This window comes from Artemia franciscana, chromosome 1, assembly GCF_032884065.1.
Source record: "Artemia franciscana chromosome 1, ASM3288406v1, whole genome shotgun sequence".
Taxonomy (NCBI): Eukaryota; Metazoa; Arthropoda; class Branchiopoda; order Anostraca; family Artemiidae; genus Artemia; species Artemia franciscana.
This window is the reverse complement of record NC_088863.1, coordinates 216,869-268,123: the sequence shown is the minus strand read 5'-3', so window position 1 is coordinate 268,123 and position 51,255 is coordinate 216,869. Positions and strand designations below refer to the sequence as shown.

Sequence of the window (51,255 nt, the reverse complement as noted above, 5' to 3'; positions counted from 1 at the left end):
GCCTTTTTGATTCAGGGGTCATTCTTAAAGAATTGGGACAAAACTTACGATTTAGTGTAAAGAGCGAGGTATTAACGAGGGTACAAACCCCCTCGTCCACATAATAAAAATATAAGAATATAAAAGTTTGTTACGTAAGTTAATTCTTAAGTTACGTATATTTTTTACTAATAAAAACGTTCGTTGAATATTAAAAGTTCTAGTAGCCTTTTTAAGTAACCGAAAAATTGGAGGGCAGCTAGGCCTCCTTCCCCACCCCTTATTTCTCAAAATCGTCTGATCAAAACTAAGAGAAAGCCATTTAGCCAAAAAAAAAATTAATATACTAATTTCATTTCAATAATTTATGTGCGGAGAGCCAAAATCAAACATGCATTAATTCAAAAACGTTCAGAAATTAAATAAAAAAAACTAGTTTTTTTAACTGAAAGTAAGGAGCGACATTGAAACTTAAAACGAACAGAAATTACTCCGTATATGAAATGGGTTGTCCCCTCCGCAGTCCCACGCTCTTTACGCTAAAGTTTTTAATTGTTTAAAAAAGTAGAATTGTGGCAAATAGTCAAACTTTAGCGTAAAGAGCGTGGGACTGCGGAGGGGACAACCCATTTCATATACGGAGTAATTTCTGTTCGTTTTAAGTTTCAATGTCGCTCCTTACTTTCAGTTAAAAAAACTAGTTTTTTTTTATTTAATTCTTGCCAAAAATGAACATTATTAATTTTGGAGGTTTGCAAGTTCAAGGTGTTACAATAGGTTTGAAAATTAATTTTTAATTAATGAAAATTAAAGTGACTTAGGCTAGGAATAAGTGAATATTGAAAGGGGACGTTGGGTAACGAAAATATTGCTCAGATTGGCAGCTTCACTTATCTCAGTAGTATTATTAATAAAGACGATGGGAGCAGTGGTGATGTTAAAAGTAGAATAGCCAAGGCTCAAGGTGTTTTGCACAGTTAAAAAAAGTTTGGAAGAATAGGAAGATAAATCGGCAAACCATGATAAGAATGTTGGAAGGTACAGTGATGATAGTGGTCAAATATGACTCTGAAGCATGGGCGCTCCAAAAAGCGGAAGACGATTTACTAGATGTCTTCCCGATAAATTGCCTACAGATTTTGTGGGTACCCAGCTGACTGATCGTTCTTCAAACAGTAGGCTGTACAAAAATGTGGATTGATCCCGCTTTCTAGGGCATTAATGAAAAAAAGGTCGAGATGGCTAGGGCACGTTCTATGGATGAAAGATGACAGATTGCCGAAGATTGTCCTTTTCAGCCATCCGTCTAGGGCTACATGTAAAATACCCCCGCGGAAAATACCCCCGTAAAATACCCCTCCCCCTAAAAAATACGCTCCACAGAAAATACCCTCCGCGAAAAAACAAACAAATGCCCCTTCGGAAAATGCTCCCCGAGGACCGCCCCCCTGGAAAATGCCTTTCCTTCTTGGAAAATTCCCCCGTGGAAAATACCCCTCCCCAGAAAATAGCTGTTGTGGAAAAAAAGTTTCCAAATTTGAGAGTTTTATTTGATTTTTTTTTAGTTTCGTTGAAAACTATGGATAGGGAAAAAAGAGAAATTTACACGCCAAAAGTATCTTAAAAACTTAAATCCACACATCCATTTTTGTTGAAAAGACCTCCATATGAACTACTGCAATTTGATACAGTAGTGGGCTCCAAATTAAAAATAAATTGAAGAAGAAAAAAATGTAGATGGAAAATCATCAAAAATTAAGCTAAAAACAAATGGCACCAAAAATTCTAAGAAGATTTGGTTTTCCTTTGGGAAACAGCAAATTCTTATTGTTTCAGTTTTTACGGACAAAAGTGTTGTAAAAGTCTATGACTTTATTTTTCTTATCTTCCAAGTGTTAAACTACCACAAATCATCATTAATAAAGAAATAAAACCATTAATGAACGAAAATTACTATTGATAACCTGTTCCAACTCAAAACGAGCACAATTAGAAAAGGTAGGGCTGGCAACACCCATGTCTTCTCAAGACATGAAAATAATTTGCGCCTTACTATAAAGAAAAAACAAATGTAATGTCAGTTCTTTACGGTAAATTTTTTGTTAAAGAGTTAAAAAAAGATCTTATTATTGTAAATAATTGGCCATTGTGTTTCAGGAATCGTTCCTACAGAACTAGGACTAAAGAATTTTAGGGTAAAGCGCAAAGTCTTTTAGAAGGGGAAACTCCTTTCATATACGTAATAATTTCTATTTGTTTAAAGTTTTGATGTTACTCTGTGCTTTCAGTAGAAAAAAATTGCTTTTTCTTATTCAGTATTTGATCGTTTTTCGATAAAACCAGGAAATCCGGCTATCTCTCCATAAGAAATTCCGGTACTTGTTTATTATTAATAAAAAAAAAAGAAGTTTTTTTTAACTGAAAGTAAGGAGCGACATTAAAACTTAAAACGAACAGAATTTACTCCGTATATGAAAGGGGGTGTTCCCTTCTCATCGCCCCGCTCTTTACGCTAAAGTTTGACTATATCTCTCAACTCATCTTTTTAAAACTTTTTAAAACATTAAAAAACTTTGGTGTAAATTATCACCACAAAAAATATCTAAATAGGAAGAGTTTGTGCTTTTCCCTTGGTTATTGTATCGATTTTGTGATGACGCTACGACATAAAGAAGAACGTCAAATTTTCTGTAGTTAGAAAACAAGTGGTAATGAGAACTGATATATGCAAGCTTGTCATTTAGCTGCACCGGGGCCTGGCCCAAGCCATCAAGAAGATGATCATACAGTCTGACGTCAGGCTTAAAAACTTTTAACAAATTATAGTGACTGGTTGAGGAAATATCATCCGTTGCTTTCCGTATTTTCCCCTCAGATTTTTAAGATACCCACTTAAAGCTGGGTCGCCTCTGGCTGAGTTTACAGAGTCAAATCACTGAGCCCCGCTCCATACCATATGACCAGTGACACCAGGTTTCAGACCCTTGATATTAGGAGCACTGACCACTCGGCTAGGACAGTTAGACAATAATTAACAATGAGATTCAGTATATACAAGCACGCCGCGTAGCTGACCTGGAATGTGGTCTTGAAATCGGAGAATTAGTTGTTGTTTTCCCCCAAACTAGAACATTGATATTATTGAACACAAATCATCCAAATAGGTCACAACTTTAAGCAATAGTTCATATTTTTCTCAGAGTAGTTCTATTGAACCTATGGTGAGACCATAATATCAAGAAGAGGCTGGAGGTAGAGCACAAGTAACAATGAGAATCATAGGCAGCGCATAGGCAATTTTTTTTTTTTTTTTTTTTTTTTTGTCTTAGACCAGGGCACTTTGTATCGAAGAAATTGTCTTATAAACTTCAAAAAATACTCATTCAATTGGATATTAAAAGGGCTAATGTACTTCAAATGGTCGAAAGTGGTTGGAGGGCAATTAACCCCCCTCCCAACCTCGCGAATATCTCAAATACTTTAATCAAAAAATTTTTAGATACCCATTTTGTTCAACGTAGTAGAAAGTTCTCGGAATTATTTCGTTGAGGATGACAACTCTCCTAAAGCCCTCAGGGCAAAGGTTGTAAGCTATTCACCAGGGGCATATAAGGTTCTTATAGAAAGCGTTGTCGTAGAATCTTCCAAAGGGGCTCATTCTGTTGTAAATTGAGCCTTTTTAACAGTCAAAAGTGATCGGAGGGTGAACCCCCTCCCCATGCCCATCATTTTCCCAAGCACTTTTGATCAAAATTCTGTTATAGACATTTTGTTCAACGTAGTTAAAAGGTCTGGAAATTATGTTTTTGAAGATGGCAAAACCCACATCCCTCAGGACAAAGGCTGTAGGTTATGGCATTGGGGTATATAAGGTTTTTATAGAAAGTGACGTCACAAGAAATTTCAAAATAGATCATTTGATTGGAATTTGAGAGGACTAAAGCTCTTTTTATTAGTCAAATTTGATCGAAGGACAAATTTCTTCCATCACACTCATCATTTTCCCACAGATTTGTAGGCAGCTAGACCCCCCCCCCCTTGACTACCCCTCTTCACCAAACAAATCTAATTAAAATTTGAGATACCAATTTCGCTCAAAATATTCCAAAGAACATATAACAATTCCTCTAGGATTGACACAAGCATCCCAGCTCCCTGAGGAATCTGGATTTGACAATAACCTCTCCTCCCCCACACTCATCATTTACCAAAATACGTCCAATCAATAGTTATTTTGTTCATTGTAGTTGAAGGACTCAGAGATTATGTCTTTGTGGAAGACATCCCCGCCCCTATAGGTCTCAGAGCCATAGTTGTAAGCTATGCCCCGGGGGCATATAAGGCTTTTATTGAAAGGGTGGTCATATATCTTTTGGAAAGGACTCGTTTTATTTGTAATCTGAATTCCTAGTGCAGCTTTTAAGAGTAAAAGTGCTTAGAGGGCAACTATCCCCCAACACGTCTCATTTTCTTGAAATACATCAAATAAAAAAAAAAAAATTGAGAAAGCAATTTTATTTGAAACAGTCCAAAGATCATGAAACAAGACTTTTGGGGTTCATAAAAACCCCCAGAGCCAGAAATCAAGGGATGTAAGTTAGGCCGCGGGGTAATTCGGATTTTTACGGAAGGGATTGCTGTTTAACTTTAGACAGGGCTCATTTGGTTGAAAATTGGAATTTCTAGCTCATTTTTAAGCGTCAAAATTTACGGAGGGCATTTAGGCCCTCCTCCCTCTCTCCCTGACAACTCATCTTTTCACCAAACATATCTGATTGTAATTATGAGATAGCGAATTTGTTCAAAATATTCCAAAGAATATCTAATAGTGTCTCTAGGGTTGACACAACCCCTAGCACCATTGGGATTGAGTTGCAAGTTATGCCATGAGGGCATATAAGGTTCTTATGGAATGGGTGGTCGTATAAATTTCAGATGGGGCTCATTTGATTTGAAATGGAGGTTATAGTGCCCTTTTTAAGAGTCAACAAGAATTGCGAGCGAAAAGCCTCCCCTCCATGCTCATCATTTCCCTTAACACCTCTAATTGAAATTTAGAGATAACAATTTTTTCATCGTAGTTGAAGATTCTAGAAATTATGTCTATGAGGAAAACACCCTCCCCCTCCTACAAATCCCAGGGTAAGGTTTGTAAGTTATGCCCTGGGGCATATATGGGTCTGTCAGAAAGGAGTATATGCTGTGGAAGGGACTCATTGATTGATAATTAGAATATCTAGAGCTCTTTTTAAGATTCAAAGTGATCAGAGCGCAGCTACCCCCTTTCCCCCCCCCCCCACACACACAAACAGGTCTTGCTCCACCAACTTGCATTCAACAAATATTTTTAGACAGTATTTTATTCAAAATAGTCCAAAGATCAGATAACAAGGCTTTTGATGTTGATACAAACCACCAGAGCCTGTGGGCAAGGGTTGCATATGATGATCCTGGGGCATTTAAGGTTCTTGGGGAAAGGATGGCCGTATAAGCCTTAGTTGTGGCTCGTTTGGTTGAAAACTGGAAATTCTAAGTTCTCTTTTTACGAAATGCATCCAATTGAAATTCTGCGACGGTAATGTGGTCTAAAATAACAAAATAGCATAAAATAATGCCTCCAAGGTTGGCACACCCAACTAGAATCCTGGGGCAAGGGTTTTAAGCTATGCCATGGGGGATATGAGTTTTTATGGAATGGATGGTCTTATTAAATTCAGATGGGTCACACTTGATTTTAAACTGGATATTACACCTCCATTTTAAGAGTCTTAAAGTTAAAACTTATAAGTTTTAGTACCCTTTTTAAGAGTAAAAAGTGACTGGAAAGCAGTCAACCCTTCTTTTTAGCACAAAATTGTCCAAACACTTCCAATAAAAATTTAAGATAGCCATTTTGTTTAACATGGCTGAACAATCTTGTACCCGTATCTCTAGGGCTATTGCGTGGGGCAATCCCCAACAGTTATGACAGAAAATACTATGTCAATATAAAACGAACAGAAATTACTTTAAAAAAAATTCCACGAAATAAGTTTTTCAAAGAAAATTAAACCAAAATTAAACCAAAAATGAGCAAAAATTTCAAATAATTTACCAAGCGTAAAACTACCACAAATTATTATTAATAAATAAATAAAACCCAAAACAAACAGACATTACACCACAGGAGAAGAACTGTCGACTGCAAGGTGAAATAAAACCTCAAAGCCTTCTTTAGTGGAATTGGATTTCAATTGTGTTGCTTCTCGGGTGTCATAGTTAAAATCAGGGCTGTATCCTTCCATACCAGTTTATATTTGTTGTATTATTTTCATCAGTTAGATTTATCTAATTGTAATTTTATAATCATATCATCTGTATTATAATTTATCAGTTTGACATTAAATTAGAGGTTTTGTCTATTACTTTTGTTGAGTAAATGATGAACACAGATGGCCAGATACCCGTTAGGCCATACCTGGTCTATTTGGGCCAGTAGCCACTTTAATATGGTCGTTTCAGGAGTAGTGTAATTTAGTAATGAGTACGGGGCTGAGACACAGTAATCTTGAATCGCTTTGGGATTTACGATAAAATATTTGACTTAGTCGTAAAGGCCATTACGTTGGAGTCAGAAGTGGGATTATCACCTCTCACAGCCCCTTATATTTTCTTTTTCCCCTTCCCTCCAAAAGAAATTAAATTGTTTTGATATACTTAAGGATTTAATAGCTTTTTCTATAGCAGAAGTAAATTTAGACCCATAAATTCAAGTTACCCAGCTGAGTTTTTTTCGTTGTAAAACCAACGGACATTTCCTCCTTTTTTTTGATTATTTATAAATATAATGTTTCCAAAATTTTTGTGTAGGATATACTTTTTAATTTTTAGCCGTAGATATCCTAAAACTTCCTTTAAAATTATGTATCATTTTTTTTGTGTAAAAATATATTTAAAATTCAATGACAATTTAATAGCCCCTCCCCCAACTCCTAACTTACTTACTCAAGTCGAGACACAGGCTATCCAGCCCAACCTGGCATTAAGAAGATGCTGGACCAAATGCTTCAATTGTGTTCGTTCCTCTGTTTTCTGTTCAAATGCTTCTGTGAGTGGTTGAATAAACTTCAGCCACGCCCTTTACTACTTGTGACCGTGCTTTCAGAATCCCCAAGCGATTTGATATCCCTTCTGACGACATTATAGCAGGATTTCATTTGGCAACCATGTTTTTTCTCCAGTGAGGAATTGGGGGGCTGCTAGTAGTGCCTGGCCTGTTAGGGTCTCTTCCGGGTGCCTCATTACGTGACTTGAGACATAATTTTTTTTTTATCATGGTGGAAATGTCAAGTTTTTGTCCGCATACTTTCACAAGCCGTTCACTGCTAATTCATTGTGCCAGCTGTGTGCTGCCCCGTATGACATTTGTATATATGAACCGTATAATGATCCGTAGACGTTTTTGGTAACATTTTTCAAGCGTACACTCTTCCTCCACTTTGAGGGGCCAGGTCTCACATCCATGTAACAAAATTGAACGAACTCAGGCCGAATAGACTTTGAGCTGCATCGTGAGGTTGATTTCCCTTCTAGTCCAAGATCACCCCCTCCTCTATTCCATTTTGTTATCACGGTTTATCCCCTTAATCACGCCATTTAGGATCATTTTTTATTCTTTGCTCATGTTGTAAGGTCATTGAAATCAGTCATTTGATTTAATTTTATATTGTTGGCATGGATACGCGTATTGAATCATTGCTGTCAGTTATTTTTTAATTCATTTATTAACTATCAAACTTGAGTATAAATAGGGAAGGAATTAAGAGAATTTTTAATAGAATAATTTAAAAAACAAGTTCTCCTGATTAAAAAACTATTAATGGGGGTAAATTTATTGAAGCATGATTATCTCAACCTTGGATTTTTTTTTTAATGATAGTTTATTCTTTTTATTATTTAGGGGTAAGTGGTATATGCAGGGACGGGGTATAAGGTGGGACACGGTACTTATCTGCCATCTAACTTTCTTAAAAAATCCAATAAAGCCACCTAGTATAGTTCATTCAATGGCGGACATGACAGTTCTATCATTTTGGTAAGTTGCTATTTTCGTTTTTGAGAAAATCGACTTCAAAGTTTCGGCTATACCCCCAAAAAATATTTGGGCAATAGTTTTTTGTGCTTTATTTTGTAACGGTTTGCAGAAGTTGTGTGTGTAAGATAGCAAACGAAAGCTAAAACATCAGGCCACGTCGTGTGGTCATCTGGTGGAAAAATATGCAACAGTAAAAAAAATCGGACACAATTTGCAAGTAGAGGTCGCATGGTATATACTGGGACAAGTACAAGTGGTATGTAGTGGGACATGTCCCAGTATATACCACATGAATTCTTACAGTTCAGTCCATACATTGCGTCTTTTCTTATCTGTTTTTACTTGTATCCTAATGATAAAAATAGCTTATACATCTTTTTTTTTATCAGATTTGACATCAGAATAGAAGAAAATACCACAATTTCTAAGAGCTAAGTGGGAGGAATATTCTAATTCGGTTGCTGAAAAGAAAGTTGACCAGCATTTCATGATTAAAGCAGCTATTGTAGACCTAGAGGCTGGCTTACCAATTAGGGCAGTGGCAGAGAAACGCGGAGTGTCACGTTCAGCCCTTCACAGACACTACCAAAAGTATTCAAAACTCAGTGATGACGAAAAAGCGAATTAAAGTGGTGCTCAAAAGTTCGGATTGCTACTATTTTTACGCCTGAAGAAGAAGCATCGCTCTCTCAATACCTGCTGCAAGCGAGCAGAATGTGTTATGGTTTGACCAGTCGAGACACCAGAACCCTTGCTTACAACTGCGCCGTTGCAAACAACAAGACTGTCCCAGACAGCTGGATAAACTCTAAAGAAGCCGGTATAGACTGGTTAGCTGGATTTCGGGCTCGAAACCCAGAGCTTTCGCTTAGAATGCCAGAGGCAACAAGTTTGGGGCGTGCCACAAGCTTTAACAAGCACAATGTACAGGAGTTTTTCTCCAACTTGCAGTCAGTTTTGAAGAAAACTCCATTTACAGCAAGCGACATATTCAACTGTGATGAAACCTCAGTCACCACTGTTCATGTTCCTCCAAAGGTTTTTGCCGAGAAGGGTAGAAAAATAGTGGGCAAAGTAACCTCAGCTGAGCGTGGCGTGCTTGTGACTATGATTGGAACCATCTCTGCCAGCGGGCAGTACCTTCCCCCCTACCTTATATTCCCACGCAAGAAATTTCAGCCTCACATGCTGACTGGTGCTCCTGCTAACTCTGCTGGAGGAGCCTCGCCTTCCGGATGGGTAAACCAAGAACTGTTTCTGGAATATCTCAAACATTTCAAGACTAACTCGCATGCTTCCCCTGAAAGCCCGAAGCTTCTGATAATGGAAAACCACGAGTCCCACATCTGTTCTGGAGTTGTGCAGTTTGCGAAAGAGTCTGGTATCACTTTACTAAAAATACCACCTTACTGCAGCCACAGGTTGCAGCCATTGGACATTTGCGTGTATTTTCCCTTCAAACGCTAATACAACAAGGCTATGGACAACTGGATGCTGTCCAGCCCAGGGAAGACCGTGACGATATACGAGATTGCATCTCTTGTTGGCCAAAGCCTCCCCGTATCTTTCACGCCAAACAACATAATGAGGGGCTTCGAGAAGACAGGGATATGGCCTTACAATCCAGACATCTTTACAGAAAATGATTTTCTAACCTCTGCTGTAACTGACAGACCTGCACCTGATGCTTTGGATCCAGTTGAACCTGGAAACAACCTGGCCGAAACCCCAAGTACAAGTGGGCCTGAACAATCCTCTACACCCATTTCAGTTCCTGTGACGCCAGAACAAGTTCGGCCATAACCTAAAGCCAAGCCGCGTGTACTGAGTGGCAGAGGCAGGAAGAAAGGCTCTACAAAGATTCTTACTGACACTCCTGTGAAAAGACAGATTGAAGAACAAGAAGCCAAAAGAAAAGATAAGAAAGCACGGGGTGGCAGGGCTAGAGGGTTGGGACTGTTGGAAGAGCTGGAAAAGCAAAACAAGACCAGACAACAAAAAAGCTATTTGTGGATTCAGAAGGAAGTGATGATGAAAAAATGATTCTTGATGATGATAGTGATGACTCGATGAAACTAAATGAATCGGAAGATGAAAGTGAGAAAGAGAAAGAGATCTTTGACAGTGTCTCTACAGGAGATTTTGTTAAAGTTGTTTACGAAGGAGAGTATTTTCCTGGGTCTGCCCAAGAAAAAAAGGAGAACAGTGTCAGAGTGAGTGTCATGTGCATGGCCGGTCTAAGAAAGTGGAAAGTAGACCGAGAAGACTCAATATTTTATCCAAGGGAAGACATTTTGAAAAAGTTGTCGCCTCCTACCCCAGCACCCGGTACAGCTTCCAGAGCAGCGTCATACTTCGTGTTTGCTGACTGGTAGTCTAGTCTTGTGCCTAAGATATTTTTACTTTTGAAGTCGAATTTTTAATGTAGTTTTTATACGTTGAATAGTCGAAGTTTTTTACCAATACATGAATCTTTTTACTATGTCCCAGAGTATACTACCCCGTGTCCCAAGATATACCACCCCCGGTACTTAGTGGGACAAATGGTATAAGCAGGGACACCGCCCTTTTTTTTCTTCTAGCTATACAAGAAAAATCTGGAAAAATCACAGTTTATGCAGCAGTTCCGGGGCTTTCATTTGAGCTATAAACCATTTTTCTACTCCAATGTTAACCATGCATTTTGGAGGTTTTCCAAAATCCGTCCCTGCATATACCACTCTCCCCTAATTTTAGAAGTTTCTAAATTAGGAAATTTTGTCAGATTTTAGTTTCCTGAAAAAGTTTGGGTAGATTTCTTTTTTTTTTCTTTTTCGCTCTTTTGGTTTGGCCGTGGATGGTCCGGCTGTTAAGACAATTTTATTTGGTTTTCGATATTGTGCTTGGCGAACGGATTAAACCCCCTCACCTACTATCCCTTTTAGTTTTTTTTTCGAGGGGGGTAGCTAGTACTGTGAGAAGCAGCTTGCCAGACCTATGTCATCGATATTGTTTGAAGTAGCTGTTATATCTGTCACGTGGAATATAAATCACCTCCCCCAACCAGTGAGTGTTGTTTAAAGCAGCTGGCAAGTGTTCCAGTAATCATAGAGTCACCGAGAAACAGGATTTTTGGACACGTAGACAGGCAAAGGATTTGAACCTGCTTTTGAAGATCAGCAGTTTTGTCCAAGTCAAGTGCATTCATGGTTATTCCTCAAGATGATAGCTTGAAACACGTTAAAGTTTGCCTTGAAATTTGAAAAGACATCCGAACATTCCATATGGTGTCGAATCTCTTGGTGTGGTTATATCACACTACGTCTAAGTGTGTATTTGCCAAATTTGAATCTTTCTCTGAGTAGCTGCTGATCTTGAAAAATAGGTTGCCTTCTCCCTTGAAAATCTGGCTTAGACAATTGCCATACCCGGAAACCAAATCATGGGATGCTTTCAAAGCAGGCCTAACTTCAAGTTGTGCCGGAGGCTCATTTGCAGCTTGCGAAGGAGGAGGCTCAAGGAGGCTCATTTTCAAGGAGGCTCGTTAGCAGCTTGCAGCAGAACAAATCACTTACGACCCCGATAAAATGAAGCCAGAATTATATACACAGCTTTTTCAACAGTCTGACGATCTTTGTTATGGTCTTAAAGGCCCCGACCAGTAAAAACTCTAGGTTATCATTGCATAAGTCAAACAAATTTTGTGGGGACTTCCGCATTCATATCTTGAAGAATTTTATTAAGCTATTCTGGTGATTATTAGGGGTTGTGTTGAGCCTCTGAGGGAGGTTAGGACAAGTCAATTTCGTCGGGAGTTCTACTTAGGGTCACTCCAAGGTAATCAGGTAGGCTCACATGCTCAAGGACCTTGACATTCTAAAGTTATCGTAGTTTTTGTTGGTTTTAAAATGTTAGAGCTGACTTTGTTTTGGAGCAGACGTTTTGTCAGAATATTAAAACTGAGAATTTCCGGTGAGTAGAGCAAGTGGTTAGAGGTGCAGATTGCAAAACGGGCAAAAGGCTGTTAATCGAGCAGGGTTTAGTGTTTTCAAACGTAAGAGTTACGGTCCATTTCCAAATAGTTAAGGTCAGAGAAGGAAAGAATAGGCTTTGGCTGGCTAAATGCTCAGACATCACGGTTTGTGTTAGGAAATCACGATTGTATCTATTGTCAAGTGAAATGGATAACCCAATTGCCGATAATTATTCTTTTGTGTGATATTATTTTTCCTTTGTGATTCCCTTAGCAAGACATTTTTTCTTTTATCTTCTCCCTTGTGGTTAGTTTCTCGCGGTTTTTGTTTAGAGTAAATTTTTAATAAGCAAAGTATGTTTAAAAGACGTAATGCCACCCAATTGGAACGTATGCATTGTCTCTTGTCAAGTCCATGGCATCATCCCTAAGAATAACATTTTTCCAATATTAAATACTAATTTATGGTAAGTTTCATTATTTTTTTTTTGAGTGGCCCTGGTTTTGATCTTCAGAGGTGGATAAAGTTGTTAGAAGGTTAAGAAAATAGTAATCCCTCCTTAGTCACCGTAAGTTCACTTTGTTTTGATGTTTGAGGAATTAGTGTTCGCTTGCCTTAAATTTTAAGGGTCGGATGAGTGGCTAGTCTATTGCGAGAGAAAATTTTTGTGTTGGCCCTATCTGGTCGGGATATCACCATTTTACCCCGTTTTTACTAAAAAGACGTTTTTTCTCTGTAACGTGGTTTTGGCTGGGAGGCTCGTGTGTGAGCCTTCAATAAGGGGAAGGGATTAATTTAAGGAAGCATATGCCAACTTACAGGTTATGAGATCCCATAGGAGAAGAGTTGTCACAGTTGCGAGATAAAATAAAAACCCCAAGGCACTCTAATAGTGTATTGATGGGCAATAATTAGATTGAATGATGTATTGACATACTGATGTTCTCACTTTCGATGTTCAATCATTAATATATCAATATAAATATTTCTGATCAGTTTTTTGTTCAATTTAACTCTTTGCTTTACAAAAGTTCAACAAAAAATTGTAATTAAAGAGCATTTTACACAATTTTGTCCAAACTTGAAATAATATAAAAACAAACTTCAACTACATAAGTGAACATCCCAAAAACACTAATTTGAAGTTACTCGTACTAAGGATAAATAAACAAAAAAACTACTGGCTACTCAAAAACAGCAAATTAGTTGTCATTAGCAAATCATTAAATTAGTGAATATAGTTGTCAATGTTTTTATACTGAAAGATGCATACATTTATTTAAAAAAAGAAAACAAACACTATTCACCATTTGCCTGTCAAGAAAGACAATAAGCTTGTAAGGGCAAGCGAGGTTATCACCCTCAGCTAATTAAAACCACATTTAAATCATGCTACTCAATACAAAAGAAACTCAGCTGATGAAGGAAGAAAGAAAATAAAAGAGAAAGAGGAAAAGACAAGAAGAAGACAGAAAACAAAAAAATTAACAGCAAAATAAATCAGGGAAATGCCTTGAATAGAATAACAACCTGGAGCAGGTTTTACATCAAAATCACTCATGAGATAAAAGAAACTTCTTTGCCCGTGACTTGAAAGCCCGAGAATTGGATCTGCTTTTCAGTGATTACTATTTTTTTTTAAAGCAGGTTTTGAAAAATCAAAGAAAAACAACACCAAAACTTAAAACGAATAGAGGCTATTCCATTTATATGGGGAATGCCCCCTCCTCAATAATTCACTCTTCGTGCTATGTATTTTTGTAGTAAGAAAAATACTTCTTATTTTAATTAAACAACCCTTGTGTTTCAGGTGTTGTTCTCAGAGAATTGAGGAAAAAAAGTCACACACAAATTATTCCTGCATAGATGGGATAATTCCTGCTAGTTTTAAGTTATAATTTTGCTCCTTACTTTCTGTTGAATGTCTATTTATTATTCCTTGGAATTTCACTAGGGAAATTTCAGCTTAAAAATTATCTTTAGCCTGCTTTCGTTTAAGAAAAAGGTTTGTTGTTTGTATAGTTTCTAATTATTTTTCAAATCATGCCAAAAATCCCCCGTCCGTGGAAAATGTTTCTTTGAAATTTTCCCTTCCCAATAGAAAGTTAAGGCTGCATAATATTCCTCCATGGAGGATTTGTCTCGTGTAAATTCCTTCCCGTGGTAAGATCCCCCTGACGATTTCAACCTCTTTGAAAAATTTTCCTGGGTAATTTCCCCAGAAATTACTGCATATGTAAAATTGAATTGGTAAAAAACAGAAAGTGAAAAAAAAAGAATTTTGTGCTGGAATTCTGATAAGTTTCCTGTTTCAAGCTTCTCCTTTAAAGTTCATCCCTGGACACTCCCCTCCCAAAAAAAAAATCACTAAAGAGGTTTTTTACCTCGCAATAACAAATACATATAAACAACAGGCAAACTTCACAACTTAGAGCCCTCTCCTTTGGGACTGTAAGTAACCTAATCATCCCCAAAAGCATGGTTATATGACCTTTCAACTATGCTTATCGAAATGGATATCCTTAATTTTAAGTTGAATGACTTTGGGGGAAAAATAGGTATTGGAAGAGGGGCTAGTTGCCCTTCAATCTTTATGATAATCTTTAGGCAATATTCAATTACCTATGAATTATTCTGGGTACCCGGCTGACTGACCGTATTTCAAACAGTAGGCTGTACTAAAACTGTGGTTCAATCCCGCTTTCTATGGACATAATTAAAAAAAGGTTGAGATGGCTAGGCCACGTTCTGTGGATAAGGGATGACAGACTGCTGAAAATTGTCTTTTTTGGCCAACTGTCTAGGGCTAAACAGAAAACAGACCGTTCTCGTTTGGGATGGGAGGATATCATAAATAAAGACTTAAAGGAGATGGGAACTTCCTAAGAGGATGTAAAGAGGGAGGCTTTGAATAGATTGGGATGGAGCAGAAGCGTTTTATACACCACTAATTGTCACATTCGATGACATATTTTTGATTTGACAGGTTTGACAGGTTGATTTGACGTTTTTGATTTTCAGGTGAAAATACTCTTTCTTTTCCAGTGAATCTTTGTACGGGAGATTAAATAAAAAAACTAGTTTTTTTAACTGAAAGTAAGGAGCGACATTAAAACTTAAAACGAACAGAAATTACTCCGTATATGAAATGGGTTGTCCCCTCCGCAGTCCCTCGCTCTTTACGCTAAAGTTTGACTCTTTGCCACAATTCTACTTTTTAAAACAATTAAAAACTTTAGCGTAAAGAGCGTGGGACTGCGGAGGGGACAACCCATTTCATATATGGAGTAATTTCTGTTCGTTTTAAGTTTTAATGTCGCTCCTTACTTTCAGTTAAAAAAACTAGTTTTTTTATTTAATTTCTGAACGTTTTTGAATTAATGCATGTTTGATTTTGGCTCTCCCCACATAAATTATTGAAATGAAATTAGTATATTAATTTTTTTTTGGCTAAATGGCTTTCTCTTAGTTTTGATCAGACGATTTTGAGAAATAAGGGGTGGGGAAGGAGGCCTAGCTGCCCTCCAATTTTTCGGTTACTTAAAAAGGCTACTAGAACTTTTAATATTCAACGAACGTTTTTATTAGTAAAAAATATACGTAACTTAAGAATTAACTTACGTAACAAACTTTTATATTCTTATATTTTTATTATGTGTACGAGGGGGTTTGTACCCTCGTTAATACCTCGCTCTTTACACTAAATCGTAAGTTTTGTCCCAATTCTTTAAGAATGACCCCTGAATCAAATAGGCCGTAGAATAAATAGTTGAAATCACTAAAAATATTTTAGCATAAAGAGCGAGGTATTTATCTCCTCCTAAATACCTCGCTCTTTATGCTAAAATATTTTTAGAACCCCTCATATGCGTAATAATCTCTGTTTGTTCTAAATTTCAATGCTATTCCTTACTTTCATTTGAAAAAACGTTTTCATGTTTATTTTTTCATTGTTTTTTTTTTTATAGTAATTCTAGAAAATTCTGCGCCCTTTTCATTGAATTTTTCTTCCCCCATGACATATTCTTCAAAGGGAAGATCCTCCCACAAAGCCCTCTCCCATCAACCCCACCCCCCAAACCAAAAAATCCCCATGAAAACGTCAGTACACTTCCCAATAGCCAATACTATATGTAAACACTGGCCAAAGTTTGTAACTTGCAGCCCCTCCCTCAGGGATTGTGGAGGAGTAAGTCATTCCCAAAGACATAGTTATTATGGTTTTCGACTATGCTGAACAAAATGGCTATCTTAGAATTTTAATCTGTTGACTTTTGGAAAAAAAATGAGCATGGGAAGGGGCCTATTTGCCCTCCAATTTCTTTGGTCACTTAAAAAGGGCACTAGAACTTTTCATTCCCGTTAGAATGAGCCCTCTCGCGACATTCTAGGACCACTTGGTCGATAAGATGACCCCTGGGAAAAAAAAAAAAACAAATAAACACGCACCCGTGATTTGTCCTTCTGGCAAAAAATACAAAATTCCACATTTTTTAGACAGGAGCTTGAAATTTTTGCTATAGAGTTCTCTGATATACCGAATGCGATAGTGTGATTTTCGTTAAGATTCTATGACTTTTAGGGGATGTTTCCCCCTTTTTTCCAAAATAGGGCAAATTTTCTCAGGGCAAATAACTTTTGATGACAAAGACTAAATTAATTGAAACTTATATATTTCGAATCAGCGTAAACCGTTTTTTAGAGTTTCGTTTACTATTGAGCCGGGTCGCCCCTTACTACAGTTCTTTACCGTGAAATGTTTGAAAAGAAAATAATTCGGTATTCCGGGGCTTCTGACATTATTACTCCTTTGCGGAAGTTAGGCTCAAAATTGAAAAAGGATTATATTTTTTCTCTGGGCCCCTTCCACCTCTTAGTTCGTTTATTTTCCCGTTAGTTTTCAACTGTTTTCGCTTTATAGTTGTGTTATCTCTTAGCAGTTCTTTCGTTAGTAGAGTTATGGTTGTGGTATATATGTTTTATCGCTCGTATAGTTGTGTTATTTTCAAATTATACTCCATAATAGTGAGGCTCCGAACACCCAGCATTGTATATTAAGCTCTTAATTTGACGTTTTTTTCTAACGTGACCAGATTCGTCCTGCGCCCTTTTCTTTGAATTTTTTCCCCCATGGCATATTTCTCCAAGGAAAGATCCTCACACATAGCCCCCTCCCTCAACCCTACCCCAAAACTAAAAAAATCCCCCCTGAAAACGTCTGTACACTTCCCAATAACCATTATTATATGTAAACACTGGTTGAAGTTTGTAACTTGCAACCCCTCCCCCAGGGACTATGGGGGAGTAAGTCATCTTCAAAAACATAGTTATTATGATTTTCGACTATGCTAAACAAAATGGCTATCTCAAAATTTTCATCCGTTGATTTTGGGAAAAAAATGAGCGTGGGAGGGGGCCTAGATGCCCTCCAATTTTTTGGTCACTTAAAAAGGGCACTAGAACTTTTCATTTCCGTTAGAATGAGCCCTCTTGCGACATTCTAGGACCACTTGGTCGATACAATGACCCCTGGGAAAAAAAAAAGAAAAAAAAGACAAACAAATAAACACGCACCCGTGATTTGTCTTCTGGCAAAAAATGCAAAATTCCACATTTTTGTAGATAGGAGCTTGAAACTTCTACAGTAGGGTTCTCTGATACGCTGAATCTGATGGTGTCATTTTCGTTAAGATCCTACGACTTTTAGGGGATGTTTCCCCCTATTTTCCTAAATAAGGCAAATTTTCTCAGGCTCGTAACTTTTGATGGCTTAGACTAAACTTGATGAAACTTATATATTTAAAATCAGCATTAAAATGCGATTCTTTTAGTTCGTTACCACGAACTATTTGATTTGAGTAATGATGGCGCTTGCGATAGTGTTCTATAAAGTGCACTTTGTTACAAATTATAAGACGTATATGCCTACTTGCTATTTGCTTTAATTGACACATCTGGACGTATAAGGAACACTAAACTTTTTTACAGCTTATCTGTATTTTGGCGATTTCTTATAAGAGAAAATAGCAATTTTATTTCGCCTTCAGTCGCAACGCTGAAAATGTGTTCCTGGAGATAAAACCAGTTTCTTATCAAATTTTCTTTTAGCGAGTCTGTTTGAGAAAAGGCAAGTCAATGAAATTAGTGTTTAACCTATTACTTAGTAAAAAATACTAAGAAAGAAATCTAATCTTTCGCTTTTCTGAAACAACTTTTGCAAAAGAAGTTTTCCGGTTTCAATAGATTTTAGCAGTGAAATAATTTCTTGTGGTTCGCATGCATTTTGCAGTGAAAATGTTTCATTATGTATAGAAAATCTGATCTTTTATTTCCATGAAACCTATTTTACTGTTACAATTTTCCATTGTGAGTATTTTTGCAGCAAATAATTTCCGATCATGTTTCGCCCAGGCTATACAATGAAAAGCAATTCCAGCAAACTTTTGAAGGAATGTTCATGCTGTCAAAAAATTAAACTCCCAGGGGAAAATAAAGCCAGACCGTTTTTACAGGCTTCTGAACAGAAGTTGTTTGAACTACTCACGAATCAGAATTCTGTCCTTGACATTGAAGACCTATTTGTGTTCCCTGAGGTTATTACTAAAATTGGAGACCAAGAAGAGCATGGTTTTAAGGCTGAATATAGAGTTTATGAGGAGCTGAAAAAATTGAAGCTCCACACGTATATGTTTTACAGTCCTAAAATGAAAAAAAAAGAGCTGGGTGATTTTTTACTCATATCAAAAACGTCAGTAATTATTGTAGAAGTGAAGGCTTTTAAACTAAAAGACAATCGAACGAAAGAAGACTATGAAATATTGCAAAATAAACTATTAGCCTATAAGAAGCAAGAAAAGCGTGTTATTCAGGATATTAAAGTTTTTTGACCAGACACAACTGCAACTACAATGCTGATTTGTTTTACTACTTTATCGTGCTTCCAAACACTAAGCGAAGTGAAATACCCAAGGAAACAGAATGGATGCCCGAGAATGTGCTTTTCCAAGAGGAGTATTCCAAGAGGCTATTCCAAGTATTTAAAACACATAAGAAACTGAGTTTGAAAGAACTGGAGCCTAGATTTGCCGATGAAAACAGTCAATACACACTGAGAACTCTCTTAGCATGGTTAGTTACATTTTAATTTTGTCTTTTTATATTCATTAAAGGGAAATTTAAAATTTTACTAGATTAATTACAAAACATGTCAATCAGCTAATTATTAGAAGCTTTAAAGAGTTAATTCAATATTTCCAGAATGAACAAAACTCTTTAAACAATTATAGGCTAACACAAATCTGTGATGCAAATTTGACATGTAAACGTAAGTGTAACTAATGACTTAATTGCTTGGAGGGGGGAGGCCTGAGCAACCAACTAGCTTTTGGAAAGTCAGCGCATGGTCTCAAATTTTAGTAATTCGATTCAATACTTTTCAATTTACTCTTGAAATTGACAAGCTATGGAAATTATCAACCATTTCAATAAGAGGCGTATAATGGACACCTAGTTATAATATTCCTACCCTTACACAAACTGGGATGCCTTCCTAAGCTCTGCAGTGAAGTTCACAATTGCATCTCTAGTTAGGCATGCTGTCAAGTCGATGATTTCAAATTGGATAAGTTTATGACTTTATTAATCCATATTAAAAACAAATAAATGAATTAAACAACACTTTCTCGCTGGAGGAATCCTATGAGGTATTGCAGTCACGTCTAAGTTTATATAGCTACTTACTTGTTAACTCGACTGTTTACTTAAAGCTACACTATCTAATTAAAACTATTATAAATAAATAAAGTATATATATACATATATATATATATATATATATATATATATATATATATATATATATATATATAAATATATATATATATATATATATATATATATATATATATATATATATATATATATATATATATATATATATATATATATATATATATATATATGTATATAGTCATTGTGACAAGATCAAAAGTCATTGTGACGCATTTATTCTGTCAAATGTATGTGAACCTGTAAATATTGTAACAGCAAGAATCAATGGCAAAAAATGATTTATACCATCGAAGAAATGAGCAGTGACACCTATGGAACTCCGGTTGCTGCTAGACCAGAGATCAAAAGTCATTGTGACGCAATTGGTTTTCTGCAAAATCTCAGTATTTCTTTTCTTTGTATCGAGCAACGATAGGTCGATCTTTTTTACTAACGTCTCTCTAGCATTATTGGGCCAACATACGGATTGAGGCCTAAAATCCTTCTTTTGAAAGCTTCACTTTTCAAAGTGCTTAATGGCAAATATCAACATTTCCTGATAAATCAAACACAACTACTTAAGATACCACACATAAGACATTTGTTAGCCCTTTGGTGATTGGATGGAGATTTTATACATGTACTCACGCTTCTGCTGCATCTATTTCTGTTTTGGGGGGGGGATCTTTTTCCGATATGCTTGGTGTTGTTCAAACTGAGCTGCTCAAAGCTAGGTCTTGCTAAAAAAAAAAACAAGTAGTGAAGCTTACGGTTTGATTAACTGGACATCTTTCACACAGAGGTATCAGATAAAATGATATATATATTATCGTTCAGCTCATCCGTTGCTTCTAAATATTATTAACTAAAATTGAAATATTATTGTCCATTTCGTATACTCATACATTCCTATATCATTATATAGTAAGTAGTTTACAAATCCTTTCCAATTCCTTCAAAGCAAAGCAACAGACTCTAACAGATCAAACAGTTCGTGGTAACGAACTGTAGTAAAGAGCGACCCAGCTCAATAGTAACCAAAACTCTAAGAAACGGAACTTAAATAACAACAGTTACATCAAAAGAAATACATTTTACTTATAATTTTAAATATATAAATTCCATTAAGTTTAGACTCACCCATCAAAAGTTACGAGCCTGAGAATATTTGCTTAATTTTAGAAAATAAGGGGAAACACCACTTAAAAGTCATAGAATCTTAACAAAAATCACATTGTCAGGTTCAGCGTATTTAAGAACCCGACAGGAGAAGTTTCAAGCTCATTTCTACAAAAATGTGGAATTTTGCATTTTTTGCCTCAATACAGATCACGGACACGTGTTTATTTGTTTGTTATTTTGTTTTTTCCCCCAGAGGTGATCGTATCGACTCAGTGGTCCTAGAATGTCGTGATAGGGCTTATTCTAACGAAAAATTGAAAGTTCTAGTACCCTTTTTAAGTGACCAAAAAAATCAGAGGGCACCTAGCCCCTCTCCCACGCTCATATTTTCCCCAAAGTCACCAGATCAAAATTCTGAGATAGCTATTTTATTCAACATAGTCAAAAAACCTAATAGCTATGTGTTTGGGGACGACTTACTCCCCCACAGTCCCAGTGGGGGGGCTGCAAGTTACAAGCCTTAACCAGTGTTTACATATAGTAATGGCTATTGGGAAGCGTACAGACGCTTTCAGGGGATTTTTTGGCTGGGGGAGTGGTTTAGGGGAGGGGGTTATGCGGGGAGAACTTTTCATGGAGGAATTTGTCATGGGGAAAGACAACAAACTCAGCTAGTTGGTAAATTCCGAGTGTTTCAGTTGCTGACTGAGTACACAAAATTTAATGAAAACAGTTTTCAGTACAACAAACTCAACCATTTGAAAAATTTGAGTACAACAACTCAACTAGTTGAAAATTTGATGAAAGCGCTTTTAAGCACAACAATCTCAGCTACTTGACAAATTCCGAGCGTTTAAGTTATGGCCTAAGTACTAAAAAATTTAATAAAAGTACTTATTTAATAAAATTAATTTTCCAACTTTTAATAAAAGTTGGAAAACTCTTTTCTAGCTGCTGACTAAATATTTATAATTTAGCGAAAGTACTTTTGAGTCCAACAACTCAACTAGTTGATAAATTCCGTGTGTTCCGCCATCTACTCATTTACAGCAACGGATAGCACTATTTTTTACTACCCCAAGTGCTGCCATTTATTCGACTATATTTAGAGGTGGTAGCATGCCTGCACACTTACTGAACCCAAACGAACCTATCCCAAAATCCTTTAACATAATTTAACCTAGACAAAAAATTAGTTGTGCCACCATTTATAGCATAAGTGGAATAAATAGCAGAAATTGAGGGAAGTCAGAAAATAAGGTCATCTATGAATGTAAATGAACAGATGGCAGAACACATGGAATTTTTCAACTAGCTGCGATGTTGTACTCAAAACTAATTTTATTAAATGTTGAATATTGAATCAGCAGCTAAAACACTAAACTAGTTGGAATTTTCCAACTAGTTATGTTCGTTGTACTGAAAATTGTTCTCATTAAATTCTTTTATTAAATTTTTTGTACTCAGCCTGCAATATTCCGAATGTTCTAGTTGCTGATTTAGCAACAGAAATTTGATGAAAGTACTTTTGAGTAAGCAATTTTGAGTAAAACAAACACTTTAGCTACTGTTTACCAGTAGGTAAACACTTGAAATTTTAGAACTAGCTGAGTTTATTGTGCACAAAATTACTTTTATTAAATTTTTGCTGCTCAGCCATCAATTAAAACACTCGAAATTTATCAATTAGCTGCGTTTGCAGTACTCTAAAGTACTTTTAATGAATTTTTGTGAAACAGTCAGCAACTAAAACACTCGAAATTTACCAAGTAGCTGGGTTTCCTGCACTCACAAGTGCTATTGCTAAATTTTTTAACCCCACTTGTTAACTAAAATACCGTGAATGTTTTAACTATCTGAGTTTGATGGACTCAAAATTGATTTCACTAAGTTTCTTGGTGCTCAAACAGCAACCAAAACACTCGAATTTATCAACTAGCTGAGTTTGTTGTACTCAAAAGTGCTTTCATTAGATTTTTGTTACTCAGTCAGCATCTAAAACACTCGAAATTTACCAACTAGCCGAGTTTATTGTGCTCAAAAATTCTTTTATTAAATTTTTTATACTCAGTCGGTAGCTAAAACACTTAAAATTTATGAACTAGGTGAGTTTATTTTAATCAAAAGCGCTTTTAATAATTTTTTTGATAGCAAGTCGGTAACTAAAACATTCGGAATTTATCAACTAGCTGATTTTGTTTCGACTCAAAAGTACATTTATCAAATTTTTGGTACTCAGCCAGTAAATAAAACACACGGAATTTATCAGCAAAGAGAGTCTTATTTTCTAGATCTAGAGAGAGAGAGAGGGAGAAGTAATTGGGTGATATCACAATTCTACCGAATCTATTTGTACAAAAGCTTCTAAATTATCGATTTATTCGTTATTCTTTTGAAAAATCATTTGGATAGAGCCTAAACACATCATTGAATTTCTAAGGTAGTCTTCAACAGAAAATCCACAATAGCATTCTGTTTTTGTTTCGATTAGTATGTCAATAAATTGAGTAAATGTGTTTAGGCCACGACGTAAAAGTTTTATAAAATAAACCAAAGACGGAGAATCATTTCTCCGTCATAAGCATTCTCTGAGAAAATATTTTGCTTTGAAGAGATAACTCTAGAAAATCATCACCTAGAATCATACATTTTTCCACAATCACAAGATTCTACTTTTTTTTTCTCAAGTTTTTTCGATTTTAAATCCTAGTACTCTCACAGCAGACTACAGACTAACTATGATTATTTCTACTTCAGGAATATTCATAGAGGAACGGTAACCTACTAAAAATATCTAACAAGAAAAAAAAATTCGATTTAGAATTTTTTTTTACATAATAACAATAATGTCTACTCATTTTTCAGTTATTGATTCAACTTGATGTATTCAATACATTTCACTACTGCATTTAAAACAGCTTGAAGTTTATGCATAAGTATTAGATTTAGTTTTGCTAAAAAACAAAGCTGCTATTCTAATTTGAAATTGCTCAATGATATCATATATAATATATACATATCATCCCATTAAAGGCTAGGTCCAGATCCTCTTGCAATTTGTCCTGCTATGTTTGGTACTCTTGTGTTTGCATCATTGCTGCTGTTACCAGCTCCACTATCAACTTCTAGTAGTGTCAAACCACTCATTTTTGCTAGTATATCTTTTCAAATGAAATTTGATGATAAAGAGTATATTGAAACTGTTATCTCTCTTAATTCTACTTTCTTACTACTATGAAATACGTAGAAAATCCAGCCTTATATCTGGTCGGGTTGCTATGGCTGGCTGCTAGGGCCTCATGGCTATTTGTAAATGAAATTCTCTTGAAAGTATGCAAAAGACATGTACCTGTAGTTTTATCTGACATTTCAATAGGATAAGCCTCAGGTGTAGAGTATGTGGTATAGGCATGCTTTAGTGCCCAAATAAAGATATAGGTTCAATAGTATAGGCAAGCTTTAGTGCCCAAATTAGGTTGTAATTTTAGTATAAAGGCAAGCCTTAGTGCAAAAGTTAGGATTTAAGATCACCGTCTACTATGGAATCACTGCTTTCGATTTATTTGCATACAGTTTCAGTACATTCCTATTTTTCCCTTATTACTCTTATTATTAATTAAATAAAAAAAACTAGTTTTTTTAACTGAAATAAGGAGCGACATTAAAACTTAAAACGAACAGAAATTACTCCGTATATGAAATGGGTTGTCCCCTCCGCAGTCCCTCGCTCTTTACGCTAAAGTTTTTAATTGTTTTAAAAAGTAGAATTGTGGCAAAGAGTCAAACTTTAGCGTAAAGAGCGAGGGACTGCGGAGGGGACAACCCATTTCATATACGGAGTAATTTCTGTTCGTTTTAAGATTTAATGTCGCTCCTTACTTTCAGTTAAAAAAACTAGTTTTTTTTATTTAATTTCTGAACGTTTTTGAATTAATGCATGTTTGATTTTGGCTCTCCGCACATAAATTATTGAAATGAAATTAGTATATTAATTTTTTTTTGGCTAAAACGTCTGTACACTTCCCAATAACCATTACTATATGTAAACACTGGTCAAAGTTTGTATCTTGCAGCCCCTCCCCCAGGAATTGTGGGGAGTAAGTCATTCCCAAAGACATAGTTATTATGGTTTTCGACTATGCGGAACAAAATGGCTATCTTAAAATTTTAATCTGTTGACTTTTGGAAAAAAATTAGCGTGGGAGGGGGCCTATTTGCCCTCCAATTTTTTTATCACTTAAAAGGGCACTAGAACTTTTCATTTCCGTAAGAATGAGCCCTCTTGCGACACTCTAAGACCACCTGGTCGATACGATGACCCCTGGGGAAAAGAAAAAAACAACAACAAACAAACAAATAAACACGCACCCGTGATTTGTCTTCTGGCAAAAAATATGAAATTCCACATTTTTTTAGATAGGAGCTTGAAATTTTTGCTATAGAGTTCTCTGATATGCCGAATGCGATAGTGTGATTTTCGTTAAGATTCTATGACTTTTAGGGGATGTTTCCCCCTTTTTTCCAAAATAGGGCAAATTTTCTCAGGCTCGTAACTTTTGATGACAAAGACTAAATTAATTGGAACTTATATATTTAGAATCAGCGTGAAAATTCGATTCTTTTGATGTATCTTTTAGCATCAAAATTCCGTTTTTTAGAGTTCCGTTTACTATTGAGCCGGGTCGCCCCTTACTACAGTTCTTTACCACGAACTGTTTGAAAAGAAAATAATTCGGTATTTCGGGGCTTCTGACATTATTACTCTTTTGCGGAAGTTAGGCTCAAAATTGAAAAATGATTATATTTTTTCTCTGGGCCCCTTCCACCTCTTAGTTCGTTTATTTTCCCGTTAGTTTTCACCTGTTTTCGCTTTATAGTTGTGTTATCTCTTAGCAGTTCTTTCGTTAGTTGAGTTATGGTTGTGGTATATATGTTTTATCGCTCGTATAGTTGTGTTATTTTCAAATTATAGTCCATAATAGAGAGGCTCCGAACACCCAGCATTGTATATTAAGCTCTGAATTTGACGTTTCTTTCTAACGTGACCAGATTCGTCCTGCGCCCTTTTCATTGAATTTTTTCCCCCATGGCATATTTCTCCAAGGAAAGATCCTCCCACATAGCCCCCTCCCTCAACCCTACCCCCAAAACCAAAAAAATCCCCCTGAAAACGTCTGTACACTTCCCAATAACCATTATTATATGTAAAAACTGGTTGAAGTTTGTAACTTGCAGCCCCTCCCCCAGGAACTGTGGGGGAGTAAGTCACCCCCAAAAACATATTTATTATGATTTTCGACTATGCTGAACAAAATGGCTATCTCAAAATTTTGATCCGTTGACTTTGGGAAAAAAATGAGCGTGGGAGGGGGCCTAGATGCCCTCCAATTTTTTTGGTCACTTAAAAAGGGCACTAGAACTTTTCATTTCCGTTAGAATGAGCCCTCTTGCGACATTCTAGGACCACTTGGTCGATACGATGACCCCTGGGAAAAAAAAAAAAAAAAAAAAAAAAAAAAAAAAAAAAAAAAAAAAAAAAAAACAAACAAATAAACACGCACCCGTGATTTGTCTTCTGGCAAAAAATACAAAATTCCACATTTTTGTAGATAAGAGCTTGAAACTTCTACTGTAGGGTTCTCTGATACGCTGAATCTGATGGTGTCATTTTCGTTAAGAGTTAAGATCCTACGACTTTTAGGGGATGTTTTCCCCTATTTTCCTAAATAAGGCAAATTTTCCCAGGCTCGTAACTTTTGATGGGTAAGACTAAACTTGATGAAACTTATATATTTAAAATCAGCATTAAAATGCGATTCTTTTGATGTAGCTATTGATATCAAAATTCAATTTTTTAGAGTTTTGGTTACTATTGAGCCGGATCGCTCCTTACTACAGTTCGTTACCACGAACTGTTTGATAGCAGCAGTAATAGTAGTAGCAGTGCAGCTAACATTAGCAACCTTAGCTCTAGTTGAATTAGCAGTAGTAGATGCAGTAATAATAGTAGTATCAAACGTAGTATAAGCAAAAGCAGTAGCACTAGGATGCAAATATTTCATTTCGTTTAGTTTAACATCCCCCATTTTAAACCGGGTTAGTTTCAAATTCACACAAACAACTATTCCTAATATTTCTATTTTCCGTTGTATTCATAACCTACATAGAGAGGATTTGTTGTGATTAAATTCATTTCCATCACCCCCCCTCCCAAAAAGAAGAAGAAAAGACATTCCTTGGAAATTTTGCATTCGTACCCTTAGCCATAATTGTAATAGTGGTCACAGTAGTGAAGTTGGTGCTACTAGTAGCAGTAATTAATTGTATTAGCAATAGTCCTAGTAGTAGCAGTAGTAATAACGTAATAACTTTTGGTCAGTTGAACATTCTTCTCATAAAGATCTGAAAGTTTCAACTTAAGACAACATTACCGATATGTCCTTTTCATAACCAGTTTCTTAATATGCCATATGAAATCTTCGTCTGAATGCTCTTAGCCTTACAAGTAATTGCAATAGAAGTAGTGGTTGACGTAGCAGTAGTAGTAGTAGTAGTAGTAGTAGTAGTAGCAGTATTAAATATAGCAGTGATAGTAGCATTAGCAGTGGCGTGCACATTTTACATTATGGTCAGAAAATCTTCCCCTTTAAGCATTCTCTGAAAGTTCAAACTTAATACCCAAATCAATTTTTGAAATGTGCTCTTTTGACAATGTACATGTGCATATCGTCTTTTGATTTAGCTAAAGTTCCTGCTTAACACAGTAAATATGGTAGTGTGGTTACAATAGTGGTAGTAGTAGTAGTTTTGGTGGTTGTAGTAGTAGTGGTAACAAGAAAATATTGCCTTTTTGATCACCTCCCTTATTATTGCCTGAAAGTTCTAAGTCAGTATACTCAGACATTACTGAGTTACGCCCTTTCGACAATCTGTGTATACATAACATGTTTTGATTTAGGTCAACACTCTACTTGGCATTCTATGAAAGGCTCACCTAAATTCCCCTCGTCTTTTTGGAAAGTAAGGTTCAATATACTATATGTAAAGAAGAAACGAATTGCCCTGATGATTGTGGGGAGGTTGACATCCGCAAAGACATAATTACTGCATCTTTCAACAATGTTGAATAAAATAACCCTCTTAAAATCCTTATCGAATGTATTTTGGAGAGTGATTGATTTGGAGGGGGGAATGGCTGCCCTCCACTCCCTTTTGACTCTTGATAAGGGCAATAGAACTTTTGCTTTCTAATCGTTAGAGCCCCATCCAAACCGAAGTTTATACGAGCACCCGTTCCATAAGAACCTTATATGCCCCGAGGTGTATCTTACAACCCTTGACCTTGGGCTCTAGGGAGTCACGTCAACCCTGGAAACATTGTTTTTCAGCTATTTTGAACAAAATTTGCTATCTTACAATTTAGATTGTATAAGTTTGGAGAAAAGAGAATGTCAGGAAGGAGGGCTGCCCATCAACACTTTTGACACTTAAACGAGAACTAGAACATACATTTCCAAAAACTTAGCCTCCTCTAAACTTCAAACAGCCACTCTTTTCAAAAGAACTTTATATGCATCGGGGCATAGCTAACAATCCTTGTCCGCAGACTCTGGGGGTTGTGTCAACCCCAAAAATCTTAGTATGTGATCATTTGTGTGATTCCTCAGCACGCTTTCTTTTGGCATTATCTCTTTGAGTCGCAAGCCTATTTTATCGTTGTTCTTGTGATTCCTCGACATGATTTTTTTTGGTAATTTCTCTTTGAGCCACAAGCCTGTTTTCATGTTGCTCTTGTGATTCCTCGGCAAGCTTTCTTTTGGTAATTTCTCTTTGAGCCACAAGCCTGTTTTGACGTTGCTCTTGTGATTCCTCGACATGATTTTTTTGGTAATTTCTCTTTGAGCCGCAAGCCTGTTTTCAAATGATGTCATTTTGACTTGTTGATAGATAGTAAAGTTTATCATCTATGCATCTATCTTAATTTCAAGATGACGCCATCGTGCAAGACGGTATTTTTCTGATAAAAAGGGCCAAAGGTCCCAGCACCTCCCTCCTAAGAAAAGTTACCACCACCACGTTATTGGTCGAAGCATAAAAACATAAAATATATAAAACCGACTTCAAAATCACCAAACTTGTTTATCTTCTCTTCCTTCTTCGTTTGTATCTGTCCACTGCAGATAACCGTTGGTTTATGAATTCACAACTATACCATCGGCTTAGCTTAGTTCAAATGCCATTCATTAACTCTTTTAAACCAATGAAAGCTATTGGTTGTAAAACCAGCGTCATAGTTTGAGATTGTAAAGAAGAAAGAATCCATGAGATTTGTGAAGTTTAATCGTGTTAAGCATGATTAAATTTATAAAAAAAAATTATCGCTCTACTAAAATTAACTACTAAATTAACTACTAAAAATTAACTACTAAAATTAACTACTAAAATTAACTACTAAAATTGATTGCAGCCCCAAGTTGCTATGAATTTTCCTTGTTTTTTTTTTTTTTTTTTTTTTTTTTGTCCAAGCTCTGGAACTCGACTTAACCAGAGTATCTTAAAATTTGATTGGATGTGATTGGGGAAATGACTAACGTATGGGGTGAGGGGCTAGTTAGCCTCCAATTACTTTTACTGTTAAAAAGGGCCCTATCCCTCTCAATATCCAATCGAATGAGCTGTTTTTGAAGTTTTTAGGACAACACCTTCAATACGAAGTGCCCTGCTCTAAAAAATATGGTTTTAGGTGTTTACTCACCCCTGGCATTAACCCCCCCCCCCAAAAAAAAATACCCACCGCAGAAAATACCCCTCGGAAAGTACCCCTCTCCTACCCCACCCGTGGAAAATACCTCCCAGAAAAATCCCTCCCAGGGAATACCCTCTCCCCCGAAAAGTATACCCCCGTGGAAAAATCCCACATAAAATATCCCCCTTGAAAATTCCCCCCTCAGAAAACATCTTCTCATGGATACTGCTCCCCCACGGAAAATAGCCCCCCCCCCCGCCCAGAAAATACCCCTGTGGAAAATTAGGCTTTCCAAATTTGAGAATTTTATTTGAGTTTTTTTTTATTTCCCCTAGGGGGAAGGGATTTTGGTACTTGTGTATAATATGCCACTCATCCCTTGTAAAGCGATTTACGGTTTGTAAAACTCGAGACCAAGCCAGTTTCTTCGTTAGTTTCTTTCAGCTTAGCGTGAGATAAGACAAAGATAAGTGACAGAATAGATGGGAAATATATAATTTGGGCTAAATATTTGCACATAAGGGAAAAGTATTTGGACAGTTTGAAGTCAGAAAATAATTCTTAGTTCATGATATACTGAATAGTTTTACCGAACAAAATTTGCATGCACATCAGCTATAATTTACACCCCACCCCCTAATGTGCAAATACATAGCTCAAATCTGTTTCTAAAGCACCGGATAGATTACCCGGGGATATTTTCTAGGGGGTATTTTTTGGGTGTGGTGTTTTCCACAGGGAAGGATATTTTCCCAGGGGGGGGGGTGTTTTCTGGGGGAAGTTTTCACGGAGGGAATTTTCCGGAGGGGGGGGGGGGGTAAACGCCGGCTACCGAAGAATATGCAATGTGCCCACATTTATCTTTACTTAAGCATCGCTATAGTGCTGCCTATGCTTAAATATAGAAAAACAAGTTTATTTAACTGACAGCAAGGAGCAATATTAAAGCTCAAAACGAAAAGAAAAATTTCCGTACATGAAGGTGTTGCCCTCCTCCTTTATTTACGGTTAGCCACTTTTTGTCAGGCTCGCAATTTTCGATGGGGAACACTAAACTTGATATATAATGTGTATTTGGAATCAGTGTCATACGCTGATTTTTTTGACATACCTATTGATATCTAAATTACGTGATAAAATTACGTGATATTACGTAAATTACGTAAAATTACGTAAATACGTGATATCAACTGCTGCAAGCAGCTAACTTTGAATGGACAGAATGTCAATTTTTATGTTCGTTCTTTTTTTTTTAAGTCAGAATTTCATGCTTGGACTAGGACTGAGTACTTCACCGAGAAGCTTCATAATTATATATCTTGAATTCACGATGTTTCCTTTTAATTTTACTTAATCATTTCAGTATTAATTTCCAGGTGTTACGGCTCATATCTTAGTTCCTTAAGCACACCCATAGAATACCAAGCATGCCAATGGAATATTTGGAGAGAGCTCGAGAAGTGTTTAAATAAAGAGTATAGAGTTAGTAAGACAGAGATAGATGGAATATTCTTAACCCCCATGCAGAAATTGATTGTGGAGTGTGATCATCCCTTTTTGGAAATCACAGGTATGCCAGGGACTGGTAAAACTTACTGTTTGATATTAAAAATGGTCCGTGTGTTCATTGAGCTTTGGCAGTTACACAAAGAACAAAATCACAAGGAAAAAGAATTAATCGTAGTTTATAATAGAAACGAGAGGACAATACGATTCATTAAAAAAATGTTTCAGCGACTCGTTGAGAACCAAATGAGTCGGATAGACGATAAGAAAGAAATTCAAAAATTCATAATATTTGTTGGTGGCCAGAATTGTCAGGATATTGATACAGGAGAAAATTTTGTAGTTCATCAATATGATACCAGAACAAGATTTAATATATTTTTTGATGATGTAAATTGGGACCATTTTGGACTATTTTATGGCGAGCGTCCAGCAAAAGAAATGGCTTACGCAATCCTTCGGTCCAATTTCTGCTGGTATACCTCGTATAGAACCATGATTATAATTATGAATCAGTATAGACCAAAAGAAATACGTGTTTACCAAGTACATCTTACTGATAGTCTGAGATATCCAGGCAGCATACACGCCGTTTTAAATCAACTTCATGCTAGGATCAATGGTGGTTTCAGTCCAGGATTTAGTCCAGGAACTAGAATTATTGGAGAAAAACCACACTTTGTAAGTGTAAAAAACTGCAGGGCCATGGAAGTTAAAGTACATGAATTACTTCAAAAATTTGACAAAAACGATATTAAGAGGGATGAAATAGCAGTCATCAAAACTGAATCATGGAAGAGCTGGGTATTGGATGAACTGAGAATGGATATGAATAGGTAAGCAAATATAATAACTATTATGCTAATTTAACCTTTGAGGTTCTACAAAAAAGAAAAATAATTTTTCGTCAATCATAATGGTCTAAGGATGTATCAATAATTTTGTAACAAATTTTGCTTTCTAACAGTGCTTTCAAGCTTAAATTCTTGTTTCTGTAAATTACGAGTAGTTGCTATTTTCTTACTTGGGGCACAAAAAAAATTCCAAATAAGTAATTAATGCCCTTTCAAACTGTTTTAGAAACGAATTTATTTGCAGAAAAAATCTAGCCTACTAACATAAATTCCATAGTCTTCAAATACATACAACACATTTGTTTTACAAAAACATTTTTTGCATGCTTGTTTTTATTGCAATAATCTCATTTTCCAAAAAAAAAGGAAAAATTGGAGCATAAATATAGGCAATATAATATTACAAGAAATAAGTCTAATCTAAAACAAAATAAATTACAAAGGAAGTGGTATTGGATCTCCTGATACTAGTTCTACCTCCTTGTTTGGGTCTCAAGCTATTGGTTCCACCAAATTATTTGGGTCTTCAGCTACTGATTCTACAACCTTATTCGGGCGCTAGTTCTTACTAACACTACATGGCTATATATATATATATATATATATATATATATATATATATATATATATATATATATATATATATATATATATATATATATATGTATATATATATATATATATATATATTTCAGAAGTCGTACCCGGTTTTCAATATCATAATTTCAGGTGGAGGAGGAAGAAGGCCCCTCAAATGTACACTCAGCAGGGCCAACTGCCGTGTTCACGCGTCAGATGAGTTACAAACCTTCTCCCAGTAATGGGTTAAATTGCATGGTGAAGCAGAACACCATCGTGGGAGGATCCTCTATAGGAGGACAACTGCGGCAGGGCGTAAGATCCAGATTTATGGACAACGGCCTCTGTAAAGGGCTGCCTCGACCCTTTCGGGGTACCTGCAAGACTGGGAAACTTGCGGTCAATTTTTCCCACTTGAGGAGTGGCGCCCCTCGAGGAAATTATAGCCTAGTAAACAACACAGCACTCGTACGGGATTCTGATTATTGGATAATTTTCTGGGCTTGGTTTGTTTTGATGGGCGTTTTCGGGCTGAAAAACCTCTTCCTAGCTAATTTATCTACTATGGGCTGCCTCCCCGTAGTAGCATAATATTTGTAGGCATGAATATATAATGAGTCGGAGGTAATAGGCTTGGGACTGTCTGTGCAGGATTTCGACTCTTGTTGATAGAAGAGCATCGCCAAGTGCTGAAAACCATGTTGTGACCAAGATGGGCCCAGGATTGCACAAAGCCTCCAACTTACTGGAGGTCCCAGGGACTTCTTGCTGTCCGGTTCTAAGCCGGCTTAAGCGCTTCGGTGTAGACTTGAGAAGATATGTTGGTCCCCATCCTGCACTGGTATCCGGGATCACTGCTTTTCTTGAGGCCAAAATAATTTCAAAGATTTAAAGAACATGAAAATTGGAACTTGGAATGTTACGACGTTAAAAAATGACTATCGCATCGACATTTTGACTGACGAATTCAGACGGTTTGAACTGGATTTATTAGGAGTTTCAGAAACTCATATCCCAGGGGTAGGAAGCATGAAATTAGGTGACATAGAATTTGTTTACTCAGGAAGGAAGGATGGGGTACATAGACAGGGAGTAGGGCTCATGATGAATAAGGAAGCTGCTAAGTCTTGTTTAGGCTGGGAAGGTATTAATAATAGAATACTAATTGCTCATTTTATGACTAAAAAGTTTAGGGTATCAGTTATAGTAGTATATGCCCCCATTGAACCAACTGATGGAGATACTAGTGACTCAGATGAATTTTACTTACAGTTACAGGAGCAAATAGACAGGGTACCAGGTAGAAATATGGTGTTTTTGCTAGGAGATTTTAATGCCCAGGTTGGTAGAAATAGGGATAGATGGTATCCTAGCCTAGGTAATTTTGGTGTAGGAAAAGAAAACAGTAATGGCTATAGGCTTTTGCAATTTTGTAGGTATAACAACCTAGTTATAACCAATACGGTGTTTGGTCACAAAATGGCCCATAAGTTGACATGGTATTCACGTGATGGTAAGACAGCAAACCTTATTGATTATGTTATTGTAAACAGAAGACTAGCAGGATCAATACAAGATACTAGGGTGTATAGGAGTGCCGTTATTGATGTTAAAAGTAAAGATCACCATCTAGTAGTGTCTAAGGTTAATTTAAAGCTGAAATTTCGGAAGAGTAACTCCCTCTCGGAAAGTTATGATGTTGGTAGACTTCAGGATGAAAATTTGAGAAAAAAATTCCAGGAACAGTTGAGTACTAAACTTGAGGGTTTAAAATTTGACAATGTGGAAGATGGATGGAATAATTTCAGAAAAACAATTTGTGAAGTTGCTGATGGTGTCCTAGGGAAGAGTGCTAAGACAGCAACTAGGAATATTAGTGAAAAAGCTTTAGGTTTAATAGAGAGTAGAAGGGGTTTGTATAAGAATTATCTGAGCGATAGGTCGTATGAAAACAAAAGGAATGTAAAGAAAGTGGAGAAAGCATTACAATATGAACTAAGGAGATGTGAAATGGAGGCGATGGATAAAATTGCTGAGGATCTGGAAGATGCGGCTAGACGGCATAATAGTAAAATATTATACTGGCATGTTAATAAATTGAAAGGGAGTAGCCGATCCGGACTAGTCCCAGTTAAAGATAGAAATGGGGTCACAATTAGTGATAAGGAAAAAGTTAAAGAAAGATGGGTGGAACATTTTGAGAATGTGCTAAACCGAGATACAGTTGCAGGAAAAGATATAGATGAAAATGAAAAAGTTTGTGATACCTTGGATGTGAAGGAAGATTTGTTTAGTGAGGAAGAATTAGCGACAGTACTAGAAGGATTAAAAAATAATAAGGCCCCAGGTGCTGATAGTATGATTAATGAGTTCCTTAAATATGGTGGCTCTGAGGTTAGGAATAAGCTACTGAAGATTATGAACATGATTTTTGAAAAAGGGGAAGTACCCAATGATTTTAGGAAAACCTTAATTAAACCACTGTATAAGAAAGGTGACAAGAGTGAATGTCGGAATTATCGAGGCATTAGTCTGGTCTCTGTAGGTAGCAAATTACTGAGTAATATGATACTTTTTAGACTGAGACATGCTGTAGACAAAGTTTTAAGGGAAGAACAATGCGGTTTTAGAAAAGGTAGAGGATGTGTCGACCATATTTTCACTCTTAGGTTAATAATTGAGAAGTCCCTTCGTTGTCAAACACCTTTGGTCCTTAGTTTTATCGATTATGAGCAAGCTTTTGATTCTGTTGATAGAACAGCGTTAACAAAGGTCTTATCGTTATATGGTATACCAGAAAAATACATTAAAGTGATTTGCGCTATGTATGAGAATAATACTGCTGCGGTTAAGGTAGGAAATGAGGTTAGCAACTGGTTTTGTATTAAATCAGGAGTTAAGCAGGGTTGTGTTCTATCCCCCTTTATATGGATCATTTTGATGGACTTCGTCTTAAGGAGCACAGGAAAGGCAATTGGAGACCATGGAATCAAATGGGGAGGAAGAACGCTCCTGGACTTAGATTATGCTGATGATTTAAGCATATTAGATGAAAGTGTGAGCAAAATGAATGAATTTTTAGAGGTTTTACGAGTTCAGGGTGCTAAAATAGGCTTGAAAATTAATGTTAAGAAGACTAAGTCACTAAGGTTAGGAATAAGTGAAGATGAACAGGTGACCTTAGGTAACGAAAAGATTGATCAGGTTGGGAGCTTCAGTTACCTTGGTAGTATTATTAGTAAAGATGGTGGGAGCAGTGAAGATGTTAAAAGTAGAATAGCTAAAGCTCAGGGTGTTTTTTCACAGTTAAAAAAAGTTTGGAAGAATAGAAAGATAAGCCTACAAACCAAGATTAGAATATTGGAAGCTACAGTGATGACAGTGGTCAAATATGGCTCTGAAGCATGGACACTCCGAAAAGCAGATGAAAATTTACTAGATGTTTTCCAGAGAAATTGCCTACGGATTGTTCTGGGTACCCGGCTGACTGACCGTATTTCAAACAGTAGGTTGTACGAAAAGTGTGGTTCAATCCCGCTTTCTGGGGCTATAATGAAAGAAAGGTTGAGATGGCTAGGCCACGTTCTACGGATGAAGGATGACAGATTACCGAAGATTGTCCTTTTTGGCCAACCGTCTGGGGCTACACGGAAAGCAGGTCGTCCTTGTCTGGGTTGGGAGGATGTCATAAATAAGGATTTAAAGGAAATGGGAACTTCCTGGGAGGGTGTAAAGAGGGAGGCTTTAAATAGATTAGGTTGGAGGAGGAGCGTGCGTAGCTGTGTTGGCCTCAGGCGGCTTGGTGCTGCAGTGAGTTATTAGTAGTAGTAGTAGTATATCTATATATATAAAAATAAGTTGTCTGTCTGTGTGTCTGTCTGTGGATCAGGTGACGTCATGTTTCTGTGTCGGCTGACGTCATGAAGTTAGTTGTCGTCATTTTTGCTATGACGGTGACGTCATTAAAGATATTTAAGACATATATGTTCACGTAGAAATCTATCAATGTTTAAGTTTAAAATGACTGATGAACTTACAATGGCAAAGCCGATGAAGATGCTCAAAGAGTCTATGCCAAAAAACTTGCTGCTGATAGAGAAAGTCAGAAAAGAAAGCGTGCCGAGGAATCAAAAGAACAGCAAGGAAACAGGCTTGAGGCTAAAGAACGCAAAACCGCGCAGTTAGATGAAGATCCACCTGGACAGCGAGAGTCAAAACATATCAAAACTGAAAATGATAGCGATGATGATTGGGTTTGGGATTTTGACTTGGATAAGGTCATCACCGGGACACTCAAAGAGAAATTACAGACTGGGATACCGGGACACAAATGACGACCGGGACACAGGGAATATAAATGACGACCAGGACACAGGTATTTAAGAATATCGTTCAAAGACAAATTTTTAATTGTAAGAAGACCGTTGAAAGAGAAATTTCTAATTGTAAAATGACTGAAGAACCTACAATGGCAACGGTACCACCATCGAAGTAAATAATCAGTGGGTTGTTCCATATTCCCCATTAGTGCGAAACGTCAACCCCAAGTCAAATTCGTGCATTGTTTGGCATCATTTTAACAACTTGTTCTCCATCAGCTCCTACAGAGTTATGGGAAAAATATAAGTCAAAAATGTCCGAAGATATACTCCATCGAAAACAGTTAGAGACGTCAGATATGACTTTTGATTTTACATCAGAAATTTATAAATACACTTTAGTTATTATAGAAGATTTGTGCGTACGTATGGCAAACAAACCTCTTCAGGATTTGGGAATGCCTTCACCTAACCGTATCGCTGCTGTTTCGACATGTGTAGAATTGGATCGTGAAAAAAGTTACAGTACGAATGATCTATTGTCGTATGTACAAAATAACATTTCCATGTTAACGTCGGAACAAAAAGACATTTATGATACGATAGACTCAATTTCAGGACGTATACAACTACCTGCTGAGTTCTGTAATTTAGTGACGTCCAAAAATGAATTGATTGAAAAAGTATTTCCGAATATTCTAAAAAATTATAAAAATAATAAATGGCTAAGTGAAAGAGCGATTCTCGCACCCAAAAATATAGACGTCCACGAAATCAACAATATTGTTTTGACCAAGATTCGAGACCAGGCAGTCCTTTACAAGTCAGTCGACACAGTTTTGGAACCAAATGAAGCGGTTAATTATCCATCTGAATTTTTAAATTCCATAGATCTTTCAGGGTTTCCACCACACGTGCTACAACTAAAAATAGGCGTACCAATAATGCTTTTAAGAAATATCAACCTACCAAAGCTTTGCAATGGCACGTGACTTGCCGTAAAAAAAACAATGGAAAACCTAATAGAGGCCACAATCTTGACAGGGCCTTTTGAGGGTGAGGCTGTTCTTATTCCTCGCGAGGGTGAGGCTGTTCTTATTCCTCGCATTCCCATGATTCCAACGGATCTGCCTTTTCAATTTAAAAGATTGCAATTCCCAATTCGATTAGCATTTGCAATCACCATTAACAAAGCTCAAGGTCAATCATTAGAAAATTGTGGTATAGATCTTAATACTGATTGTTTTTCCCATGGACAATTGTGCGTTGCATGTTCGAGGGTCGGTAAACCTGACAATCTATTTATATGCAGCGACAATTGGACAGCGAAAAATGTTGTATATTCGCAAGTTTTACGCAGTTAATTTGTATTGTATCTATCTATCTATCTATCTATATAAAAACGAGTTGTGTGTATGCATGTTTGTTTGTTTGTAAAAAGAGTGTTTGCCTATGACGTCATTATTAGTACATACGGCTTTGTATATGCACAGACAATGGGAATGCCAAGAATGTTGTATATTCGCAATTTTTACGTAGTTTAACTCCTGCAGACGAAATGAATGCTTGCCTGAAAAATTCTAATTTATGGGCACACGTAAAAATATTAAAATTAACTACAAATATGCGTGTCCGATTGCAAAACGATGACTCTGGTCAAACATTTTCAGATCAATTGCTGGCAATTGGAAACGGAAAGCTCCCAGTAGTGGGAAAGCCAAAAATGTTGTATATTCGCAATTTTTACATAGTTTGAAACACATATATAAATCTATCTATATTCACAGGTGGGACACAGGGACACAACTACAATGGCGCGTAATTAATATGGCGCGTAACGACTTACACGCGCGGGGGGGCTTGGGGGGGGGGTCGCGAAGCGCCCCACCAACTAGGTGTTGGGGTGGCGCGAAGCGCCACCCCAACTGCTAGTATATATATATATATATATATATATATATATATATATATATTTATATATTTATTGATATATCTATATATATAAAAATAAGTTGTTTGTCTGTCTGTTGACTGACGTCATGTATATATATATATATATATATATATATATATATATATATATATATATATATATATATATATATATATATATATATATATATATATATTGATATATCTATATATATAAAAATAAGTTTTTTGTCTCTCTGTTGACTGACGTCATGTTTGCGTGTCGACTGACGTCATTATAAGGATTGAGCATTATGCCGTCATGAATTTGTTTGTCGACTCACGTCATGTTTGTCGACTGACGAAATTACAGACCGGGACACCAGGACACAAATAACGACTGGGACACAGGGAATATAAATGACGACCGGGACACTCAAAGAGAAATTACAGACTGGGACACCGGGACACAAATAACGACCGGGACACAGGGAATATAAATGACAACCGGGACACAGGGACACAACTACAACGGGGACGCTGGGGGGCACAGGGGGATATATAAATGACAACGGGGACACAGGGAATGTTCGATTAGCAATCACCATCAACAAAGCGCAAGGGCAATCATTAGAATAATGAGGAATAGATCTGAATGCGGATTGTTTTTCCCATGGATAATTATATGTTGCATGTTCAAGAGTCGATAAACCTGACAATCAATTTATATGCACAGACAATGGGACAGCGAAGAATGTTGTATATTCGCAAGTTTTACGTAGTTAAAAACATATATATATATATATATATATATATATATATATATATATATATATATATATATATATATATATATATATATATATATATATATATATATATATATATATATATATATATATATATATATATATCTATATATATAAAAATAAGTTGTCTGTCTGTCGGTCTGTGGATCAGGTGCCGTCATGTTTCTGTGTTGACTGACGTCATGAAATTAGTTGTCGTCATTTTTGCTTTGACGGTGACGTCATTAACGGTATTTGAACGCAAAACCGCGCAGTTAGATGAAAATCCACCTGGACAGCGAGAGTCAAAACATATCAAAACTGAAAATGATAGCGATGATGATTGGGTTTGGGATTTTGACTTGGATAAGGTCATCAATGCCTACCAGATTTAAGTTAAAAAAACAAAGGTTCGTCGATATGTACTTCATAGTGACGCTGAAAAATAAAGAAGAAAAAGAAAACTGAAAAAAGAAAAAAGGAAAAAAACTAAAAAAAAACTAAAAAGAAAAAACACTCAAAGAGAAATTACAGACCGGGACACAAATGACGACCGAGACAGAGGGAATATAAGTGACGACCGGGAACCTCAAAGAGAAATTACAGACTGGGATACCCGGACACAAATCACGACCGGGACACAGGGAATATAAATGACGACCGGGACACAGGGACACAACTACAACGGGGACGCCGGGGGCACAGGCGGGATATATAAATGACGACCGGGACACAGGGATTGTTCGAATAGAAATTACAGACCGGGACACCGGGACACAAATGACGACCGGGACACCGGGAAACAGGGAATATAAATGACGACCGGGACACTCAAAGAGAAATTACAAACTGGGACACCGGGACATAAATGACGACCGGGACACAGGGAATATAAATGACGACCGGGACACAGGGACACATCATTAGAATAATGAGGTATAGATCTGAATACGGATTGTTTTTCCCATGGACAATTATATGTTGCATGTTCAAGAGTCAGTAAACCTGACAATCTATTTATATGCACAGACAATGGGACAGCGAAGAATGTTGTATATTCGCATGTTTTACGTAGTTAAAAACATATATTTATATCTATCTCTATTCACAGGTGGGACACAGGGACACAACTACAATGGCGCGTAACTAATATGGCGCGTAACGACTTACGCGCGCGGGGGGCTTGGGGGGGCGCGAAGCGCCCCACCAACTAGGTGTTGGGGTGGCGCGAAGCGCCACCCCAACAGCTAGTATATATATATATCTATCTATATTCACAGTTGGGACACAGGGACACAACTACAATGGCGCGTAACTAATATGGCGCGTAACGACTTACGCGTGCGGGGGGCTTGGGGGGTATTGGTGCAAAGCGCCCCCGCCAACTAGGTGTTGGGGTGGCACGAAGCGCCACCCCAACAGCTAGTATCTATATAAAAATAAGTTGTTTGTTTGTGTGTCTGTCGACTGACATCGTGTTTGTCCGCATATGACATCTGAAATATTTCATCATATACCAATTCAAAAACGAATGTATTCAAGCCGAAGTAGCTGAGTTGGTAAAGCGTTATGTTCCAGGTTCTAGGTTCGAGAGGTTCCAGGTTCGAACCTTGGCCTTAGCATTAATACAAAAGAAAAAAAAAGGTAAAAACTACTAAAAAGCTAAAAAAAAAAAAAAAAAACTAAAAAAGCCAAAAAACTAAAAAAAACGAAAAGAAGGGTAAAAAAACAAAAAATAAAAAATAAAAAAAATAAAAAAGGTAAAAAATAAAAAAAAAATAAAAAGAAAAAAAAACCTAAAAACTAAAAAAAAAACTAAAAAAGCTAAAAAACTAAAAAAACTAAAAAAAACTAAAAAAGGTAAAAAACTAAAAAAGAAAAAAAACTAAAAAAAGGAAAAAAACTGAAAAATAAAGGAGAAAAAGAAAACTTAAAAAACTAAAATAAAATAAAAAAAAACTAAAAAAAGGTAAAAACTAAAAAAAACTAAAAAGAAAAAAAATAAAAAAGCTAGAAAAAAAAGGTAAAAACCAAAAAAAACTAAAAAGAAAAAAAGGAAAAAAACAAAAAATTATTTCATCATTTACCAATTCAAAAACGAATGTATTTACAGACCGGGACACCGGTACACAAATGACGACCGGGACACCGGGAATGTAAATGACGACCGGGACACTAAAAGAGAAATTACAGACTGAGACACCAGGACACAAATGACGACCGGGAAACAGGGAATATAAATGACGACCGGGACACAGGGACACAACTACAACGGGGACGCCGGGGGCACAGGGGGATATATAAATAACGACGGGGACACAGGGAATGTTCGATCAGCAATCACCATCAACAAAGCTCAAGGGCCATCATTAGAATCATGAGGTATAGATCTGATAGATGCTAGATGGTATAGAGCTAGTATATCTATATATCTTCTATATATATATATATATATATATATATATATATATATATATATATATATATATATATATATATATATATATATATATATACATATAAATATATATATATATATATATATATATATATATATATATATATATATATATATATATATATATATATATATATATCTATATATATGAAAATAAGTTGTTTGTCTGTCTGTTGACTGACGTCATGTTTGTGTTTTGACTGACGTCATGTTTGTCGACTGACTTCATTATAAGGATTGAGCATTTTTCCGCCATGAAGTTGTTTGTCGACTGACGTCATGTTTCTCGACTGACGAAATTACAGACCGGGACACCGGGACACATATGACGACTGGGACGCTTTTTTATTTTATCTTTTTTAGTTTTTTTCTTTTTTCTTTTTAGTTTTTTTTTGTAGTTTATACCTTTTTTATTTTTTTTTTATTTTTAGTTTTCTTTTTCTCCTTTATTTTTCAGTTTTTTTCCTTTTTCTAGTTTTTTTTCTTTTTTAGTTTTTAGTTTTTTTTAGTTTTTTACCTTTTTTTTAATTTTTTTTTAGTTTTTTTAGTTTTTTAGCTTTTTCAGTTTTTTTATTAGTTTTTTTAGCTTTTTTAGTTTTTTTTAGTTTTTTTTTCTTTTGTATTAATGCTAAGGCCAAGGTTCGAACCTGGAACCTCTCGAACCTAGAACCTGGAATATAACGCTTAGCAACTCAGCTACTTTGGCTTGAATACATTCGTTTTTGAATTGGTATATGATGAAAAAATTCAGACGTCATATGCGGACAAACACGACGTCAGTCGACAGACACACAAACGAATAACTTATCTATATATATATATATATATATATATATATATATATATATATATATATATATATATATATATATATATATATATATATATATATATATATATATATATATATATATATATATATATATATATATATATATATATATATATATATATATAAATAAGTTGTATGTGTGTTATGTCTGTCGAGTGACGTCATGTCATCATGTCATGTCGTCATGAAGTTAGTTGTCGTCATGTTTGTTATAACGATGACGTCATTGAAAGTATTTAAGAAAATCGTTCAAAGACAAATTTTTAATTGTAAGAAGATCGTGGACGGAAAAATGTTCAATTGTAAAATGACTGAAGAACCTACAATGGCAACAGCCGAGGAAGCTGCTCAAAGAGTCTATGCCAAAAAACTTGCGGCTGATAGAGAAAGTAAGAACAGAAAGCGTGCCAAGGAATCACAAGAGCAACGTGAAAACAGGCTTGCGGCTTCAAGAGATAATGCCAGATTAGGAATGTGCAATTTCCGTCAACGAAGGCGTGTCGAGTAACTACCATAGCAACGCGAAACCAGACTAGCTGCTAAAAGAGAAAGTGAAAAAAGAAGGCATGCTGAGGAATCACAAGAGCAACTTGAAAACAGGCTTGTGACTTCAAGAGATAATGCCAAAAGAAAGTATGCCGATTTTTTGGTTTTTTCTTTTTTTTTTAGTTTTTTTTAGTTTTTTTCTTTTTTCTTTTTAGTTTTTTTTATTTTTATTTTTTTAGTTTTGTTTTTCTCCTTTATTTGTCATTTTTTTCCTTTTGTTCTATTTTTTTCTTTTTTAGTTTTTTCAGTTTTTTAGTTTTTTTAGTTTTTTTATTAGTTTTTAGTTTTTTTTTCTTTTTAGTTTTTTTGTAGTTTTTACCTTTTTTTTAGTTTTTTTAGTTTTTTTTTACTTATGTCCTGGTCGTCATTTATACTCCCTGTGTCCCGGTCGTCATTTGTGTCCCTGTGCTTTGTTGATGGTGATTGCTAATCGAACATTCCTTGTGTCCAGGTCGCTTTCTCTTTGAGTGTCCCGGTCGTTATTTATATTCCCTATGTGCCGGTGTCCCGGTCGTCATTTGTGTCCCGATGTCCAGGTCTGTAATTTCGTCAGTCGAAAACATGACGTCAGTCGATACACAAACATGACGTCACTCGACAGACACACACACACAGACAACTTATTATATATATATATATATATATATATATATATATATATATATATATATATATATATATATATATTTAAAGTGGCGAAACCCTATAGGCCAGTGTATTCTCTTGATGAGCCCTTGTATTGGGTTGTTGCCTCTGAATTATTTGTCTTTATTATTTTTTCTATTATTTGGTAAATGACAACTTATACTTATTGACGACAAGACTGCCTGTCCATGGATTATTCCTTATGGTTGATTGTGTTTGGCTATGCTCTTTGACCTATGTGATTGTATGGATGTGTAGGGTTAAGGCCTCATTCAAGTGCTGGTCTATATTAATCACTAATTTAGGAAAACAGTCTTCCTTTTCTCCTTCTATCTCTTTTTTTTTTATGTGTTTGTGCTGTTGCATTGGCGATTTCTCTTTTCATGAAATATATATATATATATATATATATATATATATATATATATATATATATATATATATATATATATATATATATATATATATATATATATATATATATATATATATATATATATATATATATATATATATATATATATATATATATATATATTTTTAACTACGTAAATCTTGCGAATACACGACATTCTTCGCTGTCCGATTGTCCGTGCAGATAAAAACATTGTCAGGTTTACCGACTCTTGAACATACAACATATAATTGTCCATGCGAAAAATAATCCGAATTCAGATCTATACCTCATTATTCTAATGATTGCCCTTGAGCTTTGTTGATGGTGATTGCTAATCAAACATTCCCTGTGAATATCTATCTATCTATATATATAAAAATAAGTTGTCTGTCTGTGGATCAGGTGACGTCATGTTTCTGTGTTGACTGACGTCATGAAATTAGTTGTCGTCATTTTTGCTTTGACGGCGACGTCATTCAAGATATTTAAGACATATGTTCACGTAGAAATCTATTAATGTTTAAGTTTACAATGACTGATGAACTTACCATGGCAAAAGCCGATAAAGATGCTCAAAGAGTCTATGCCAAAAAACTTGCTGCTGATAGAGAAAGTCAGAAAAGAAAGCGTGCCGAGGAATCAAAAGAACAGCAAGGAAACAGGCTTGAGGCTGGTAGAGAAAGAAAGAACAGAAAGCGTACCGAGGAATCAAAATAACAGCAAGGAAACAGGCTTGAGGCTGATAGAGAAAGAAAGAACAGAATGCGTGCCGAGGAATCAAAAGAACAGCAAGGAAACAGGCTTGAGGCTGATAGAGAAAAAAAGAACAGAAAGCGTGCCAAGGAACTACCAGAGCAACGCGGAAGCAGACTTGCTGCTAAAAGAGAAAGTGAAAAAAAAGGCGTGCCGAGGAATTACAAGAACAGCAAGAAATCAGGCTTGCTGCTGATAGAGAAAGTAAGAAAAGAAAGCGTGCCGAGGAATCACAAGAACAGCAAGAAATCAGGCTTGCTGCTGATAGAGAAAGTAAGAAAAGAAAGCGTGCTGAGGAATCAGAGCAACCTGAAAGTTATCGCCTGGCATTCAGGTACAACCCAGTCCATGATTATAGCTTAAGTAGATGTGTTCAAATCGGGACAATGTCTAAAATTTGTCCCTATTGCAAGGCCTTGAAATTCAATGGTGAAACAATGGGAATGTGTTGCGCCTCAGGAAAAGTTAAACTTCCTCTATTGGCTGCACCACCAGAGCCATTGAAGACGAATGAATGCTTGCCTGAAAAATCCTAATTTATGGGCACACGTAAAAATATTAAAATTAACTACAAATATGCGTGTCCGATTGCAAAACGATGACTCTGGTCAAACATTTTCAGATCAATTGCTGACAATTGGAAACGGAAAGCTCTCAGTAGACTCAATTTCAGGACGTATATATAATTTAGTGACGTCCAAAAATGAAATTGATTGAAAAAGTATTTCAGAATATTCTAAAAAATTATAAAAATAATAAATGGCTAAGTGAAAGAGCGATTCTCGCACCCAAAAATATAGACGTCCACGAAATCAACAATATTGTTTTGACCAAGATTCGAGACCAGTTAGTCCTTTACAAGTCAGTCGACACAGTTTTGGAACCAAATGAAGCGGTTAATTATCCATCTGAATTTTTAAATTCCATAGATCTTTCAGGGTTTCCACCACACGTGCTACAACTAAAAATAGGCGTACCAATAATACTTTTAAGAAATATAAACCCACCAAAGCTTTGCAATGGCACTCGACTTGCCGTAAAAAAAACAATGGAAAACCTAATAGAGGCCACAATCTTGACAGGGCCTTTTGAGGGTGAGACTGTTCTTATCCCTCGCATTCCCATGATTCCAACGGATCTGCCTTTTCAATTTAAAAGATTGCAATTCCCAATTCGATTAGCATTTGCAATCACCATTAACAAAGCTCAAGGTCAATCATTAGAAAAATGTGGTATAGATCTTAATACTGATTGTTTTTCCCATGGACAATTGTACGTTGCATGTTCGAGGGTCGGTAAACCTGACAATCTATTTATATGCAGCGACAATTGGACAGCGAAGAATGTTGTATATTCGCAAGTTTTACGCAGTTAATTTGTATTGTATCTATCTATCTATCTATCTATATAAAAACGAGTTGTGTGTATGCATGTTTGTTTGTTTGTAAAAAGAGCTTTTGCATATGATGTCATTATTAGAACATACGGCTTTGTATATGCAGAGACAATGGGAAAGCCAAGAATGTTGTATATTCGCTATTTTTACGTAGTTTAACTCCTGCAGACGAAATGAATGCTTGCCTAAAAAATTCTAATTTATGGGCACACGTAAAAATATTAAAATTAACTACAAATATGCGTGTCCGATTGCAAAACGATGACTCTGGTCAAACAGTAGACTCAATTTCAGGACGTATACAACTACCTGCTAATTTCTGTAATTTAGTGACGTCCAAAAATGAATTGATTGAAAAAGTATTTCCGAATATTCTAAAAAATTATAAAAATAATAAATGGCTAAGTGAAAGAGCGATTCTCGCACCCAAAAATATAGACGTCCACGAAATGAACAATATTGTTTTGACCAAGATTCGAGACCAGGCAGTCCTTTACAAGTCAGTCGACACAGTTTTGGAACCAAATGAAGCGGTTAATTATCCATCTGAATTTTTAAACTCCATAGATCCTTCAGGGTTTCCACCACACGTGCTACAACTAAAAATAGGCGTACCAATAATACTTTTAAGAAATATCAACCCACCAAAGCTTTGCAATGGCACGCGACTTGCCGTAAAAAAAACAATAAAAAACCTAATAGAGGCCACAATCTTGACAGGGCCTTATGAGGGTGAGGCTGTTCTTATTCCTCGCATTCCCATGATTCCAACGGATCTGCTTTTTCAATTTAAAAGATTGCAATTCCCAATTCGATTAGTATTTGCAATCACCATTAACAAAGCTCAAGGTCAATCATTAGAAAAATTTGGTATAGATCTTAATACTGATTGTTTTTCCCATGGACAATTGTACGTTGCATGTTCGAGGGTCGGTAAACCTGACAATGTATTTATATGCAGCGACAATTGGACAGCGAAGAATGTTGTATATTCGCAAGTTTTACGCAGTTAATTTGTATTGTATCTATCTATCTATCTATCTATATAAAAACGAGTTGTGTGGATGCATGTTTGTTTGTTTGTAAAAAGAGCGTTTGCATATGACGTCATTATTAGTACATACGGCTTTGTATATGCACAGACAATGGGAAAGCCAAGAATGTTGTTTATTCGCAATTTTTACGTAGTTTGAAACACATATATAAATCTATCTATATTCACAGGTGGGACACAGGGACACAACTACAATGGCGCATAACTAATATGGGGCGTAACGACCTACGCGCGCGGGGGGGCTTGGGGGGGCGCGAAGTCGTTATATATATATATATATATATATATATATATATATATATATGAAGCCGATATATATATATACATATATATATATATATATATATATATATATATATATATATATATATATATATATATATATATATATATATATATATATATATATATATATATATATATATATATATATATATATATATATATATATATATATATATATATATATATATATATATATATATATATATATATATATATGTTTTTAACTACGTAAATCTAGCGAATATTCTTCGCTGTCCCATTGTCTGTGCATATAAATAGATTGTCAGGTTTACCGACTCTTGAACAAGCAACATATAATTTTCCATGGGAAAAACAATCCAAATTCAGATCAATAACTCATAATTATAATGATCGCCCTTGAGCTTTGTTGATGTTGGTTGCTAATAAGACATTCCCTGTGTCCCCGTCGTCATTTATATATCCCCCTGTGCCCCCGGCGTCCCCGTTGTAGTTGTGTCCCTGTGTCCCGGTTGTCATTTATATTCCTCGTGTCCCAGTCGTCATTTGTGTCCCGGTGTCCCAGTCTATAATTTCTCTTTGAATGTCCCGGTCGTCATTTATATTCCCTGTGTCCCGGTCGTCATTTGTCCATGGGAAAAACAATCCGTATTCAGATCTATACCTCATTATTCTTATGATTGCCCTTGAGCTTTTTTGATGGTGATTGCTAATCGAACATTCCCTGTGTCCCCATCGTCATTTATATATCCCCCCTGTGCCCCCCAGCGTCACCGTTGTAGTTGTGTCCTTTTGTCCCGGTCGTCATTTATATTCCCTTTGTCCCGGTCGTCATTTGTGTCCCGGTTTCCCAGTCTGTAATTTCTCTTTGAGTGTCCCGGTCGTCATTTATATTCCCTGTGTCCCGGTCGTCATTTGTGTCCCGGTGTCCTGGTCTGTAATTTCTCTTTGAGTGTCCCGGTCGTCATTTATATTCCCTGTGTCCCGGTTGTCAGTTGTGTCCCGGTTGTCAATGACAAAAGCAATCCGTATTCAGATCTATACCTCATTATTCTAATGATTGCTCTTGAGCTTTGTTGATGGTGATTGCTAATCGAACATTCCCTGTGTCCCGGTCGTCATTTATATATCCCCCTGTGCCCCCCGGCGTCCTCGTTGTAGTTGTGTCCCTGTGTCCCGGTCGTCATTTATATTCCCTGTGTCCTGGTTGTTATTTGTGTCCCGGTGTCCCAGTTTGTAATTTCTTTTTGAGTGTCCCGGTCGTCACTTATATTCCCTGTATCCCTGTGTCCCGTTCTGTAATTCCGTCAGTCGAAAAACATGACGTCAGTCGACAAACAACTTCATGACGGCATAATACTCAATCCTTACAATGACGTCAGTCGACACACAAACATGACGTCAGTAAACACACACCCACAAACAAACAACTTATTTATATATATATATACAGATAGATAGATAGATATAATATAGATAAGGGTTGCGATTAAAAGATAATATTTAGTTTAAATCCTACAATGGCAAAAGGAACAGCCGAGGAAGTTACTAAAAGAGTTAATGCCAAAAGGCTTGTGGCTAAGAGAGAGTAACGAAAGAAACCGTGCCGAGGAATCACAAGAACAACGTGAAAACAAGCTTGCGTCTCAAAGAGAAATTACCAAAAAAATCGTGCCGAGGAATCACAAGAGCAGCCTGAAAATAATCGCCTCGCATTTAGGTACAGCCCAGTCGATGATTATAGCTTGAGTATATGTGTTCAAATCGGAACTATGTCTAAAATTTGTCCCTATTGCAAGGCCTCGAAATTTAATGATGAAACAATGGGAATGTGTTGCGCCTCAGGAAAAGTTAAACATCCTCAACTAACTGCACCACCGGAGCCATTGAAGACTTTGCTTACTGGAACTACGTCAGAATCTAAGCGTTTTTTTTTATCAAACATCAGAATTTAACCTTTGAGGTTCTACAAAAAAGAAAAATAATTTTTCGTCAATCATAATGGTCTAAGGATGTATCAATAATTTTGTAACAAATTTTGCTTTCTAACAGTGCTTTCAAGCTTAAATTCTTGTTTCTGTAAATTACGAGTAGTTGCTATTTTCTTACTTGGGGCACAAAAAAAATTCCAAATAAGTAATTAATGCCCTTTCAAACTGTTTTAGAAACAAATTTATTTGCAGAAAAAATCTAGCCTACTAACATAAACTCCATAGTCTTCAAATACATACAACACATTTGTTTTGCAAAAACATTTTTTGCATGCTTGTTTTTATTGCAATAATCTCATTTTCCAAACAAAGAAGAATTGGAGCATAAATATAGGCAATATAATATTACAAGAAATAAGTCTAATCTAAAACAAAATAAATTACAAAGGAAGTGGTATAGGATCTCCTGATACTAGTTCTACCTCCTTGTTCTACAACCTACTGATAGCTACTGATTTTACAACCTTATTTGGGCACTAGTTCTTACTAACACTACATGGCTATATATATATATATATATATATATATATATATATATATATATATATATATATATATATATATATATATATATATATATATATATATATATATATATATATATATATATATATATATATATATATATATATATATATATATATATATATATATATATATATATATATATATATCTATATATATAAAAATAAGTTGTCTGTCTGTCTGTGGATCAGGTGACGTCATGTTTCTGTGTTGACTGACGTCATGTTTTCGACTGACGAAATTACAGACTGGGACATCGGGACACAAATGACGACCGGGACACCGGCACATAGGGAATATAAATGACGACACTCAAAGAGAAAGCGACAGGGGTACAAGGAATGTTCGATTAGCAATCACCATCAACAAAGCACCGGGACACAAATGACGACCGGGACACAGGGAGTATAAATGACGACCAGGACATAAGTAATCTAAAGAAGCTAAATAAAAAAACTAAAGAAGCTAAAAACAAAAAAAAAACTAAAAAAGAAGAAAAAATAAAAAATGAAAAATATAGGAGAAAAACAAAACTAAAAAAACGAATGTATATACAGACCAGGACACCGGGATACAAATGACGACCGGGACACAGGGAATATAAATGACGGCCGGGACACAGGGACACAACTACAACGGGGGCGCCGGAGGGCACAGGGGGATATATAAATGACGACAGGGACACAGGAAATGTTCGATTAGCAATCACCATCAACAAAGCTCAAGGGCAATCATTAGAATCATGAGGTATAACTAAAAAAAAGTTAAAAAACTAAAAACTAAAAAAAAAAGA

The 51,255-nt window shown here is 36.0% G+C and overlaps 2 protein-coding genes across 2 annotated transcripts; both read left to right on the top strand.

Moving 5' to 3' along the window:
* The first annotated feature begins 8,767 nt into the window (after nucleotides 1-8,767).
* LOC136033107 (uncharacterized) lies at nucleotides 8,768-9,520 on the top strand. The gene has a single exon (XM_065713734.1). It carries the CDS (start codon nucleotides 8,768-8,770, stop codon nucleotides 9,518-9,520), a length of 753 nt encoding a protein of 250 aa, XP_065569806.1.
* Nucleotides 9,521-18,169: 8,649 nt separating this feature from the next.
* Nucleotides 18,170-32,605, top strand: LOC136043190 (uncharacterized). Its single transcript, XM_065728153.1, has 2 exons — nucleotides 18,170-19,134; nucleotides 31,021-32,605. The coding sequence occupies exons 1-2, from the start codon at nucleotides 18,989-18,991 to the stop codon at nucleotides 31,988-31,990; spliced, it is 1,116 nt and encodes a 371-aa protein (XP_065584225.1). The 5' UTR covers nucleotides 18,170-18,988; the 3' UTR covers nucleotides 31,991-32,605.
* Nucleotides 32,606-51,255: the final 18,650 nt, after the last annotated feature.

Bases quoted from the DNA above. Each gene is read 5' to 3' on its own strand.
- LOC136033107 (XM_065713734.1), top strand. From the start codon at position 8,768: ATGTGTTATGGTTTGACCAGTCGAGACACCAGAACCCTTGCTTACAAC.
- LOC136043190 (XM_065728153.1), top strand. From the start codon at position 18,989: ATGCCCGAGAATGTGCTTTTCCAAGAGGAGTATTCCAAGAGGCTATTC. The intron at 19,135-31,020 runs GTTAGTTACATT...ATTAATTTCCAG, and splicing joins CTGAGAACTCTCTTAGCATG to GTGTTACGGCTCATATCTTA.